The sequence below is a fragment of the Alosa pseudoharengus genome, unplaced genomic scaffold (assembly GCF_046254945.1).
Source record: "Alosa pseudoharengus isolate Yale_2024_CS ecotype anadromous, Long Island Sound unplaced genomic scaffold, YU_APseudo_1.1 YU_APseudo_1.1_scf_23, whole genome shotgun sequence".
Lineage (NCBI taxonomy): Eukaryota > Metazoa > Chordata > Actinopteri > Clupeiformes > Clupeidae > Alosa > Alosa pseudoharengus.
Window position 1 is genome coordinate 25146477 of NW_027468685.1, and position 72089 is coordinate 25218565.

The window sequence follows — 72089 nt, forward strand, 5'->3', positions numbered from 1 at the left end:
GGTGTAATTGTAGCCAGGAATACTGATTAACCAGTGACTTGACCTTCCAGACACAGGTGTCGTTACTATACTATACGATACACATTCACTCAGCTTTTCTCAAACTATGGGCCTCCTCAACAATTAACCTACTGGTCCACGTAGCCGCGAAATAAAGTTATGCCCGGTGCTTCACACGTTTGATCATTTGCAGCAAGATTGAATTGTATGGAACCGCGGACTGAAAAAAAATAAACTAGGCTAAAAGTTTCCCCAATCAGAAATACTTATTAATTTGGTGTCATCAACTATATAGACATAGCCCAGTCAGCACACGTCTCCAAGATGCTTGGAAAAGATCTGAACAGCTTAATTACATCGCGTTCCATTTAGAACGTCTTATTTGACCTGATCGTACAAACGTCGGCGGCATTTCACTGTCAATGTGTGTCGTAGTGCTACATCTAGGCTACTGGAGATCTTAATGTCTTAAATACGATCGCGTTCCATTTAGAACATCTTATTTTTATCTTACAAACGGCGGCGTCAAGACACATTTGAGTTCTACATCTGAGAACTAATATTTCCAGCACGTAGGCTATAACTCAAATAGAACGCTTATGAGCGCTCAGTGTGCGTCCCTGCAACAAGTGAAACTGGAGGTAACGTGGGCTAGAAGCAACAATAGTTTAAACAACAACGTGGCTTCCTGTAACTATCAATGGAAAAACCATAGACTGCTAATCATAATCTTTAAATTGACATGAATTAAAATGGCTATATGCAACACAATTTATTTATATTCCCTTTGCATATGTTTGGGTAGACTTCAAACGTTTTTGAATTTGAGCTTACAGTTCTGTCACTATTCTGTGTCCTTTACATTTATTTAGTGATACCTCGAAATTAGGCTGCTGTCTGTTAGGCTAACCCAGGGGTGGGCAAACTGCGGCCCGCCAAGCACTTTCATCCGGCCCGCCGAGCATTTCATTTAGTGATCAGGCTGCTCGCTATTTTTTTCCTGCGATAGAGACGACTTGGTTAGCTTTACTGCAAACTGCTTTTCACTCTCCTCCTTAGATAACGTTTACAATGTCAATGTCAAAACATCATGTTAAATAGTTTTACATGATGTTATCTCTAAGTTAACTCCTTTGCAGCAGATCTAACGTGAACGTTATGCAATCCATTTAATTGGGAACGTGTCTGCACTCACGAGAGGAAGAGAGAGCCGCAGGTTCCAGCTGGCTTATGATTGTTGATAATTGATATCTCCTTCTTATAAGAAAGTTTTAAAAGGAAATCATGAAGGCAACAGTAGTTCCCACTACTGACCATTTAAAAACTGTGAGAGGGCCCAGCCGTAGGTACAGCACTAGCCATAGCGGAGCAGGCAGAAGATCATTGCGAAATAAACGTGAATTAAAGTGACTGTCTTAAAGCGACAGTGCACAATTTATACATTATACAGCATAAAAAAAATATTCTTAAAACAAATTAGCAGTATTTTAAAACAAATACTTTTCATGCTAAATTAGCCTATAAGCTATAAAAAAAATATTTTTTTTACGCGTGTGTCGTGGGGGGGGTTTGGGGTTGTGCGGCCCACCGACCAATTTTCAAAACCCAATGTGGCCCTTGAGCCAAAAAGTTTGCCCACCCCTGGGCTAACCCATATGCACAAAACATAATTTCTGAAATGATTTCTTGATTTATAGCATGAGATATGTCTCCATGTAGGGTAGTGTCAAATAGTGAAGTGATATCAGATCATGTAGGCCTACATGTCATGAGCCACACATAGGCGCCAGTGTTGCCACAGTTACCTTGAAAAAGTAATCTGATTACTGATTACTCCTTTAAAAAGTAACTTAGTTACTTTACTGATTACTTGATTTTAAAAGTAACTAAGTTACATTACAAGTTACTTTATTAGTTACTTTCAGCAGCTGCCGACAACACCCCCACCACCTCAACATATAAATGATAACCGGTTTTGCCAATACTCACTATACAGGAAGTGCATTTTAACAGTAATGTCAGCAATGTATAGCAGACATACCAACCTAACCTACTTAGATACTGAAATTCAGATGTTTGTTCAATAATGTCTAAGTACACCAAATAAGGAAGGCCTATTGATAGAAATTGATGTTATAGTAAAATATGTTGATTTTTTTTTTTCATGTAGCCTTGGCAACTAGCCATCTTGAATAGGCCTGAGTAATATGCAAATGAAATTACACTTGTTAAACTCACCTCAACAAGTCTTTTTCAGTCATTTAACCCGCCGTGAGCAATGCTAAAGTCGCTGTTACAAACAGTGCAGTGTGCAAGACTATCATTATGTTTTAATCTTATGAGACAATTGGGTACACTTTTGTGTAGTCTGATGTGAAATGGTTCTTAAATCGTCCTTTTTGAGGGGCACTGACGCTGCCATGACGCTCCTGTTTATAGATACACTGACTGAACTGATTAATTAAGTTTGGGAGAAAAGAGATATAAGCACGTCTTACACTAAAAACTGAATGGTTGATTTAGCAAAACAGACCAGGATGCTCTCTGTCTTGGATGCGCTTCAGGCACAAACGCACCACTCCTCTCTCTCTCTCCCTCTCCGTTGTGTGCGCGTTAAACTCATATGCACACGCGATTTGAATCCGGTCTGGCTTGCGTGATCTTGTTCGCTCTAGGTTCCGGGAGATTTTATGTAATTTGCGGGCGTCAGGAAGCCGCTATCAATATGTGGGAGACTCCCAAAACTTCGGGAGACTTGGGATGTCTAGCTAGTATGTGCAATGTACCTTAATGTTGTCATGTTTAGCTGACACAAACTCAAAGTAATGACTGATGAAATGTGCATCTCTCTCTCCCTCCATTGTTGTTTACGTTTGTGTCGCTGCGTGGTTTTACACGTGAATTGTGCTCATGCTGAAAACGTGAGCATAGCCTACATGACATTAATCCCCAAGACAAGAAGAAAGAAAAGAATATATGTTTTTACTAAGGAAAATTACAAAAATAGTAACGCACAGTAACTTAGATAAGTAACTTTAATCTGATTACTGGTTTGTAAATAGTAGCCCGTTAGATTACTCGTTACCGAAAAAAGTGGTCAAAATAGACTAACGCGTTACTAAGTAACGCGTTACTGGCATCACTGATAGGCGCTGCTTCTTCTGTCCCTCTCAAACTGCATTAAAATGGTGTGTTTAGCAATCAGAATCTCCCGGACACCAATATAGTCCGCACCCCTCTCAGAAAATACTTACAACGTCCCTGTAGGGAGTTATCTATAATTTGGCCAGATTGTTTCATTTTACTATCCAACCCCCACACTTTTAAAAAGATTGATACGCCTCTGCAGGGGCGTAGCACCAAATTCTGGGCCCTATGCACAAGTGGTGGCCATGGGCCCCCCCCCCCTCCCTAACCAACCAACCAACCACCGGCTGTAAGCATGAAGCATGAGGTTCACAACTAACTACTATCTAATCACACATTGACAGTGTTGGGAGTAATGCATTAAAAAAGTAATGTAATTACAGTAATGCATTGCTTTTTGCTGTAATGCAGTAATGTAAGGCATTACCAATACAATTTCAGTAATATTTTACTCGGTACAATTGTCAGTAACTGAAGTTACTTTGCTTTTTAATCCAAAATTGAGAAATGCTCAATTGGCACCAGAGAAGATTATCCAAGAATTAAAAAAAGTCATCTATGCTGGTCCTGGAATTTGATTGCCTTGTTTAGATGACTAGAAAGGGAATTTGAGTTATCTCTGCCATTCATGCAACAGATCTAACATGGTTAGGCTATACTTCTTATTTCAAGCAGTGAGAATAACTAAAATGTTGATTTTACAGACAAAGATCGTAGCCATTATTCTCAAACTATTTGCATTAAGTCTACACCACTGTAAGTGGAAGGAAAGGCAACCAGCAATGATGAGAACCATTTAGTCAACATACAATTTCACTATGGCTATATTTTACTATATTGAGTTGTGAGTGCCCATACAGAAAAATCAAGGGAAAAAATATATTCACATATATGCAGCTACATCCAGCTTATATTTAAATAGATGGCTACAATATATTTAATACATATATAGTACAAGAATGTATATATGCAAGTATATGTGGGACCCAGCAATGTAACATATATGTGGATATCGTACATGAACATATATGGTGAATATATTCAATTAACTTACTTGCACACAGGCAGTGATGGGTGGGGTTTACAAAAAACCTTCAACTTCAAAATACGTCACTACCAACGTACTCTAAGGTCGTTGGATTAACGGTTAAAATGTTTGCAGCTTTTTTTTCACTACATAAGCATAACTAACAGCTACTACTAGTCCAAATGTAAAACGTTTGCTCTGGTTAAGTGGATTGGCGGGAGTATGAGGGCAAAACCAGTATTTTGCCGACTGACTGCATTAGTAGACCTAACGTTAATGAGAAAGACTTTTTCAACGGCTCTGGATGGGACAACATCTTGCTATAAACAAACATTATGTGGTGGAGTGGAGGAAGGCTCTTGGCCGGTTTTCGAGGCCATGGTGGTCAAAATTGCTGGTAAGTAGATCTTCATTGTATGCTGAATTGCTTTCATATAACATTTGCAGAAGTTAATGTCCGAATTAACAATGGTATTATTGGTGGAAGCTGGAAGCTAACCTTTACTACTTTCTGTAACATTAACGTTAGCATAAATTAGCCAGCGCTAGCTTTATTATTTTACACCTGAAAGGGGATTGAAAAATAAATTCACTGAGAAACGTTTGGACAATTAATGAAAACGACTTGTAATGACAGTGAAATACCAATTTAACCTGTCTCCCAGCCATATTTGGTAGTATATTTGCCTCTGTCATGTAGATTGATAGCTAGGCATAAATAGAAGCTAACGTTAACTTATGATTTGTCATGCAAGACAGAAAATGTAACGGTTAACATTACTAGCCTAAGGTGTAGACATTCTATGCACTGTGGTTTAGCTAGCTAGCTGCTATTGTTGCATCATGGACAACACTTAGACCTAACATTAGCTTTTAAAAATATCTTTTTTAGATAGGATGTAATGTGGTATGTGCTGGAGAGTATTAAAGTGGATGTGTAGAAATTGAAGACACAAGTACTGTGCTTAATTTCATGGAAATGACATTGCAAGTAATGTGTTTTTTTTTTTTTTTTCACTATCAAACTACTTTGTCATGCTTTGTGCACTGACATTCTTGCAAAACCATTCATACCCATGCTAAATTATGGAAATGTAAAAGTTGAATTGTATTGAAAAGGACCATGTATGGTCATGTAGTATATTTGAGCACTGAAACCCCTTTTTTTTTGATTTTAGAGAGGGAGGCAACACTCGAAAGCTACATCAAGGACACCGGAGGAAGGACCAGAAGACCTGAGACCAAGATGACCCAAGCCCAACCCGTAGTATGCTTCACTGACAAATGTTGATGTTGATGTTGATGCTTCATCATCACATAGACCAAAGGTAATCAAAAATTAATGTTTACTTATGAATATAACTTTTTTGTTAAAGGTCTATTTTCGAATGCAGAACATAACCTTTTGTTTCGGAGAATTTATACATTTGTTTGAGTAGTTTTGATGACAAGAAATTAGCTTCAAGCTACTGGGGACACAAAGTGAACTGAAATACCTTTCCAACCATATCTTTCTATGATGGTTGGTACAGCTTCCCTACAGTCTCAGATAGCAGTCTCAGATGGGAGACACTTCATGAGTGGGAATATCCCAGGACATTACATATTACGCGAGTATACCCTTTACCAACGCCACTCTCATTCATGCTGTATATTCTGTTCACTTGCAGGTTTCAGAGAAGGCTGGTAGAGCTCTCTATGTGTGAGCTGTGGGAGATAACCCAGAACTGACAACCACCTAAAGAAGAGGTGGCGATAATGGCTCTCCAAGAGGAGGTTGTGAGTCTGAAGGCTTTTATTCAACAAGGTTTGTGTTTTCATACAGATGTGAACTTTTACATTCAAATTTACATGTTTAACTTTAATGAAATAGCAGCTTCTTGGTTGTACAAGTTTAGTAAAAATTTGAAGATGAAACTAACTTTTCCTTTCAGTGTGTATCTGTGTGCTTCTCTCTTCTGTGTATATGATATATTAGTTGTGTTGTCTCATTCAAAAGTGTTAGGCTGTCTGTGTGGACTGCTTCACATTTTCGTCTCACCATCATAGATCTTTTCTGTGTTAGTAAACTGTAACTATTTGAGGTCCTAATTGATTGTGCTATTTTTTAGGAGGCACTTACAGGGAATGCCTGGACCCTGAGAGGACTAAGACGATAATTGGTGAGTTTATTTTATTTGTATGTCTTTCTCTCCAACTCACTTTGTATTTATCTCCAATTATCGTGATAACACAACAGTGTTTCTGCACTTTAGCATCTGTATTTGTGTCACTAATATTTTGCATGTTCTATTTGTATATGTTCTGTCTTATTCAGAGGCCACCCTGAAGCAGTTCCCAGGCCAGACACTCACTCCAGATTGCTGGGCCAGGCAATAAATGCCAAAGTGACAGAACTGAGGTTCCATAACAAAAACAAAGATTTTCAATAAAATAGAATAAAAGATAACAGAAGTGTTGTGTGTTTCTTCCTCTTTATACTGATACTATGGTTGATTTTAAGTAAACACAATAGTGAAATATTTATTGATCAATGCGGAAAATATCAAACCATAGTAGAATATGAACTATATTAGAGAAATATATGTCTGAAATATATAGATCATGTGATCAGAATCGTCATCAAGGGTCATGTGATCATGCTTCTTAGTGTCATATATTTAAATATATTTAATTATATGCATAAAATATAAGAAAGTGGCCAATATTGAATATTTACTTATATTTTGAAATATATTGATACATACATGGAAATATATGTATTTAACATAGATGTAAATATATTTATTTAACATAGATGTGCTTATACTGGAATATGTTCAAGCTGCATATATGTGAATATATTATTTTTCTGTATGGGTGACCTTTGGGGCCTACATTGTCCCATGAGCCAACTGCAACCATTATATTGTTCTTTTGTTAGCCTTAAGCCTAGCTCAGTCATTATGCCATACCACATCACCTCCTGCCGTGTAATGAGCTGCATTGAACACATGAAGATCTATTGAGAACACCAAATCCATATTTCCTGTTATTTTGGTGAAAGTAATGTAAACGTAGTGTAAAGCCTTACAATTCAAAGACAGTAATATTGTAATGTAACAAATTACTTTGAGATGACAGTAACAAGTAATAAACTAGATGTACCGCGTAGCGGTACAAAATATGACCGCCGCTCAGTCCTGCACATCCATTCCGCGAAAATAAATCATATTAATGAATTTGTCTCCATCTTCTACTCCATCCCCCACTCTTGAAACTTTTGTGTATGCTTGTTTGGAATGTGTGTTTGCACACATTCCGCACACAAAGTAGCCTACTGGCGCTGCAAAGGTGAATAGATTTGTTTCTGGGCCAAAAAATCTGTAACATTGTTATAAAACCTTTAAAATCTCTAAACAATCACAAGTAGGGCAGTTCATCATAGTCCATCCATTGCAACTGGACTGATGAAAGGTACACCTGTAGGCTACATTGTATTTGGGAAAAGCAGAAGGTAGCAGCATAATGTATTTATTTATTTATTATTAAACTAAAACAATCCCTGTCAGTTCCATGCAGTTTTCAACAGCTATCAAGAAGAGAGGTCATGTCATGGATTTTTGTGAATGTTTCTTCTTCTACATATGCATAGGTTTAGTCATCTAGTTCAAATTATATTCAGCTTTATTGTCAATGCACAAATTAAATACCAGTAGTCTAAAACAAAATGCCGTTTTACCCAGTGGTGCAAATAACTGTCCAAAAGGGCCTTCATGAAATGCGTTGCGATACTGTTCATGGGCATTTCTCAGATTTCGGGCCTATTTGGGTTACTGAAATTTTGAAAAATAAAATTCAAAATTTTACTAATTGGTATGCATCAAATTATTAGTCATTTTGATAGGAGTAACCTTGTGAGCTTGGTTGAGACCACAATATAAGGGAATTTATGATTTTTTGTCATTTTTCAGGTAAATGTCATTACCATCACATCATGTAATATGTACATTTTAAAGATGAAATGGTCAATCAATGATCAATTATGGTTTCACATGAAGTCTATTTTTATCTTGAACTTATTAGAATTGTTGAATATTACTTACAACATGAATTATAGTCGTTTAAGTATCTTATTTTTTGATTTTTTCACTCGACCCTGGCTTGGAATTTCATTTATTTGAAATAAATGCCATATATCATATCTGTTTTCATCCAGTGGCAATTTAGACTGTCCAACATTGTCAAAAATATCTAATTAATGTCATTTATTGTAATTTATACATAATCTATTGGCAAAAATATGCATGGTGATGGTGATGACATTGCAGTTCTGGTAATGACATTTGTTGCGGTGATGACAAATCACTGATCGTAATCTATTGCAATTAAATGTTTATAATTTAGAAACCCAAGTTGAACTGACTTTGTGAAAAAAAAAACTTATTTCTTTTAAAAAGAGTAAATGTATCTGCAAAAATGTCATCACCAACACAGTCGTCATTACCACTACATTTCAAGCTATAATGTGCTGGTAATGACTGTGCTGGTGATGACATTTATACCGAAAAACTACCCTGAGAAGCAAAAATGATCACCATGCAAGTGTAGCTAGCTTTCTACATGTAATGTACATCATTTAAACTATTAAAGTCATTTTAAAATTTCAGGAATATTCAAAAATACAGAAATACAATGCGTATGGTAATGACACATAATAAGTGTACATGCCCAAAACGAGGGATAAAGAGTAGATTTTCTTATGTTTCTGGACATCAAGGCATCAATCTTTCTGCTTGACACCCATGTATTCCACTGTGATAATAGGTGACCATGGTTACCAAATATTTTTTTGATGAAAAAAACAGTAGCAAAGTGCCTTTATGTAGAGTGTGCTGGTAATGACGGCTAAACCATGGGACAGGTAAACATTAAGCAAAATAAAGCAGGAAATGCATATATATGCATAATGTGTGCATGCAGTTCATAAGTTCAGATAACATTTAATTCATATGCATGATTTTTTAAATTAATTTTTGATAAATAATGTTTGAGATATGGCACAATATGTGAAAACTCTGGTTGCGGACAACACCAAAACACTGATATTGTACCATAAAACACCAATAAAATGTGTCTAAATCATGAGTAGGAGCAACCATTAAAAAAGTCTAGGCTTGTTTTTCTTTATACTAATTAGTGATGCTAAACATTATTAGATTTAATGTGTTTTTAATAGAATTACACCCTGTGGACAGAAATAGGCCCCAATTCTGGGAAATACCCTCATACACATTTTAACGGGCAAAGTTGAAGAGCTACTCTCCGTTATTGTTTGTGCAAATAATATGCTGATTCATGTTCCCTTGCATTTTGCAACCATGAGGTCCATGGTTAAGCTCAATCTTTTGACGCAATCTTTTGATTTTCACCCAGCCTAGTCCATGGTAGGTGCCCGATAGAAATATTGTTTAATTTTGCGATTGAGATATCCACGCACTGGCGCCCCCCCTGCGACGTGTTCGCCCCCCGGATTTAGAGCTATTCTAAATGCAAAAATGCATAGACATTGCATGACAAAACCGTGACTGTTAACAAACTATAAGCTATATAAGGTAGGCCCTATGCTAGGCCTATTACACAACACAAATTGTCACCAGGCTATGCTGGCGACCCAAAAAAAATCTCCGTTGGAACCAATGGCTTACACCTTACAGTATCAAGCTGCCACCTCTTGGCGAAAAGTTAATAGTTTTGCATATCAGTAGTAATACATTTCACGTAGCTGTGAATCACGGAAAGGGCGAATGAAGTGGACACTTCTAAATGGAACCCAACCCACTGTACAGTAACTCAAGGTCTGTGGCTAAAGCAGCCATAATGAAAGCGTTATCATTGTTTGGATACTTCACACACACGTGTTTTTTAATCGCATAGACTACAACTACCAAGCTGGAATCAAAGCACATCGACTCCCCTCTCACACCCTAAACACGCACTTCGAACAAACAAAAAGCGCCTCAGTCTCACGGAATAGCCATAGGCAAAACTGTATCTGACCGGTGTAACGTTGGTACTAAATCATCCATCGCAAAGAATGATTTTTGTAGCACGTGCAACAAATATGTGTAGGTACAGCCCTGCCCTGAATACATCTCAACGTGCGCTCTAAAACATCTGGTTTAAATGGAGATGTAGATCATCACGGGATCATAGACAGGTTATCTTTCAGGTAGCCTAGGCCTATATATTTTCCATTAAAAAACCATCACGTAGCGAACGTGTTGTGGCTAACTCACTTAGCTCCTGTTAGTAGCCTAGGTTATGGTCATAAGCAAATGAGATGACAGTCGAAAGATACAATTAGTGCTGTTATCGATTTGCTTGGTAGCCTATAAACGCATTTATGGTTTTCTACAAATACATCAATAATCAAATTGGCCTCCATCACTCAACCATGCTAACGGTAACATTATTTTACCTACGTTCTGCTATTGATAGGATTAACGTAGCCTACCTGCAGTAAAAAACAAGCATGTCCGATAAACATTCTCAGATTTATTTCGGCTTCAAGAGGAAATGGGAATTACATTTCATGCAGAAATCATCCTACCCTTAGACGTTCTCTGCGGTAAACTACTGTAGCCTACAGTCTTGTCCTTGTAGGAAGCATAGCAGCTAGTGTCTTTCTAACCCACTTTAGATTAACTTCCAACAAAATTACGTCTCACTGCAACGATGCGCCATCTAGTGGACAAACGACTACTTATCGCCAATACTGGAAATGCAGCCATGATGATGATGATGAATATTTATTTTGGCTTTCTTTTAATCCTACTGAATTTGTAATTATGTATCAGCCGTTCTAATACCGATAGTATGTGGGTGCCTGTGTGTGTGTGTGCATGTGTATATGTGTGCACCACCATCTACAGGCCAATGAGTGTAGAGTCACTAAATGTACACATAACTTAATTTTTTAGACCCCCCCATGGATGAAATTCTACGAAACTTGGCATACCCCCAGAGAATGTCAGGTTAATCATACACATACAATTTGGTGCAGTTCTGAACGTCTTTACTGAAGAGAGGGGCGATTAAAGCAGAATGATATTGCATTTTCATTTTTTACCGGGGGGGGTGCAAATCACAAATGAGTGATTATGGGCTAAGTTGATGTGGGCCCTTGAGACCAACATACCATAAACATTTCTTCATCCTCGGTGCCACGGTTCAGGTAGTTATTTAGGAAAAACTGCATTTTTTGGGTTTCGGGGGGCCCAGCGCGGAGGGGGAGTGGCCCCCGGGGACCAAACGAAATTTTTCCGTAAAAGTCTAGTGGGGCTACATACCCACCAAATTTCATGTGCCCCGGTGTTTCGGTGCCCCGTGTATCGTTGACCAAAATTTCCGGAAGTAGATGACGAAAAAAAAAAAAAAAAAACTTTGACAATCCCTATATGACCGCTTCGCTAGCGGCGGTCATAATAATGCATTACGCTTTTGAAGTAACTTTTGCCCAACACTGCACATTGAATTAATCTAACAACTCTTATATGTACTGTATAACAGAAAATAATCTTATTACCCAAGACTTCACTGAATTTCTGTTTTATTTGAAGAATGTTTAAAAGCTAGAACATGAAATGAATGAAAACACTTTTGGCTGAGAGAACAGCTATCTGTAGCTAACTGAGTGTGATGCGTTTCACAAGTTAGCTTTGCTACTAATTTGACAGCCTTTCCTCATGAACCTATATAACATTGAGCCTACTAAGTTAAGCTATTAGCTCATAATAATTTTCGAATTAGTAGGCTATTGAAATGTTGTGGTAGGCTATAAATCAGGCATCATGTTATTTCTAATTTTGTGTTAATGCTGTTTTAGCACTGATAATCGCGGATTCGCGGTGGTATTGAAGTGTTTTGTTAGCCTAGAAATCTAGACGCACCCTAGCTGCGGCAATGATATAGGATGGCCCGCCAGGCTAGTGTTTTGTAACCTTCAGGAGTTAATTTCATTTGTAGACTATTGCTTTCACATTGGGCTCACCTTTCTTGGGAAAGAAGGCTGTTAACACTTGTTTTCCCTCATTTCTTTTTTTCTCCCTTTCTTGCCTCTCTTTTTTTTTCTGGGAACCGGATTTAGCTTTCTTAGACTTAGACATCTTCACACCGTGACCATCTGCATTGCCGCTTCGGCAGAATTAACGTTACTTCAAAAATGCGCCTAGCAGGGGAAGGCGGACTGAACCATTTCGTGCAAGGGAGAGGGTGCCTGCCCTCAAACAATGTTGGCTTGGACACAATTTAATACATCAATCAACTGATGCATTTACCCGAAATATTTGCATCTATATTAGTTAATAACATTTATTAAGATCTTTAAATTAAGGAAATAATTTTATTATTAAGGAAAATAAAATTCAACTCCTTAGGGGCCCTCCCCCCACTTGGGGCCCGGGTAATTTATTCCCACTTGTCCCCCCACTACGACGCCCTTGCGCCTCTGTATCTATATCTAGCACCAATTGGCTGGACTGCTGTTGAATTAGATTAGTCACTTTAAGGGAGGTGAATATTTATGCAACCACTTATTCTACATATATTATATATTTTTAGTTAATTGACATTACCTTGTAGAATCTGTTTTCACTTTGACATAAAAGAGTGCATTTTTGTAAAATCAGTTTATTTTTTTAACTTCACTTTTCTGGCGCTCCATAGGCTACTATATACTGTACATGTGTTCATCTATCTAAATGTATTCAAACAAATCAATAGATAATACATCAATAAATGAAAGCCGTTCATATTTTAAATGGCAGCTTGTGAGGTAGCCTACTGTCCCTCACTAATACACACCTTTATGAAGTTTCCATACAATTATGCATGTTGTCACTTAAGTACTGAACCACTAGATGTCACTACAACACTGTTTTAACTCTGTCTCAACATTGATACTTTCTGAATGCTGCCACAATGTTGGTGGTAATTGTTTGATGCTGCAAGAAGGCAGGCTACACTATATGGACAAAAGTATTGGGACACACAGTGATTACAACCACAGGAACTTTTGATGCCCCATTCTAATATCTATTGGCATAGGATTTACCAGCTCGAACAATTCTGGGAAGGCCTTTCACAAGATTTTGGAATCTGTGGGATTTTTGTTTGCCCATTAATCCAAAAGAGGATTTGTGAGGTCAGACACCGATTTTGGAGGAGAATTAGCCTTACGTTAGTTGACAAAATTGCCAATAGTGGCTATATTTGTTATTGTTGTTTTATTGAGTGTTATTATATAAGGAGTGTTATTTTTTTTAAGGCAGGCCTGTTGCCAACATTCCTGTGACCCTTGTTGATCTAAAGTGCATTTTACTCCGGATAATTCCTTTAAGGCTGCTCTTCTTGGGAATGGGAATGATTGTGGAGTGTTTCCATGACTGTGGGACATTGGAAGTAGATAGAGACCTCTGGAATATCTGCTGGAAAACTCCTCCAAGTTGCTCAGTATTTCAGTGTGTAACCGCAGATGTGATCTGGACCAGGAGCTTTCTTGATCTGTCCCCTCTTCAGACATTCCACCACAGACTCAACAGTGATGGTGATGGGGTCACTCGGGGTCAAGCTACTGATGATATCCGCCAACTGAGACTGGTGATCTTTCTCAAACCTGGTGTAAAAAGAGTTAAGCTCATTTAAGCTTTTATCCTTCCTTCACTGTGTCTTGTATTACCCTTCTCATTAAATTTGATGTGTAAGGGACAAGCCATAGTCAACACAATGTACAGTATGGAAATGTGAGTGCATTGAGCTATGGAAGGATGCCATGATGCGTACTTCCGCAGGAAAGTGTTTTGTCCAATTTTTTGTAACGTGGTGCAACAATGCATTTCATACCATGTATGTCTGATGGGAGTTCCTCGTCCGTGTAGTTTGCGAAAACTATGAAAGGCACTTCAAAACATGCCTTGTCAACTGTGTTCACATAGCTTGCGTAGACTATGAATCAGGCCTAACATTTGTTAAGTCATCTTGATTTCAACCAATAAGGAACATATTCTGGACATAATGGTGGAAATGAAGAAGACTAATCATAACTCACCATGTTTGTATTTGCTTTTATTGTTGACTTCACGCGTGTGTATGTACTAGGGGATATAAGCAAATGAGATTAACGCTCACATATTCTGTTCAATTTATCACTTTCAGTAAATTGCCGACATACTTTATTGATGTGTCAATGTAATCCTGTATGTTATTTAAGGCCTCCACAAAATACAAACTTTGGACAACAATAAACTGCATGGAGACATTTTCATGTGTTTCAGAAATTGTGTTTCTTTGTGGGACACATAGAGCACATAACAAAGTACATTGTTACAGATGTCCATGTTGTAGTAAATAAAGTGCAAATATAATAAGAAATATAAAATGCAGTAATTTTGCCAGAACTTCTTACTGTCTGACACGGTGTGTGGTGAAGACATTTAACAGCCATTCCAGATCCAGGGGCTTGAAAGCAACCAGCACCAGGTGAGTAGAGTTGTCGACATCAACAGCACTTTCAGGATAAATGATGCGATGAGTAGTTTTTGATCCCACATCCTGCTCGAAGCCTTTGGTAGGACCTTTATTTATCCTACATGTACAATGATATGTGAAGAGAATTCAAGAGGAAAAGCTTTTTTCTCTGGCTGTAATGGATTAGGGTTAGGGTTAAAAAAGTTGGACACAGTCATGACTTATTAAAAGACAGCTGATGGGAAATAAAAAGCTACTCTTATGAGCCATAATCGGCTACTTGGCTATTGATATCATTCCACTCACTCACATTGATGTTATTCACTCACTTTAAGACATTGCTCTAATTTTAATGAGGCACAATGTGGCAAATAACGAGCTAAGTTCAGCACACATGGACTAAAGCTAATTTAATGGGCAGTGGAATTGATTTAATAGGAAGTCATGATTCATGAAATCTGATCAAAACTAAATATCAGCATTCTGTAAAGACAAAACGGTTTGTTTGACATTTATTTGATACACCTGTTCAGTTAGGCCCGTTTCACACCGGGAACTGTTTTGAATGGAAGCGCTTCCAACACACTTGCGTGTGGTGTGAAAAATAGGCGTGAGTCCTATTCCTAGCAGGCGCTCGTTTAAATACGGAATTCTAAGAAAAAGCCAAACATTCTAAGAAAGAGCCAAGCGGCTTTACCTTTACTGCCACTTGAGGGCAGTATTTAGCCGCTTATGACTTGGTTTAAAGTAGACCACTGTACACAAAGGTGCAAGTGGAAATATCAAGACGTTTAGTGCAACATTTACACACTAAAATGGAAATGATCTCACTGTTAGCCAAACCCTTGACTCAAGGAGAAACACATAAGCCCAGATTTTCTCAACCAAGCTCAATGTCAGCCCCCTTTGTGTAAAACATTCAAAATGCTAACAGATTTTTAGTCATAGAAGACAAAATCACATCTGGTGAGTGTAAAGATAGACCATGTTTTAACTGTAAACACACACACACACACACACACACACACACACACAAAAACAGTCCTAAGCAGATCTATTGAGTGATGTGAGTAGGCCTATGTTGGCTTGTTTTGACCAATTGCAAGTTTTTGACATTATGTTCAATATTGTGAAATAGTGTTTTGTTCCTTGAGTGTAGACTTTTGCTAATTGTGGGATATATTTTGTTGTTTTTGTCTTGAAATCCATCTTTTTATCACCTCAGGATGGATGAAATCATTGACTTCCTCAGAGAGAGAAATGTCCCGGGAGACATAATAGAGACCATGGAGCGTGAGAAGGTTTGTAACAGAATATTTAAATTTTTTAATCAAACTAAACTTCTTTATTTTCAGTACATTAACGATGGAACATTTCTCCTGATGCACAGCTGAGAGCCTTCTTGCCATCTTATGGTGATCGTTTGGCGCTGCTGGGATTTTGTAGGAGAAATGCGAACAGCACCAGAAAAGAAACACTTTTTCAACGCTTAAGCAACAAGTTGAAGAAGAGAAAAAAAGATGAAGAGGAGAGAGGAGAGAGAGAGAGAAATCCACCAACTAAGAACGCACGTAAAACAATGAGAAAGGTTGAGTTGGGTTGGATGAACTATGACGACACATGTGGCATCTTCAAGCAAGTGAGAACAAAGCGTGGTGGGGGGACAAGAAGAATGGATGTGTCTAAAGATGCTGTTAAGAAGGATTTGATCAAAATAGCCATGGACCTTTTCTTCCCTTCTGGAAGAAATGCTGAGGGGTACATTGCAGATTTTCATTTTGATTTGAAGGATTACAAACAGATGACAGTAAATGATAGTGTAACAGTTGGGCAGTTGTATGATGATACAGGACTCACATTGCTCAGGTTTTACATCAGTACACAGAAAAAAACAGATGGTGAACCCAATCCGAGTGAAGATCAGGAGAGAATTGAACAGGAGCCCACTCCCTCTTTAGGAACTGCTGCAATTCCTCACACCAGTCAAGAAGATATCGTTTTTGAAGATGCTGAAGTCGAGGTTATAGCTGATGCTGATACAGTTGTTGATGTCGAGATTGATATGGAACATTGTATACATATCTTCAGGAACCATCTCTGATCATGTTGAACAAGGCATGCCAGTGGAGAGAAAACATGTGTTATTGATCATCCACAGAGGGCAGGTTCTTAAACAGCTTATTGGGCATTTTTATAATGACCAAATCATGAGCGCTGATGTACAAATCCAGTTTGTTCTTCCAGATGGAACACATGAGAAAGGGCTTGACTCAGGAGGGGTTGTTAGAGATTGTCTGTCTGAGTTCTGGGGTGAGTTTTTGGACCAATGCACAACTGAAAATGAAGTGAAAGTGCCTTTTCTTCGCCATGACTGGCCAAATGGAGTGGGAGAGTGTTGGCCGTATACTTGCTTTTGGATGGGAAAGAGAGCGGTATCTCCCAGTGAAGATTGCCCCTACTATAATAGAGCAAGCTGCCTTCGGATTTACAAGGAGCAGTGTTTTGGAAGACTTTATGAAATACTTGCCTCCTTCTGATCGATCATTAATTGACTCTTGGCGCTCAAATATGATTGAGGATATAGAGGAGTTAATTGAAGTCCTTGGTACCTACGACTGTAGGAAGCTACCAACAGCTGAGAATGCAAATGCCGCCCTCCAAGAACTGGCACACAAAACTCTTATTCAAGAGCCTGCCTATGTGATTGAACAGTGGATGAAGCCTCTCGGCAGAGTTAAGGACAGCCTGGGGGACCTCACCCCAGTTTATGAAGCACTTCAACCAACAGCAAAAAAAGTGCTGAAGTCATTGTACCTTCCAGACACCTGACATCCTATCTAAAGAATGCTGATACACTCCATCTGTGTAACTTCCTCCGATTCTGCACCGGCTCAGATTTATTTCTGGGGAAGACAATAACCATTACCTTCAACCAACTCCAAGGACTTCAGCGACGTCCTGTAGCACACACATGTGGCTGTGTGCTTGAACTGTCTGTTCATTATGACAATTACCCGGACTTCAGTTCAGAAATGAACAAAGTTCTAGAATCCAACGTGTGAGTTATGGATAGTGTGACACTGAAGCACCGTGTTTCTGTAAAATCTGAGAGGTTTTACACTGTGATGTACTAATATGTTCTTGATATCCATTTCTGTGCTGTTAACAATCCCCATGCATTAAGTTTCAAAATGTGTTTAAATTGTTCTACATGATTTCATAACAGGCCAAATACAAAATACATGTTACAAATATTGCCTAGATATCGGTAAATATTAAAATCAGAGGATATACAGCTGACTAAGTTTGTGAAAGGAGCCTTAATGATCACAAAATGAAGCATGCATCTAGGCTATTTGAGTTTCTTAAAGCTGACTCTGAGCTGTGCTTTGTTCAATACATGATTTATAACAGGCCAAATATAAAATAAATGTTAAATATAGCCTAGATAGCTGTAAATATGAGATGATCAGATGATTTAAAGGTTCTATGTCTAGGCCTATGTCATGTTTCATGTTTTTGTAATGTTTAATACAGTGATGCAAGACTACTGCTGTGAATAGGCTAAATACAACTTTGATCATTTTTATAGCCTACTACTGTATAATTAACTTTTGGCCTTGGTGCCCTGACATGTGGCCTTTGTGCCCCCCACCAAATATGCCCAACTGAAGGCCAAGTGGCCTTGCCCCTAAAATGGTGAAATTCCAAGCCTGGTTCTAAGTCAAACGGAGGGGTGTCCTTGAAAGACTTCCCTTTTAAATGTGCTAGGCTATATAAATAAACTTGACTGCTTATTTTTTCTCTCATAATATGCATGAGAACTGATCACTTCCACAGTCAATGTATGTAAGACTCAGGGCTCTCAAGTGTCATGCATTGAGCGTGCGTGACAGTCACTCATTTCGGTCTTTAGTCACTCACTCCCGCCACACATTGTATTTCTCAGGCAGAACAAATATTTATGATATATTTAATATGCTGCAGCGCCCAAATGTCTATGGCTGCGCAGGCATCAAGCGCGTCTCCCTGGAGTTCTTAGACGATTCTGCCACTTATCAGCCAATCAAAAAAAGAAAGGGCCTACACATTAGCCAATCAGAAAATAGCACTACTGTATCTGGGCAGAATCTGCGTGATTCTGCTACCAAAAATTTCGTTCACCCACTGGAGCTTCGCGCATCACTCGAGCATCACTCGAGCATAGGCCTAGGCTAAGTCACCTTTTAATGTTACAACAAATTCACAAATTGTTTGACACAAACAATGACAACTTGACTGCTGTTAGAGAATGATTCACAGATCATTTGCATCAGTTGTTCATGAGTGTCTGAACTTATCCAATAGTTACAGCCTGTTCACCGACAACACCTGCTCAGAACAGGCCTAGTCATATTTTCGTTATAACACGACAGTGTTGGGGGTAACGCGTTACTTGTAACGCGTTACCCCCAACACTGTCGTGTGTAGGCCTACTCTTATTAGTTTATGCCCGAGGCATAAGCGAACTAAGCGGCTGCTTGGGGCCCCCTGTGTGTGTAAGCTACATGTGTTTGATTCTTGGAGGTACGCGCATTATTTTGAAGGTTGTGTGCCTACCTGTTAAGCACTTTGTTAGGCCTGCACTTGTAAAGTTGATTTAGGCTATTAATAGTGTGATGCACTGTTCTTTTGTGCGCAGCCTAATACGGTAAGCTACATTCTTATGTTAAAATGAAAAGAGGAGGAAACGACAGGAGAAGGAAACGACATCGGACAAGGATGTTTACTGTTTTTTTATTTTTGTTTTTATTAGGTTATTACTCTGCCTATTGCCGGTATATGCTATTCATGGAAGCTGTTCTAAATCTCAAAGGATGAATGCCTGTTAAATAAAACGTGCAATATGCTGACTGTCTTTCCTGTCATTATCCTACAGTTAGGTTCATGATTGATTCATAAACAGTCAGCACTGTCGGTGCATCTAAAGGAGGATGTGTGTTGCTGCTGCAGGCGGAGACGCACCCCAAACACGTTTTAATTGTTGGTAACGCACGAGTACTTTTAATTGATAGTAACGTAGTAACGTAACTAACTACTTTCAAAAGTAACGATACCCAACACTGTCACACGATGACAGACATATTGTCACATTATCAGGCTTAAAGTGTTCAGACACCGTGCCTAAATTCAGGCGTGAGCTGGTATGCTTAAGATTTGAGAGATGAGTGTGCAGGTAACCATCTCTCCCATGCTGATTTTTGTGAAGGCTAGCCTTACTTTTTTATCTTAATTCATTTTTGTCTTATTCAGGCGTTACAGAACTTTCATGGTCACAAATAAAACAAAAATACAATTTAATTTGTTTGTTCTTAAATTAATGCAGGCCTAGGCTAGAATTCGGATTTTACTGTAAAATAACATTAGCTGTTAGGATTACCCAGGATATTGTCACACCTAAACCTAGCTTCTGTAATCTTTCAACAAAAGTTAGGATGTGTATTATGTTGAATATGGGTGTGCCGCACGGACAGTCGCATAGGCTAAAGCACAGAATAGAAGTCACTGGGCTGCCAATCTTGCAGTGTATTTGTGAATGTAGCCTGCACAATGCAAAGAAATAGATAAACTAGGTGCATTTCCATAGAAATGAACATTGCGAGACACCAGATATTTCTTCTATGATCTCATCCCATAAAGCTTTTCTTTGACTTGTTAGTTTTTTGAACATTTATTTTATCTAATGACATAGCAAACATGATGAATTGAATCCACATATCCTTGCAATTGCGAAAACTATTTTTCACTAGCCTAAAACAATGAGGTCGCAAAAACAATGACTTCAGACTTGACCTGCGACTCCACTCAAAAGACTGACTTGACTCGGACTCGAGCTTCGAGACTCCTGAACAAGCTGTATTTCATGCAATTATTGCTTCTTTTAATCTAAATGTAGTCATGTATTTCTATTTTATTTTATTGCTACATACAGTATACTTTGGAAAACGTTTAACGAGCGGCATGGCCCCTTTGCCTCAGTGAGATGAGGTCTGGCGTTAGCCAGGCTAAATCCGCAGGATAATAGCTGTGTCATTTCTATGATGCTACCCCATTACCCCACATGGCTTTTGTCTGGGTCCTAACCCTGCTACTCTCCACTCCCAACCGACACTTCTCCTTTCATTTCAGCTACAAATGAGAATTTTCACCTCCTGGAATTCACCAAAATGAGACAATAGCCAGATATTCAGGATGTGAACATATTAATCCTACCGTTACCCCATGTCGGCTAATGACAAGTTTTTAATTTCTGTTGGGGGTGGGGATTCATAAGAGATCATGCATTAGGGATATTGAGCTCATTTGATTTATGCAGCTGAAGTGTCTGTGTCATTAACCAGCAGTAGTCGGAGAGCTATCCTCGACACATATCACCAGCTTGTGCTGTGTGTGAGAAATATTATGGGATGTTTGCTACAGTAGGCTCTACCTGTGTTGACAAGACGGAAAGGATCTCTGAAGTATGCTGGGGGGGTGGGGGGTGGTCTTTTAGTTGTTGGACCTGTTGGGTTCAGAGCTACAGTACATACATGACAGTTGTGGAATTTCCATCTTCCGTCTTGTTTTTCTCATGAAATGATCATATGTGCTGATATAAACAGTCTGTCAAGAGAGAGCTCTGACGCTGACAGTTTGGTTGCTTCCACTGCTGTCTGCTAGGGGGCGATAATGTATTTGTGGGTCTGACTTGAACTGTTCCTTACCTTCATGGGAAAGAAGGTGCCTTTAAATTCAGAACCATAGGAAGAGCACTGATTTGACAACCTACAGTAAGAATTTATCAACTAAAATGTGTGTCTGCTTGATTTAATGACTTTTGGTTGTATATTGTTCTATCATATATTTGGCAGTTACAAATGTTCTGGATAGAACTGGATAGATTGGGCTATACTTCATAATTTACATTCCATACTATCCACATACTGTGAGGGTTTCAACATTTAATAGGGCTATACTAAGAACTAACTTTTTATATAACATAGGAAGAATGAACAGTGTTTTTCCTTACTGACTGAACAATCTTTCCTTACTGACTGAATGTGTGACAGCAATGTATTGGTACAAACTCAAAGTATTTGCTGTGACCCTGTGAAACTAGTTGTCAACGAATAGTGGCCCAGTATGATCGGGTCTCATTGTTCTGGGCCTCTCATCTGGATGACTGATCTGGGCTACTGTTTGCACATGCAGGCCTATTGTCATGGTTGTCTTTTGGTGTGACTTTTGTCACTTGTCTGGTGTTACTTCATGTGGTTAAGTGATGTACATTTTAGTGCCCTCTCTACCCTGGATGTGAGCTGAACTTCAGTCGTGTGTATAAGATAACCTTTTGACCATGGGCGTAGATTTAGGGTGGGACGCTAAGGACTAGTCCTAATCAACATTTTAAGATGACAAAATTGTCCCCACCAATATTTTAGCGAACTCATTGCTGCTGATCATTCCGACAGCCAGCACGACAGTACAAGAAACGTCATTTGACTGAATGAAAAACCGAGGGGGAGGGGAAAGGTTATCTGACACGCACGCTAAACTTTGCACTGGCAGCCAAGCGAGCGGGTGTGTCAACGACAACGGTAAGTTACTGCCAACACATACCCCATAAAAGGCCAGAGTAAAACATTTTGATATTCCCTTTGCCCTTGATAATAAACATGTTTGCCCCTTTTTGTGGTTTGTAGATTTGTAGCTTGAATTTCCCCTTGGGGATCAATAAACTATCTATCTTTCTATCTAGATCAGCTATGCCACCCAAAAAGAAGAAAGGGGACATAATACGCTTTTTCATTATGCAGAGTCTAAGTAGGCAAAATAACTAGCCATACAAACTGGCAACTGGTGACCAGGCTTTCATTTTACTGTGTAAAATAGCATTAGCTGTTAAGATATAGTCACAGCTAAACCTAGCTTCTGTAATCTTTCAACCAAAGTAAGGAGTCATGTTGAATAAGGGTGTGCCGCACGGATAGTCGCATGTCACAGAATATAACTCACCATCACTGACTGTTTATGGGGCTACCAATCTTGCAGTCGCAATAAACAATGGATCCAAGACATTTTCCTGTTCCTATTCTGTTTATGTAGGCTAATGTATTTGTGAATGTAGCCTGCGCAATGCAAAGAAATAAAAGATAAACTATGGTGCATTTCCATACTCATAGAAGTGAACATTGCGAGACACCAGATATCTCTTGATCTCATCCCAGAAACATTTTCTTTGACTTGTTAGTTTTTTGAACATTTATTTTATTTATTTATTTTATGACATAGCAAACATGATGACATAGCAAACATGATGTTGAATCCACATATCCTTGCGAAAACATTTATATTTCTTTTATAACAAATATTTTTCACTAGCCTAAAACCGTGAGACTGAAAGCTAATTGCGTTCGCGTTAAAGTGACAGGCACTCAATTAGATTTAGCCTACATACCACAAATGATGATATTAAAGACAAGTGTAGCCTAATAATTTAAATATCAATTTGATGTATTCAAATTACTAAATATGTTTAGCTATTAATAATTATGCAGATCATAAAATACTATAAATAATTAACAATATAAAGTTGAATTAGAAATAGAAACCTATGACAACCATCACTTTCTATGTGTGTGTGTGTGTGTATGTGTGTGTGTGTGTGGAGGGTCAATCAAATTCTATGATTGCCACTGATGTGAATGATCTCACAAATCACACAAACCAAATCAAATGTTAAAAAATCCCAAAAGTATCGAAATTGAGATTCTTCACTTACTATTGGTAGCCTATTGAAACAATAATGTTGGTATCGTGACAACAGGAGTTGGGGATGTGAGTTTGGGGATGTGTCCCCACCAAAGCTGAGACCAAACCTACGCCCTTGCTTTTGACATACAGACTGTTTAGACACTAATAGATCTGACCTAAACATCCCAGCTCTGTCACACGACACGATACATCAAATATTTATTTATTTATTTATTTATTATCATTTCAGTTTTGAGCCCTAGCACATATGTGCATGTTCAATTTACGTTTTCATATTTTATGTTTGCCTATGTTTTCATATTCACATCACATTCGGCAATATTTAAAGCAATACAATGAATTCTCCCAAGTGTGTGTTTTTTTTACTTTAAGACTTGTTAGCATTTCAAATAAAACATTTAATACATTAACATTAATCTCTCATCTAAATAAATCTGTCAGCTTTTCTTCTTTCTTTAGTCATTTTTGAAAAACTCCCCTCATGGCCTATTAATAAAAACTAGATTTTCACCGGAGGTGGTCTTTAATGTAGTTGCATTTTTTTTTACATGTCAGTATTAGCAGTGAACATTGTCTCAGGGAACTTTACAGAGCCAGAGAGACACAATGGAAGGTAAAAATTCCTTTAGTGGTTGAAAATGTGTGGTTAAAACTTTTTAGTGGTTGAAAACCTGAGGTAAAACCCAGTGCAGATGGAAGGAAGAATCATCTGCCTGAAGCTAGCCAAGGAAAGAGACAGGCATCAATGGGATCTTTTCCAGACTGACCTGAAGAGCAAATTCAAATTTGCTAACAGGTTAGTCTGGGTTCAGCCAGGCTAGGAGAGGGTAAGAAACATGGATGGAAGAAAGACTAAATGGATAATAACAACAAAGAGAAACAGATATATGACACTACATGTATATGCTGGAAAGACCACATGGGGAGTAAATAATCTTTCTTAGCATGAGCATAACACCATCATTTTGTTTTATGACAATCCATGCCATTTATTCCATCATATCAGAGGAGCAATATTTATATATTTTGTCAGTTTCACCTGCAATGGCTTTTCCATCAGCTCCCTACAACATTCCGTTCCTCATGCCCTAATTTTCCAATAACCCAGAAAGTCTCACTGGTCCAAAGTAGGTCCAGTGACTTTAAGTAGTGGTGTTAAATTTAATTCCTGGGAAGCTAATACTGGCTCACTAAGTGTTCAGCGTTTACCCCTTTAACCATCCACTTTTGAACACATGGGCAAACTGGCATGGGGATTGACTCTCAAACCCACAAAATGACCTAAGTGGGTCAGTAGCAGGCACATCTTCCTAGAGTCCAAAGGCTCCCTGTAGCACCATTCAATGAATTCAAACCAGAGGTTGTACACATGACAATAATGGAAAGATTCCTAACTCCCAATGAACCTAGTGACAAACTTTATCAAATAAAACAACAGTGTAGTATTTGAAGAATAGAATAGAATGACTATTTTGTCATGTCAGATATTGTCTTCGTCTCACCAATAAAATAGACAATACATACAATATGCACACTATAGACACAATTCAGTAAAACAGAGTTCATTAAAGGTACACTATGCAGGTTTACTGTAGGTATTTTTGGTGACTGTAGAGTCCTAGACCTAGAGTAATGGTTGAGGTCTCTACGAACAGATCTAGCCAAGATCTCTCTAATGACATTAGAACTGTTCAAAAACCGACATGAACCAAGATATGTCGGTGATGCTGATTTATGCTGTTTCACTTGGAGCCTTTGACCAGTCTGAGCAAGGACACAGGGGGTTAGTGCTTTTCAGACAACCTGCCATTCTCTGAAAGACGAGGCTAACCAAACAAGCACAAAGGAGCCAGAGGGAGCCAGCCTCATAGAAGCATTTGCACTGTATAGTCAGGCTATTCAGCGCTGACTTCAATGTCACTTCCCAAACCGGGGGCTGGCTTGATGTTGCAGAACACACAAAGCTTTCAAGAAGTAGATATTTTTGTCTAAATAAGTGAAAGTTCTTATCTGCACTTCTTTTTTTTTGCGTATTGCCCATATCTTTTCACACAAACACACACACACACATACACACACACACACACACAAACCACACTCAACACAACCCTAATTAACACGTCATTTATCCTTCTGTGAGTTCCATCCGGACAGGGACTGCCTGGTCCCAGGCTATCATTAGTGTTGTCTGTGGGTCATAGAATCTCAACTCCAATCTACTAACCACCCATCCCACCCCCCACTCAACCCAAACCTTATTCCGCCACAATATACACACACAGACACACACACATGCATGGGACAGTTGCCATGGCGGCAGTTTCCGTGACGACGGCTGCAGATGCTGGAGCCACAAGTGCGAGGGGGGACCGTTGTCATTGGCCCTGATGAGCTGTAATGTAATTGCTTTAGGGAGATGAGTGATAGTGTAATTGCCACAAGCTGGATGGATGCTGATGTAATCGTCGGGGCTGATGGAGTTGTCAGTGAGGTTTTTCAGAGCACCAGAGTCAGTCAGTTCCCCAAATACATTCATCACAGGTAAAACCACACTTGGGTGTTTTTTTGTTTTTCCTTTTATCTTTGGGAGAGAGAGAGAGAGTTGGGGGGGGGGGGGGGGGGGGAAAATGGTATGTCTCTGAGCGAGGCCTCTGTTAAAAAGATGGACCAAATGAAGTCAAGTGAAAGCTATTGGACATTTCTGCTTTCTTTTGTCTTTATGGTGGTTGTCACAGTCCTGGCATGCATCGAGAGTTTCCTCTGTTGTAACACTGTGACCTTATTTGGAAAGTCCTAAATCCTAAAACATGTTACAATAACAATATGAACAGGAAAATAGATGGCAAAGCTCATAAGAATGGTCAGAACTAGATGTACCGCGTAGCGGTACAAAATATGACCGCCGCTCAGTCCTGCACATCCATTCCGCAAAAATAAATCATATTAATGAATTTGTCTCCATCTTCTACTCCATCCCCCACTCTTGAAACTTTTGTGTATGCTTGTTTGGAATGTGTGTTTGCACACATTCCGCACACAAAGTAGCCTACTGGCGCTGCAAAGGTGAATAGATTTGTTTCTGGGCCAAAAAATCTGTAACATTGTTATAAAACCTTTAAAATCTCTAAACAATCACAAGTAGGGCAGTTCATCACAGTCCATCCATTGCAACTGGACTGATGAAAGGTACACCTGTAGGCTACATTGTATTTGGGAAAAGCAGAAGGTAGCAGCATAATGTATTTATTTATTTATTATTAAACAAAACAATCCCTGTCAGTTCCATGCAGTTTTCAACAGCTATCAAGAAGAGAGGTCATGTCATGGATTTTTGTGAATGTTTCTTCTTCTACATATGCATAAGTTTAGTCATCTAGTTCAAATGATATTCAGCTTTATTGTCAATGCACAAATTAAATACCAGTAGTCTAAAACAAAATGCCGTTTTACCCAGTGGTGCAAATAACTGACATGTCCAAAGGGCCTTCATGAAATGCGTTAACGGGCAAAGTTGAAGAGCTACTCTCCGTTATTGTTTGTGCAAATAATATGCTGATTCATGTTCCCTTGCATTTTGCAACCATGAGGTCAATGGTTAAGCTCAATCTTTTGACGCAATCTTTTGATTTTCACCCAGCCTAGTCCATGGTAGGCGCCCGATAGAAATATTGTTTAATTTTGCGATTGAGATATCCACGCACTGGCGCCCCCCCTGCGACGTGTTCGCCCCCCGGTTTTAGAGCTATTCTAAATGCAAAAATGCATAGAGGGAGTTATGACAAAACCGTGACTGTTAACAAACTATAAGCTATATAAGGTAGGCCCTATGCTAGGCCTATTACACAACTTGTCGCTAGGCTATGCTGGCGACCCAAATAAAATCTCCGTTGGAACCAATGGCTTACACCTTACAGTATCAAGCTGCCACCTCTTGGCGAAAAGTTAATAGTTTTGCATATCAGTAGTAATACATTTCACGTAGCTGTGAATCACGGAAAGGGCGAATGAAGTGGACACTTCTAAATGGAACCCAACCCACTGTACAGTAGCTCAAGGTCTGTGGCTAAAGCAGCCATAATGAAAGCGTTATCATTGTTTGGATACTTCACACACACGTGTTTTTTAATCGCATAGACTACAACTACCAAGCTGGAATCAAAGCACATCGACTCCCCTCTCACACCCTAAACACGCACTTCGAACAAACAAAAAGCGCCTCAGTCTCACGGAATAGCCATAGGCAAAACTGTATCTGACCGGTGTAACGTTGGTACTAAATCATTCATCGCAAAGAATGATTTTTGTAGCACGTGCAACAAATATGTGTAGGTACAGCCAGAGACGGTTGATAAAGCGAGACGATTCACAGAAGGGTTCTTCCTGTTCCCCTATGACGTAGGGTTCACTAGCGCCACGCCTTTTTAGGAGACTAGCGAGAGATTCTTTACACTGTGGCCCTATGGAAGAAATCATTTTTTCTCGGATTATGCCCCAGCCCTTAATTATACAGCTCGAGATTGGGCATTTTAATGCATTTTCTGTAATTCACATGTGTTCCTTACATTCTGACAACGACATGGCGTTTTTCAGATGAACAGTTAATGAGAAAAACGACTTTGTTGGCCACTTGTCTGTCTGTTTCTGTAACCCAATGGCACGCGATCTACTAAGTAGCCGAAGGTTCTCTGGAATAAGTTACCGTTGCTTACCACTTCGATGTTGATCACAGACGGCCATACACATAAACTAGGGCAGTGGTTTCTCAACCTTTTTTCAGTGATGTACCCCCCTGTGAAATATTTTTTCAGCCAAGTAGCCTTCCCCCTAACCAGCGCAAAGCATTTTTGGTTGAGAAAAAAAAGATTTAAAACAGAGCACTGTGCCATCAGTGTCTAATTTATTAAACTTTGGAACTAATAAACACATACAAAATTCAAACATTTGGATAGTAATCCATGACTACATTTATTGCAAATTATTTGTATATTTTAAAATCTCACGTACCCCCATTTGAGAACCACTGTACTATAGTATTGCATATTATTGTTTAACAAGTAGGTCATATCACATAATAATCTGGACAGCCAGGGGTGCGTTTCCCAAAACCATAGTTTGCATTGTAACCAACAAAGTAGCTAACTTAGTTAGCAACTATGGTTATGGGAAACGTGCCCCTGGTTAACAAGTTGCTAACTAGCACACCTAACCAGACGTCTGCTTTCTCAATTAGCCTTACCTCTGATGTTTGATAAAGTAGCGCCAATCGATGTATCCCACAGCGCCGCCACACGGCCATATCTTTAGGCCTACTACCCACGCAAATTACAATGGAAATACACCACTTATTTTTTCATTGACATAAGGCTAAAAATATGATGAACACTGGCATTTCTCTTTCAGATACCATATTATTGAACTAGTAGAAGAAAGAGGTAGCTTGTTAATATAAGGAGTGCCGACTTGTCCATCCGATCCAAACAAGTAAACCTGAGGAAAGGAGGGTATAAAGTGTGTGAGGCTAACTTTGAATGGTATGGTTTTATTTGAAATTCACATTTTCAACAAATCCCACAATTTAACACCTGCATACATAGCCACATTCTGCAGTCTACCCACAAGGAAAAGAATAGCACAACTGCCCTAAACCCCCTCCATCAACTGCCAGTAGATGTGTCCTGCATTGAGTGGTAGTTAAGCATTTACAAAACTAAATACTGTTATTGTCTTTGAATTAACTAACATCCTGAATGGAGTGTAGAAAAGCAGGATCTCTTCGTTTGGTTGGATGAAGGTTGAAGTCATATGGCCAGCATTTACAGCACCTAAAACAGAGACAACACCACGCAAAGTAAAAAAAAAAAAAAAAACATCATGAATTACAATTATGTTCTTATGTATATTAAGGATCTTTGGTACAGCCCTGCCCTGAATACATCTCAACGTGCGCTCTAAAACATCTGGTTTAAATGGAGATGTAGATCATCACGGGATCATAGACAGGTTATCTTTCAGGTAGCCTATATATTTTCCATTAAAAAACCATCACGTAGCGAACGTGTTGTGGCTAACTCACTTAGCTCCTGTTAGTAGCCTAGGTTATGGTCATAAGCAAATGAGATGACAGTCGAAAGATACAATTAGTGCTGTTATCGATTTGCTTGGTAGCCTATAAACGCATTTATGGTTTTCTACAAATACATCAATAATCAAATTGGCCTCCATCACTCAACCATGCTAACGGTAACATTATTTTACCTACGTTCTGCTATTGATAGGATTAACGTAGCCTACCTGCAGTAAAAAACAAGCATGTCCGATAAACATTCTCAGATTTATTTCGGCTTCAAGAGGAAATGGGAATTACATGTCATGCAGAAATCATCCTACCCTTAGACGTTCTCTGCGGTAAACTTACTGTAGCCTACAGTCTTGTCCTTGTAGGAAGCATAGTGTCTTTCCAACCCACTTTAGATTAACTTCCAACAAAATTACGTCTCACTGCAACGATGCGCCATCTAGTGGACAAACGACTACTTATCGCCACTACTGGAAATGCAGCCATGATGATGATGATGAATATTTATTTTGGCTTTCTTTTAATCCTACTGAATTTGTAATTATGTATCGGCCGTTCTAATACCGATAGTATGTGGGTGCCTGTGTGTGTGTGTGCATGTGTATATGTGTGCACCACCATACAGGCCAATGAGTGTAGAGTCACTAAATGTACACATAACTTAATTTTTTAGACCCCCCCATGGATGAAATTCTACGAAACTTGGCATACCCCCAGAGAATGTCAGGTTAATCATACACATAAAATTTGGTGCAGTTCTGAACGTCTTTACTGAAGAGAGGGGCGATTAAAGCAGAATGATATTGCATTTTCATTTTTTACCGGGGGGGTGCAAATCACAAATGAGTGATTATGGGCTAAGTTGATGTGGGCCCTTGAGACCAACATACCATAAAAATTTCTTCATCCTCGGTGCCACGGTTCAGGTAGTTATTCAGGAAAAACTGAATTTTTTGGGTTTCGGGGGGCCCAGCGCGGAGGGGGAGTGGCCCCCGGGGACCAAACGAAATTCCCACCAAATTTCATGTGCCCCGGTGTTTCGGTGCCCCGGGTATCGTTGACCAAAATTTCAGGAAGTAGATGACGGGAAAAAAAAAAAAAAAACTTTGACAATCCCTATATGACCACTTCGCTAGCTTCGCTAGCGGCGGTCATAATAATGACAAAGATGACCAAATGACACATAGCTGTTAACAAATATGGCCATTAGGATTGTAAGGCTTGGATTACTTGTTGCACTGAAATTATGTTGACCTCTGGTGTCTTAAGGTCAAAGTGAGAGGTACTAACTGTATGTTTTGTGATTCTGCTACAATTTATGTTGCTTGGCTCTCTCAAGAAAATCTGCTTGTTGTAGTTGAAGTGAATGTGCTTCTGTATACATGGATTTCTATGGAACGTCACGAAAACATGCGTGCGCAACCAAGAGGCAGAAAGCACCACAGAACAGCATAGAGCAATGCAAAAGAGCAAAATAATAAAATTAGTTTTTGTGCTGAAAACGGCACCAATTCGAAATCACGATGGTTAGAGAATGTTAAATATGTTCAATATCCCTAACGGAATGCATGTCTTCGCCAAAAATGACAAAATACGATGTTATATTAATAATCCAAATGAACGTCAAACTTTGAAATATAGTCTGAAATGAGATGTTATTATCATTGAGACAACAGGGGTATACAAAAAAATCCGATTGTAGCTTACAGCAGCCGACTATTTAGGTTAAGTTTATAACATTGTGGACGGCCACCAAGCGTCTTCTGCCTCACGGCTGCGCGCACATCTAGTTTTGTTGGTAAACAGGAAACCCGTGTATTGATTGTATTATTGTATTTCTGTACATTTTCATTTAATTAAATGTCTCATTATTTTACATTGTTGCTAATAATCAAACTCCCTGATTCTACATACAAATCCACCTATACTGTAAATATCTATAAACAATAACAATACTTACTCAAGGTCAAGGAATGATAGGAGCACTGTTTTCACTGAGGCATTAAAACCTTAGATGTTATATATGTGGATACAAACATGAAAAAAATTTTACCGGCTGTGTGATAACAAATTTTGATTCTAATGCCCAATGCCATGTACACAAAGATCACAGCAGAGCAAGTTTTTTTGTTAAAAGATAACGGTGCTCCATTTAATCATGTAAACACCAAAGCGATGGCGGATCAGACCGCCCTCGCCGATCGCTGCTGGTTTTTAGACGCTGTGCACAACCTTGAATGGCTGGTCGGAGCCAAAAGACTGGCTGCCACATCAAATAAAAGGCCATATGTGCAGTGGAGAGAGGGGGCTTCATCCAGAGTCAGTGTCAAGACCCTGCAGAGAGACAGCAGCTCACTTCTGCTGAAGACGCAGGCAGTACAGAGCTGAGCTGCACACACACACGCACACACATTCACACACACATGCACACACACACATGTACACACACACACTCGCGCACACACACACACACGCATGCGCACACACGTACACGTACACACACACACACACACAATCAAGCGAGGGGATGGGGTAGAGCCATACAAGCTCTAGTGGCATCAGAATGCATTTCAGTCAAAGTGTGGTCGAGAGAGGCATTTTGAAAATGAAAAACAAGAAGAAAATTGCTCACTTTGCCAATACTGTGTGTGTGTGTGTGTGTGTGGATTTGTGTGTGGGTGTGTTTGTGTTTGTGTGTGTATGCCCTTATGTATGAAGTAGTCAGTGGTTTGACATTTGAACAATATGGTGAATTGTGATGAATTGACTGAACACAGCATAGAACAAACAGTGTGAAAAAAATCCAACATTGATTAGTGAAGCAGTAAATAGAATGTTCCATATCCTTGACCATAGTCTTTAGTGATTAACGTGTTTTACATCTTGATCCAGAGAGATGACCTTTTAACTAGCATTAGTCCATCCCCAGGATGCTTGCAGTGATCGAACGTGTCCTTGGATTAGTTCTTGTGACCTCTCATTAGTCCTAGAGGGTGTTAAAACGAAACACTTGAGGACAAGAATGAAAGGTCCTCATGATTGTGTTCATTGGGAAGCAATACGCTGTTAGATGAAGTGTTGCAGATGGCATATCGTGCAGTTCCTAATAAGATCCTTCCTGAGCTGATTTGCCTTGAAATTTTAAACATCTTTATATGTGAGTAACACAAAAAAAATACAATTGGAGATCAAAGACGTTTTCGATATGATATGTTGATATTAACAAAACGTCAGAATCCTAAATTGATATACTTGTCCTGTGTCGTCAGTTGTTAACATTCCTTCATTTCATTACAATACCTCGACAATACAGAATAACTCAGGTCCTTCAGTTATAAAAGAACGATGGTCCCAAGACCATGTTGCTATGCGGCATGTAAATTTGCCACATCACCCTGTGGTGGCAGATTTAATGAAGAGATCAGTAAAAGTTTCCTTTGCTGTCCTGTTTTGTGTCCCTCCATGCGAGACCAGAACACCCAGTAGATTTGTGGCAAGGCGGCACGTTATTTACTTGCCTCGTTGCCGATAACGAGCACTGCCATTTGTGCCACCTACATCCCCACTCGACAAACTAATGCATTTTGACAAAGCAGGTTTCTTTAGACAGAAGATAAAGCTTAATTTCCCAGCACCCTACTCCCACACACACATACAGGCACACATCCACACACACATAGAGACGCACACACACACACACACACACGAGCAACCCTCTCTGTCTGTGGGCTCTATAGCACAGGCGATGTCTATTCATTTTAAGCAGAGGGGGGTTTCTGAAAGAGAGACAAAGAAGTCTGGCATGGGTCCTTGCATGGGATTAAGCATTATAGGAGATGGAGATTGCACAACCAGTGAAGGCACTCAATGAAACCAAGCCTGACAATTTACAGCCTATTTTTACATCGGCCAACTCCAAAGCTCTGGAGTGTTTCTTTCAGAAAAAAAAGCACACAAGCCTTCCAGGTTGCCCTTGAAACACTGCTATGGCTTCCCATGAAATGTCTGCAGTCCAACTGCTTCTCTTTGTTCTGTTGCTCACTGGAGACCTCACTTGCCCTTGCCATTTACTCCCTGATCAAATTCAGACCATCTACTCTGCGCTACACTAATGGTAAGAATTGGTATGAAGTACATGCTGAACTGATGTTTCTTCAAGTCTGACTTCGGCTGGGAACTTAAGCTATGCATGTATATATATACCGGTATATATATCATCTCATAATCATAAAGGAAGATGGAGCATGGTTATCACAATCGTATTCCATGGCCCTTGAAAATACCACCACAAGGTAACGTATACACCATTGTCATTACTCTAACTGTTGGTACTTACACTGTTGCTTTCCCTTGTTACATAACACTTGTCATATATTTCCATATGCAGAAAGGAAAAATTAACCAGGCAGAGTTGCATTTAGATTTTAACAGCTTTCACTACTAATGTTTTACACATTAAACATCAGGGATCCTAATTTCGCTGTTATCCTGTAAAATCCTTCTATCACATCATAGTTAGCAGGCAGTATCATGGGAACATTAATGCCTACATCCAGGAAGATGTTAGAGAAGAGATGAGAGAGCTAGAATAACACTTAGAAATCTCTCTCCCGGTGGTCTTTCATCCTGTGATCCTGTGATTTGTCAGCATATACTGTGCAATTTGTGCTGAGGCCTGTCTCTGCCACACTGCCTGTGGGTCGTGGTGGGTGGGAGAGCTGGAGATGATGTGCTGTTCATGGGCGTGCATGTGTGGGAAGGGGGTATGAAAGAAAGAGAGCGACAAAAAGAAAGTGAAGAGAAAAATAGTGGTAATAAAATGTTTCCTCCCTTAAACTATACTGTACAGAGTTTGCCTCAGTTCTCATAAATGACTAACATTAGATAATGTAATACTGCCTCTTTTATTATAGCCTCTCAGTCAGCTCTATCAACATCAATCACTACCTTCTTTTCCACTGTTAATGAAACATTTATTTGTGTGTGTGCATTTGTGTGTGTGTGTGTGTGTTTATGTAGCCAAGTTTTGCCCTGGTCACATCAGTGCGATGGAGCGTTTGACAGACAGGTATGCAGTGGTGTATTCCCCTGTGAGATTCTAGCGCATCTCACTGCTGCCTCTTATCAAGCCTCTGCCATGTCTGTGAGGAGATGTCTGTGTTATCGGTGCTCAGAGTTCAGACTTTGCCACCTCAAGGGCAACATTCTATAAGGAGGCCAACTGCATGACACATTCACCCCTCATTTGCACAACAACGTTCCACTCAGTTTTGCATCAGTGGGCTTTTGGAGTGATTTCTAGACATTTTCTCCGAGATGCTTCAGGAATTAACGGCAGCTAGTTTCAAAACGAGGACACGGTGGCCAAGAGAGAAGACTATTACGATGTTTAAACTTTGAGCACAAACTGCCTCTGCTTGTTCTGGTTTTAATCACATCCGTATTGAAGCGGGTAATGCAGAAACATGAACTTTCCCAGCTTTGTTAATGGCTTGAGCTCTGCTGTTGACTGTAGTCCACTGAATTATCTGGACTGTAATTGGCACACAAGAGGCAAGACCAGAGTGAAAAAAATAAAAAAAGAGAGAGTTGCAGACACCCACAGGTGTTTCCCCACAACCCATTATGCTGCAGTTTCACAGTGCCACCCTCTGTGTGGTGTAGGCGCTGATCCATGCCCCTCTCTGTGCCCTCCGCAGGCACCTTATTACCTCTTTCAGGCCAGCGAACTCGGTGGTGGAGAGGTGGGTGGGTGGAGGGTTGGTGGATGGGGGGGGGGGGGTTGGTTAGGGTTGAGGGAGTAAATGATCTGTTTTACAGCATGAAAACAGCCCCCTGTGCATAAGTGAAAGCGGCACCAACACGAAAAGCCAGTCAAAACAGATGAGCCGCCGCAGCCCCTTCAAAAACCAGCCGCCTGTGTCACCGAGGCAGAACCATTAACTGTTGCCATAGTGGCTCTGGCTCCATTGCTACATATACCAATCACATACACATACACACACACACACACACACACACACAGATGGGAAGATGCGAAGAGAATGCAGGAAAATATGAAAAAGGAGAGCGATTAAAAAGGAGACACATGGTGATGAATTCATTAATAACATGGCTTTGCTTTTAAAACAGAAGCAGCTCCCCACAACAACCGTCAGATATTCTGCGCATTGCTGTTGGTTTCTAGCCTGGGTTTTCCCAATTGCCTTGCGCGCAATTTTATTCAGGCTGCATGGACCTCGTTTTCACCTCAGGAACCAATCACAGAGCGGATGGGGGACAGCAAGACGATGATGATGATACACAGAAGCGGTTGAGCTATACAGACGCATTTGTAGACATCCGTAATGCCCAATAAACGGCTCTGGGTATTCGTAAACCACGTTTCAAATACGAGAAAATGAACGTGTAGTTCCCAGACCCCATCTCAATGAGATGAGGTCTGATGTTAGCCAGGCTAGTTGGTTGGTTCCTATCAAATACTAGCATTACTGTAGTTCTGTAGGGGCACACACCACACAGTGATTCAAAAGGCAACTGGAACTTTATCTTGATACCCAAAGTGGTTCACAGCGAAGAAGGAAAAACCTCCCTCACCTCAACCTTACCACCACAACCAATGTCCAGTACCCACCTGGGTGATGCATGGCAGTCATTTCATATGCTCACCACACACACAAGCTTAAGGTGGGGGGCAAGTATGTTGAGCCTGTTATAGTGGGGATTGAGGTCAGTTATACTGGGGATTAAGATAATTACGGACAAAAAGGAAACTCTTTATGTCATCCCATGGAGGAGGGTAACATCAATATGAACACCACTGCAAGGGTGTAGGTTTGGTCTCAGCTTTGGTAGGGACACATCCCCAACTCCTGTTGTCACAATACCAACATTATTGTTTCAATACCAATACTAAGTGAAGAATCTCGATTTCGATACTTTTGCGATTTGTAAAAATTTGATTTGGTTTGTGTGATTTGTGAGATCATTCACATCAGTGGCAATCATAGAATTTGATTGACCCTCCACACACACACACACACACACACACACATAGAAAGTGATGGTTGTCATCAGTGTTGGGAAAGTTACTTCAAAATCGTAATGTATTATGTATTACTAATCACTGTCATTTCAAAGTAATTTGTTACATTATAATATTACTGTATCTGAATTGTAAGGCATTACACTACTATTGTATTACTTTAAAGTTAAAGTTTTACCAAAATATCTAGAAATATGGATTTGGAATTCTAAATGCAGTTTATTATGCTCAATGCAGCTCATTGCACTTCTAATGGAGGGCGATGTGGTATAACATAATGACTGAGCTAGGTTTAAAGGAACCGTATATAAGAAATCTATTTCAATTAATCATAAAATGGCCCTGATAAGTCACTAGACATTAAGAAATCATGTTCATTTCAAATACTTATATCACTGACAACAGTAGTCCGGCCAGGATATTGTCATTTAAAAAGTGAAGTTGCAGCCCTCAACTGATGTTGATGTTTTTTTTTTGTCATGTCATGTTGTGTTTTGGCCTGATGCGCCACCCTCCACCTATCTACTAATCACAAAGTCAGTAATGTTTCGGCATCCGTGTTGGCAACCTCGAGGGGGATACACCGCTCTACAGTAATTTTCAAAGTGATTGCAGTACCAGTTTTGGCCACAATCTTACATATGGTTCATTTAAGGCTAACAACAGTAGAATGCAATAGGCGCAGTGATGGCTCATGATGCAATACAAGGAACAATCATAGGAGGCTGCTTGCGAGACCGTATGGAATAGTCATTCCACTAAATCATGCTTTACTAAAACCTAGCATAGCCTTCACGCATTTGCACTCGTCTATTACAGTATTTGAACTCATTGGCAAAGTGAAACTAACTTCACCAAGGTGTCAGTCAAGACAGTTATATGCAGTTACTTTCACTATTGACTGACAATGGGTTACCATTGAAAACATAGGCTGAAAAAGCAACACTTAACCAAATATTGCTCAAATGACTGAACAAAACAACATTTATCCTGCAGAGGAGTTGCTTATATCTTGTGACAGTGCGTCTTCAGCTGTGCTCCATAAGTGTCTCTCGCCTCTCCCCTAATCACTTTTAACCGTCATTACCAATTTGCAAATGATGGTGAATAACTACTCATCATGAGATGTACAGTATTTCGTAATATCTTTATTCCAATTATGTTTCCCATTGCAATCGTGCAATTTGTAATGTTTTGCATGGACGTGCACTGGTGTGCGTTAATGAATGATAGAAGGATGGTGCGTGCACCTGCCAATATGGCTGTTGACAACGTGCTCTTAAAATAACATATAAACAACTCGCCATAGACTTCTGACCAGGTGTACAATAGCGAATTTTAGACAATGCGCCAGGCCCCTCCCTAGGTTGTTAATTGCCACACCCCTGGGCGCATCGTTTAAAAAATAAACGTGCAAAATACCGAATTAAACTTTGCGCAGGTGAAAAACGAGTTTTACGCCATGCGCCAGAGTGCAAAATACAGCCCATAGTGTTAACGCTAGACATGCAATGAGTGGGAACACAAACTGTATCTTGAAAAAATACTTTTCATTCAGCATGGCAACTCTATATTCAGATGTGCTGGTTATCAATGGGTTTGTGATTAACGCTCTTCTGGTAAAAAATGGAGCAAATTAATGTGATTATTGTCTTTAAACCTGATATAGATTAGCTTGCTAGATGGCGAATTTTATGGCGTTATGAACTGAACCGTGGCCTGAACATGACATGAAGTAGGCTAGTGTCCACGACTCGTGAACGAGGGCATTTCAGTTATGAATTTCAGGGGAAGCAGTAGGAGCAAAACCTAGACTATTATAAGTTATTGTTGTTGTTACTGGTGCGTGGCTCTTGTGTCCCTTGCCAGCCCAGTCCTGTGCCACTATCACTGTTCCAAACGGGACAGTGGCACAAGCGGTAGGCGAGTGTGGCACGAGCGTGGTCGTGGGACAGTGGCGTCTGTATAGTAGCCTACAGTAGAAGTTTTTGCTCCAACTGATAATCGATTTCAGGTTAGTTCATTTCGTTTTCAGTAATTTTACATTTCGTGTTGGTGTTCTTGGTGTAATAATTTTGATTGCTTTGTCTGCCAAGTAATTTGTCAAGTTTGCATGGAAGTGACTGACGTGACAAGAGGGCATTGCCTTTCATTAGGTCAGTGATCTTTGTAAGTAGGACAATTGTCGTTTTTTGGATAACTGAAAAGTGTAGTCAGGTTGATAGGGCATAGATCACTCTGAAAGTAATCCCCAACAAAATCATTCTTCATGTTGTTATTGTTATAGTTTTTGTGTGGACTTGGTGCACCCCCAACCAGCCTTGCAAATGGTTGGCTGTGTATGGGTAGCCTATGTAAAACTCTTGCTGGCCTCTTCGTTAGGTTTCTGCTACTTACTTAATGTGTTGTCACTGAGTGTTACCTGCTCTGTTCTCTCCCTTCATTCTCCACTGTGCCTGTTCTGCTTATCCAGGACCAAGGATGCAGAGGACAAGAAGGGTGTGCGATATATGACTGGAATGGACAGATAAGATCATTTTTTATGTTTGAGGTCCACACAATGGGGCCCTTACACAAAGGGAGTTGTGTTGATCCAGCATCTTCCACACCTCCCATAACACTCCTGACTCCAGCCAAATGTGTTGCATCCTCCTTACCAGATAGATAGATAGATAGATAGATACTTTATTAAGAAAGACAAGAATGTCACCATGTCCCTCTTATAGGTGTACAGAGTATATGGAGAGCTATCCACCCCTTCCACATAGTGTTTTTTGTGTAGTTAACACACAATTATGTGAAACTTTGGAAACTGAAATCTTTTTATTTTTTGAAAACCTAAAAAAGTGTCAGACCTCCCTTTTATGTTGCAGTGTCACCATACCTTCTTCCCAGTCTTTTTTGCATTTGTTCTTGTTCTTGTTTTAAACACACATTGAAAACGTAATAAAAATTCTATTGAAAACCTAACATGTATCAGTCATCCTTTTCATGCTGTAGTCTCACCAGCCGGCTGAAATACAAGTTAGGCTATAAGTATTTTATTGAAACAGTTGATTGCTTATTGCTTAGTGTGTTATTGAAACAGTGGGTGTCTTGCAGTATTGATCAAACTTTTCACATTTAAGTTGTTATTGATTCTTATTTAGCCTATGTGTTTTTGACATGTTTATGGCTAGTCTTAAAATGTTACTACCAAGGCTTTGTGGTGGCCACCTTTATGCTATTTCTCTAAAAGAACTGAACAGATTTAATGCATTGATGAAACTTTTAAAATGTAAGCTGTTAGGCTACTGAATGCTATTTATGTATTTGATAGACGTTTATTGCTAGTCTATGATCAAAGCTGTAGATTTGGGGGGGGGGGGGGGTCTGGGCACCTTCATCTTCATCTCACCAAACGAACTGAGAAGGACACTGGATCTAATGTCCACCCACAAAAAGAATACAAAATGCATAGCCTACGTTTTGACAATGTAAGTAAAGTATATGTAGCGTGATACAGGCTAATGTAGGAATCCAATAACAGCTTATGTCCAGCAAGGAAACAAACGTTCAATGTTAGAACTACCAAAGAACATATTTTAGATCGATGTTGCAGACCAATTATACTCGCAATATGTAATTGACACTATAATGTAAGCATGCTAACACGTAATAACACTCGTTTTTGTTTTGTTGTAATGTTTTCCGTCCAATAACGCACTTGCTTCTGTCTATCCCATTGAAATAACACTACACGCAAAGAGCTGTTTGGAACTGTTGAAGCGTACGTGAACCAAGTGACCGCGTGGCGGCGACTTCAAAGAGTGTCGCAATTCTCTTTTCTATGTCTCTGGTTTATGTTTATCGCAATCAGCTAATGTGAGAACAGCTGTGTTCAACGACACTCACAGCTTTTCAGTGACGGCTATTGCTGAAGAATCAGCTCTGGTCTGAAGTATAAGTAAGTATAAGTATCAGTTCAGTATACAGGTTCATGATGGTATTTCCTGCTTGGCCTTATGCCTGTCGCACCTCCTCCGGTGCCCTTCGGGTCAGATGCAAGGTCGTCAGCTGGTTCCACCTATCACCGATGTTTCGCCCCCTAGCCAGTACATCTCCAGGTGGGGGGGCAAGTGGCTTGTCAGGGACGTCTCCCTACCACTCCCTGCATCTGACCCTACTTGGGTGTCTGACCCCATCTGCCATCCTTCCTCCTTACCCACAACCAAAAGCTAGCTTTCTCAGCCTCTTCTGCCAGCTCTTTGACTGCTCGCTGCAGCCTTGCCCCTGATGTTCCTGTGGCACGGAGGAGCTGCATCACTGACCGGCCTACAAAGCCCCTGCACCCAACCTCCACTGGGTGGATGGATGCTGCCCAGCCTGCCTCCTTGCACTCCATTGCCAGCTCCGTGTATTTGTCCCGTTTCAGCTCATGGGCAGCTGGTATGCCCTCTTCCCACGGAACGATCAGCTCAATTATGAGGACTCGCTTGGCGGCTGTGGACCACATGACAATGTCTGGCCTCAGGGTTGTGTCCACAATCTCACTGGGAAAGACAAGCTGCTTGTCCAGGTCCACGCGCATCTCCCACGCCTTTCCAGGAGTCAGCAGCAGAGGTGGAAAAAGTACTAACATATTGTACTCAAGTAAAAGTACCAATACTTTGATGAAATATTATTCAAGTACAAGTTAAATTACCCATCTGAAAATGTACTCAAGTAAAAGTAAAAAGTAGTTAATTTAAAATGTACTTTAAGTAAAAGTTACTTAGTTACTTTTTTTTTTTTGGGGGGGGGGGGGGGGGGGGAAGAAAAAAAAAAAAAAACAATCAAAAAAACAATCAAAAAAACAATCGGTTTTACCCAGCTCTAGTGGCTGCAGCCAGCAGCTAAAGTAGCTAGGCAGCTTCCACGCTACATTCTGGGGGCATGTTTGTCAGCCCCCATGTTCATGCCCCACAGAGTGTAGCGCTGCAGCTGCCTGGCTACCTTAGCTGCTGGCTGCTGAAACGGAGATCTACAGTATGTGAAACATCGCCGGAGTTCTCCTTTAAGTTTGAGCAGCAGTTGATTTTCAAAATTAGTTGTGCTCATCCTTGCTCACTTTGCAGTGAACAGTAATCCAGCACAACTGAAAAGCTGTCATCACAGGCATCTGAGGCAGGCAGGCCCATGTTGAGTTTCAGAGAGAAACTCTATTTGTAAAGGAGTTCAGCAGATCCAAGGGCCTTGGACTGTGGGAAGAGTGGGACTGATTACAGGGCCCCAATGGAGGAGAAGGCCCTTGAAAAGTCTGGAGTATATCTTATTTTACCTGGATATTTTAATGTCCAAATTAAATTATTAACGAAATGTAAAGTGACTGACTAAATTTTGTATACAAAAAATAGTGAAGACTGTATAAGGCAGGGGTGTCAAACATCAGGCCCGCCAGCAGGTTTCATACCCCAGATATTTTTGGTAGGAAGGGAAAATTAAAAAAAAAAAAAAAAGAAATTCACATCCAGTTGTCTTCAACAATGTGTTATAAGCAATATTTCTATGATATGACAAATTGATTAAACCTAGCACTACAAACCATCCTCAGCAAGGAATTAGCAGAAAAACTAACATGGAAGTAGGGCATTTCAAGAGAGAAAGAGCAGTATATGACAGCATTATTGTGTACTTGTTTGCTCATAAGTGATATAATCAAACAGCACTCTGATAACCATGCAGAAAAATTAAAATTATAATGACCATGACAATGACAGCCCCCCACGAGGTTTCATTTCAACAAATCTGGCCCACTATATGAGTTTGACAAGGTCTAAGGTCACTCTCCCTTGCTAAAGTGCAAAATGGTTTGGTCCGCCTGCACAACGATTGATAAGGTATCTCATTTTGTTTACATAGTTGAGCATCGCTAGTAGTGGACAGCTAGTTGTTGTGCTGCTGGTACAATGTCTTTCTCCAAGAAAACCAAGTCGGATTACCAAAAAACAAATGCAAAAACGACAAAAAGAGAGATGAAAATGAGGGGAAACAGATGCTAATAAACTTCTTTCCAAAGAAAGGTGAGCACACACGTTAAAACACGAAATCCCATGGTGTTAAACTGCTTGAATATCTCCGCAATAGAACTGAGGCAACCCATTGAAAGAGCGGAAAATACACCTTCCTCAGTTACACAGGTAATCTGAGGTAGCCTATCTCGTGATCCACTTCCATCTCAATCTCTTTCAGAAAGACTTGGTGCCAACTTGATTCATGCCCTATGCCACATGCTGATCATTTTAGTGGTTCCGGGCGCAATTTCCCTCCTTCCTTTTGGTTGTCGTTAGTCTTAACTTTTTTTTTTTTTACTCAGTAACGCATGGGATTTGTGATGTAGCGAAGTACAGTACTTCACTCAAAACGTAATCAAGTAAAAATAAAAGTACTAATTTAAAAAACTACTTAAAAAATACAAAATACACAAAAAAACTACTCAATACAGTAAAATGAGTAAATGTATTTTGTTACTTTCCACCTCTGGTCAGCAGTGATCTTGACTGGCCCCCTTGAGGCTTCTGCTGGTTCTCTCCTGGTCGGACAAAGGACACGCGCGAGGGTTGGCTGTTTGAGCTGTTGGCAGTTGCTCTGTTTGTCTCCAGGTGTTCTGCAAGCTTTCTCAGGACTTGATTGTGGCGCCATCTGAGGCGCCCCTGTGAAAGTGCCACTCTGCACGCGGACAGGATGTGCTGGAGTCCTGCGTTGGCTGTTCCACATAGAGGGCATTTGTCCTCGCTCCCAAACCATATTGCCAAGTTCTTAGGGCAAGGGAGTGTGTCATACGCTGCCCTCACTCTGAAGCTGAGCCGAGCCTGTGGGGCTTGCAAGATGTCCTGCCACATCATGACCCTATGGATGGTGTCCTCCCACCGGGTCCATGCGCCCTGCTTGCCCTGAGACACAGCCTTGACGAGGTACTGCTCCTGCTCTGCCCGTGTCACTTCTTCAACCACCATTCTCTTCCTCTCCTCCCTTGAGGCCTTCGACCAGAACCTGACTGGTTCCCCCCAGCCAACTCCAGCCCGGCCCTCCTGCACTCTCCCCATGACCTCTCTGTGTTGCAGCCGGCCAACCGCCTGGTCCACCTCTGCCTGGGCCTTCCACTTCCGCCCTGTCCTTCAGCTCAAACACCAGCCGGGCCTTCTCTTGTCTGTAACCGAGGCCCACAGACTTCAGTGGAAGCTGAAGTGCATTTCTGCCGAAGAGCCCAGCTTTGGAAAAGCAGCGGGGGAGGCCTAGCCACTTCCTGATATAGGAATTGGCAACGCCATCCAACCTGCTGACTGTGGTGGTGGGGATTTCGCACACCTTGAGGGGCCACATCACGCGCTGGAATAGCGTGAACTGGTAACACCATAGCTTAAGTTTTACAGGGAGTTGGCAGCTGTCGATCCTTGCCAGGCCTTGTGAAAGCTGTTTCTGCACCAGCTTCCCCATCTGCCTGTCTGAGAGGTCAGCGGTGTACTCTCTACCCAAGCTCCTAATGGGCTGCTATGACAGCAGGGGGATCTTCTCGCCACCTGCCATGAACACGGTCCTGTCGGTCCTCACTCCTCTCCTAATTGAAAGGCTCCGTGACTTGGCTGGCTTGATTTTCATCCTTGCCCATTCAGTGAGCTCATCTAGGCACTTGAGGAGTCTTGCTGTACATGGGGCTGTTCGTAACACGCTCGTCACATCATCCATGTAACATCTCAGAGCTGGAAGCCTTTCCCCGGATGGTAGCTTCATGCCCCCCACAACCTGTCTTGCTCCACGGAGAATAATCTCAAAGGCAGCGACAAATAGAATTGGAGAAATCGCGCAGCCCATCGCAATTTCAACCTCTAATTGTTGCCACCCAGTAGTGAAGCCTTCTAGGGCAAAGCACATGTAGAAGTACTTCGCAATGAGGGTGCTGATAGCCGTTGGGACATGGAAGAATTCCAAGGCGAAGTCAATCAGTTTGTGTGGAACTGAGCCATATGCGTTAGCCAGGTCGAGCCACACCACATGAAGGTCACTCCGCTCCCTCTTGGCTCGCTGTATTTGGTCCCAGATCATGGCTGAGTGCTCGATGCATCCCGGGAAACCTGGCAACTTGTGTCTACATACCCATTGGCCTTCAAGAAGTTGGTCATTCTCCTTGCTAGGACTGAGAAGAACAGTTTCCCTTCCACATTTAGCAGCGCGATGCTCCTAAACTGGCTGATGGTAGTGGAGTTCAACTCTTTGGGGATGAAGACACCGACCGCCTGCTGCCACTCAGCTGGGATGGACCCCTTCTTCCAGACCACCCTCATGAGCTTCCACAGGATTGCCGTCACTTGTGGACAGTTCTTGAAGAACTTATAGGACAGGCCGTTGGGTCCAGGTGCTGAGCCTGACCTAGCTTTCCTGAGGACTTCTGCAATCTCGCTCTGCCTTGGCGGAGAGGTGTCAAAGGCAATGCCTGGTGGAGGTGGACAAGGTATATAGCCTGGGGAGCCCAGTGGTGTCTTTCTGGCTGCATCGGTGTAGTGGTTCCTTGCATACCTTTCCAGATCATCTTTGGAAATATCCAACTTGCCACTTCGCTTCTCATCGAGCAGCTGTCTGGCATACCTGAAGGGGTCTTTGAAAAAGGCTTTCCTCTCCTCCTTTGTCTTCATACGCCTCCTGATACGGTCTGCACGGCGAAGCTTTGCAAGCCTCTGTTTCAGGTCATCCCACAGGAGCTTGAGACCTGTCTTTTCCTCTGGTGTTGCTTTCCTCCACACTCTAAAAAATGTTGGGTTAAAAATAACCCAAATATAACCCAGCCGCTGGTTAACTATTGGACCAACACCACATTGAGTTATCCTAACCCAATGGTCTGGGTACATTATTAAACCCAGCAGATTGGGTATGATTCTAACCCAAAACGCTGGGTTATATCAAAACAACGTTAGTTAAATTGGCACAATAGACTGGGTAAAGGTAACCAATGTGCTGGGTTATAACTATATAAATGTTGAGTAAAATTCACACAGTATATTGGGTATAGATTCAACCCAAACCACTGGGTTATATCAACAGAACTGCTAGTTCAAATTACCAGTTGTCAGGTTTTCTAAACCCAGTATTTGGGTTGCATTGAGAGAAAATGGGCAACAAATAGCCATGCAATGAAATAAAACAGTTCGACATCATTATTTATTTCACAGTTTACTTTATTTTTGAATGGATAGCCTACTCTAAAAGCAGCATCAGCATGTGATAAGTTACTTCCATGAAAACAGCTAGATTCCACGGTCCATTTGGGGGTCAGTCCTGTCAATCAAAGAAAGAAAAAGAGTGAATTAATCACTGCTATTGACAGAACTTTATATCAAGACTTTCACGAACCATTATCAGTGAATGATGTTGACAAACATTACAAATCCGGAGACAAAATATTAGCGCAACACACTCGGAAACCATGACCACCTCATGGAGATGTCTACACTGACAAAATACGTTCAGTAATATTAACATTAGTGGCAGTGATAGTTCTAACTTACCGTTAGCTAGCTCATGTTAACACATTCAGTTAGTTAAATTCAAGTTGTCTGTAACATTAATGTTACCACCAAAAACCACCCAGTAAGTTACATGGCTATAATATGAGGCTACCCTGAATTAATTAATATGTTGTTTGGCATGATGATTACCATACGTGTGAAGAGACTACTTAGACCAGTGTTTTTCAACCACTGTGCCGGGGCACACTAGTGTGCCGTGGGAGATCATCAGGTGTGCCCCAGAAAATTACCCAAATGTCACTCACTGGTCCAGAAAAGCAATTGTTGCATTAAATAATTTATAACCACATGCCCTCATTGATTGTATGATTGCACTATTTGTGGTATACAGGCATTGTACAACGGGGGCCCCATATCCAGTATTCACAGAATCATCACATATCCAGTTCATAACAACAATTAAATTAGATATAGTCACCTACAAATGAAACAGAGGGCGCTTGTTTTATTGAGCAGGTCTTGCATAGAAGCCATAATAAGGCCATATCTGTGTATTATTTGAAATTTTAGGCTATGGTATGTTTATTTTTTCTTCACACAGGATGTTAGTGTGCCGTGGGACATTTTATGTGTCAAAAGTGTGCCGTGGCACAAAAAAGGTTGAAAAACACTGACTTAGACTGTATACATTAGCTGACACACATGCTGCACTACCACGAAGCATTTAATTAACGTTAGCATACCAACCGTCTGCTAACCTAGCCAGCTGTTGGTATGCTAATTTTAGTTTGTTGTAAAAGTTTGTTTTGTTTCTGTTCAGCAGTTCATACCCAGTGAACACAGAACTATGTTTTTAAGAGTCTGTCTTTGTGTAGATTTAACATTAACATGAGCAGTAATTGTAAGTTAATGTTAGCTAACGTTAGCTGGCTTGAATGACACAATTCTTAACCTGCTTAGCTGCTAGGCTGAACGAAATTGGCAGGCAGAATATCCATTCATATCACGAAGGGTATCTCTGGGTGGACTTTTAAAATCCGTCTGAATAATAATAATAAAAAAGTTAAAAGCAGATACATACCTTCCAAAATCCCCTGATTTCCACTGCATGTTGACAGCTTCTGGACTGCATGGACGGTTGAAAGAATAACGAACGAACTCTCAAATAACTATGCAGCTGTCTTAAAGTTACCCTGGTGCTGGGTAGTGTGCTCACGTCAGGTGGGGGAGAGGAGGGGCGCTGTCCTAAACTATCAACCCAACAAGCTGGGTTACAGAAAATAACCCAACATGAGTAAAAACAACCCCACACAATGACCCAACAGTTTCAACTCAGCGTTTGGGTTGAGAAAATAACCCAGCATTTTTTAGAGTGCACCTTTTCCGTAGCTGGCGCCTGTTGCATTGGAGCTCCTCAATGTGTTTCTCTCTCCGTCCTTTCTGAGCTGGGACTAAGGTTCTCTTCACTATGCCTTCTCCAAACCTGTCCTTGCATTCCTGGAAGCAGATGTTGCTGAATACCCTTAGCTTGTCCTCCACTCTGCCTCGCAGGGCATTTTCCAGGATGCCACTCAGGTCTCTGTCCAGATTGGTCCACACCTCCCATTCTTTCGGCTTCGGCCACTTGATTCTGCCGCGCTGTTCTAGCGGCTTGGGGCTGCTTCCTGATTGTGTGGCTGCGGTGGAGACCGTGTTTCCTCTGTCCAGACTTGCTGCTTCCATCTCTTGCCCACTCTCCTCTGCTGCCGCCCTTCCTGCACTGCTGGGTCCTTCCGCACTATGGTTTTCTACCTGGCGTTGGGTCCCTTTCGTCTGACCTGCCGAAGCAGTGCGATTGTGCTGTCCAGGCTGGCTGCTGCACTTTGTCCGTCCTTGATGGATACGCAAGCCTCTAAGTGAAGTCACTTTCTGCCACCCGCAACTGCATGTCCGGAGGAACTTCTCGTTGCCGTTATCCGTTCCGTTTGTTACACATATAAGTATGTATACTCTTTTGATCCCGTGAGGGAAATTTGGTCTCTGCGTTTATCCCAATCCGTGAATTAGTGAAACACACTTAGCACACAGCGAACACACAGTGAGGTGAAGCACACACTAATCCCGGCGCAGTGAGCTGCCTGTAACAACAGCTCGGGGAGCAGTGAGGGGTTAGGTGCCTTGCTCAAGGGCACTTCAGGCGTGCCTACTGGTCGGGGTTCGAACTGGCAACCCAGGTTACAAGTCCGAAGCGCTAACCAGTAGGCCACGGCTGCCCTGAAGCACTGGTGTGAAGTCGTACGCAAGTAAAGATGAGCAAGTTTACCTTTGCAACTTCACATAAGGACACCGACAAAGGCAACAATGTGTTACGTCCTAAGACGTATATATTTGTTTGTTGTTCACTACACCACAAATTGTTAAACTTGATATTTGTGAATTGCATTTGTGTGAACTGTGGTTGTGGTTTGTTGCATGCTGTCTGTGTTGCATGCTGTTGCTGTGTTCTCTCTGTGTCTCTGCACCTTCCAATTAAGGTCACATGGAGAAGAAGATTGGCCCGTTGGTGAAATCTGTTCCCATTGGCTGAAGAGACAACGAGGCAGTGGATAAAAGCATGGCTGCCCTCTTCACTATGGATCTTCTCCTCTCCTGCTTCAGACAGTTGTTGGTTGTGGCTGTTACATGGTTGGATTGTTGAGAAGATTATTACATTGATAGTTAGTTGTGGTGACTAACTGTTTTGCTTTTTAGTTTTGTGTTTGTATCTTTCTGTTTAGCCTTAAACCTTTCTGGGAAGCTTTGTAGGGAGGCTGTGTGCCATTTTCTTTTACCTTGTCATTTTTCTCCTGTTTTTGGTTAGTTAGGGGGTGAGGTTAGTTTATCTCTTGTTTTTGAGGTAAGTTAATTCCAGTCCTTAATTCTAGATACTTGGGTTTGGTTTATTATTTTGGCCTTTCCCCCTCCTGAAGTTTGTTAATGCTCCCTGAATTTTGTATAAATTTAATAAATTGAAAATATTATTTCATAAATCTCTTGTGTTGTGAAGCGCTGAGGTCAGGAGAGGGCAATTTCTACTATTTCAGTTATATCGCCCTAACCCCTAGCGCCAAAAGGGGGCGACATAACAAATGTCATATTGTCTCCATGCCAATCTTTAACAGAAAAAATGACCTCCGTGAAGCTGGCCCCCCATGTTACTCAAAAATGATTAAAAACACTGCTATTCGTTTGTGCTACGTTTGTGCCGTAAAAATGATCGTTTGTGCTGTTAAGGGTTTTAAGTAATTCAACTTTACATTTTTCTGGCCAGTGACGTCACTCAGCCCCCCATACTTGTCCAAATTTCCCCAAAATAGTCTTAATCGTTTGTGCTACGTTTGTGCTCATTTGTGCCGTTAAAAGTAACATTTGTGCTACTATGTTTTTTAAGATATTCCACGTTATTTGTTACACGTGTGACGTCACTCAGCCCCCCATCAATGTCCAAAACTCACCAAAATGGTCTCAATCGTTTGTGCTATGTTTGTGCTGATTTGTGTCGTTAAAAGCTAGCTCATCACCCAGGCCCTCCATCAATGTCCAAACCTAGGCCTATAGCCTACCCAATCGTTTGTGCTGATTGCGCCGACATTTCTCCTATGTTTATTACACGTGATCCCCAGGCCATCAATGTGTTTTCTGTAACTATATTTTTACATTAGCCTACCAAGTTCTATCTGCTATGCGCATGACATCAGTCTCACACACTGAGCAAATCGTCCCAAACTGTAGCCTACCAAATGTTTCTCCTGATCTGAGCAGAAAACACAAGTGCAAGGAAGCTGTTTCTTAGGTTTATAGCTAAAGAGTAGCCTAATAATTTAGTCAACTTTATAAAGTGCTAAAAAGGCTACAAATAGGCTACCTTTAGTTTTAGTATAGCCTACTGTCGTATGACTTTAATGTTTAAACATTATTTTGACAAACATACCAATTTAGCCTACCTTCTTGTCCATCTAAAATAACTCCTAGCTTTGCTGCCTCCTTCCTTTCTGTTTTTGCTGTTTGCAAAGTTTCATATATCCACGGTGGCCTTGGAGACTTGGGTCAGCAATAAAGCCTAAGTGCTGCTTGTGTGCACAATCCACTGTAATTCTGATGCATACAATTATTGAAGAATACATTTGTTTATCTTAGAGAATATAGGCTACAGTGCAGTGATGAGTTATGGTAGGCCAACTTGGAGTGAATATACACACACAGGGGAAATTATCTCTCGTAAGTCTCTCGTAGCCCACTCCGTAGCTGCGTGATAGTAGGCCTACGCACACTGCTGTGCACACCTGCAGACGCTACTGGCCGGAGAATGGAGTGGTGTTTCTCCACAGCTGAGTAATGGCCTGCAGGTTTATTCTGGTAGTGGTTGCAGTAATTCTGACGTTATGCACAAGCAGCTGTAGGCTACTATAGAACCTTTGGCAGCACAAACAGCCACGTAAATAGTAGCACGTCTTTTCTTTTCTCGGTTAAGGTCAGCACGATATAGCTTTGTAAACAACACAAATGTTTCTTTTTTCCTTTTGTTTCTTTTTTTAACAGCACAATCAGCACAAACGATTAGGACTACGATTGGGCATTGATTAGGGGGGGGGGGGGGGGGTGCTGCTGGGTGATGTCTAGCATAGGCCTACGCTACAACTGCTGAGCAACTTCTGCATAGTACACACACGTTTAAATGGCACAAATCAGCACGCACGTAGCCAAAGCCATCACAACTATTTTGAGGAGATTTGGACACTGATAAGGAGCTGGATGACATCACACCTGTAACAAAGCGTGATAACTTTAAAAACATAGCTACACAAATATTATTTTTAACGGCACAAATCAGCACAAACATAGCACAAACGATTGAGACAATTTTGGTGAGTTTTGGACATTGACGAGGAGCTGGTGACGTCACGCGAGTAATAAATAAACCACAATAACATAGTAGCACAAATGTTTATTTTAACGGCACAAATCAGCACAAACCTAGCACAAACGATTGAGACTATTTTGGAAAGATTTCGACATTGATGGGGGGCTGAGTGACGTCACACGTGTAACAAATAGCGTGGAATATCTTAAAAAACATAGTAGCACAAATGTTACTTTTAACGCACAAATGAGCACAAACGTAGCACAAACGATTGAGACTATGTTTAATTACTTAAAACCCTTAACAGCACAAACGATATTTTTTACGGCACAAACCGGCACAAACGTAGCACAAAGGAATAGCAGTGTTTTTAATAATTTTTGAGTAACATGGGGGGCCAGCTTCACGCAGGTGAAAAAATTTCATATCTCAATGAACCACAATGACTTCAATAGATGGTAAGGTGTTGAGTGTGTTTGAATTCCCTTCCTTGTAGCATCCTTATCTGCATTCCACAGTAGGGAGAAGTTCACCTTGTTTAATTAAATAACAATTCTATTTCCTTATTAGCTGCATACTTGAGGTTAAAGATATTAAGGCACGTCAAGTTTATTACGTAGGGGAGAACCGGGACAAATTAAACACTTTTTAATTCAACGTAATTTACAAAGACATTGTAAAACACTGAAAGTTAATATTTTGTCACTAGCAACCTACATCTGTCAAATACAGTTGCATTTACAGCTCTGAATAAGAGTTATTTAAAGCGATGGTTCGGAGTAATTTCACCCTAGGGTCCTTTGCACCATGACCCCGAGCCAAACACCCTCCCAGAACGTGTTTTCCCTTGGTCGAACCCTGGTCGAGTAGCGCTGTCAGAAACTATTTAGTTTCTCCAGGCGTAATGGAACCAACTTTTATCTCATAAATTACCCCACTAATAATGCCCTGAATGGTACGAAACTTCTACAGTAGTCCAACTATGCTCTTTACTCATAAAACGAGGCATTGAAAAGTTTGTAAGTACACCAGGAGTTTATTTAAATAACACTTGCCTGATGGATGCTACTATACCGCTGCGTCGACGTTACTTCCGTGATTTGGGAAAAGCCCGTAAAAGTCATGGCAGGAAGCGATTACATCAACGTTTTTTGGTATATCCCAGTTTTTGACATTTTTTTCCCTAAGTGTTTACAACTTAGTGTTAACTAATAATTGTTGCAAACTGGTACTACGAACAAAATATTAGTGCATTCCTGGATCTACATCCTCATGCATGCTTCCTGCCAGGACTTTTACGGGCTTTTTACGGGCTAATTCTGATCACTCTACATGAACTTGCATACGGTATACTATTTGGTATGACGGGCCAAATTGTATTGTTTTTTACTATATTGTTTTAATAGGCTAAATGTTTGGGATAAAAAAAAGCTTTTTTTGCAGTGCTTCCATACTTCCTTGAAAAAAGTATTTTGAGTATTTTCTAAATACAAAAATACAGTATTTTATTTTGATACATTAAAAATGAGGGTAGGCCTATTAGGTATTTTATTTTGTATATGTATTTTTGTCCATCCCTGTCTGTTCCCAGGATTAGCACTTAACACTTTGCGATGGTTAGCTTGTCACCTGTGACGATATATGCTAGGCCTAAGTGACTGACCTATCTGGGTGCGTTTGGAGATGCCTGATGAATTCAGACGTTGTCGAATAGGCATAATTTATCCTGGTGCCACACACCTTGCATGTCGTTGTTCGCTTATTTTCTCTGTGCACGAAGTTATTGTAACCGAAAGTAATGATAAAAGGCACAACTCCGGGAGGACTTCTTGTCGCCATTGTCAATGCATTTTTTATATATCTGTGAGTGTGCACACATGCGTTACGTTGCACATTATGGCAAAGGGGCCATGCCCCTCGTTATACGTTTTCCAAAGTATTCTGTATGTAGCAATAAAATAGAAATACATGAATACATTTAGATAAAAAAAAAAGCAATAATTGCATGAAATACAGCTTGTTCAGGAGTCTCGAAGCTCGAGTTCAAGTCAAGTCTGAAGTCTTTTGAGTGGAGTCGCAAGTCAAGTCTGAAGTCATTGTTTTTGCGACCTCATTGTTTTAGGCTAGTGAAAAATAAAAAAGTTTTCGCAAGTGCAAGGATATGTGGATTCAATTCATCATGTTTGCTATGTCATTAGATAAAATAAATGTTCAAAAAACTAACAAGTCAAAGAAAAGCTTGATGAGATCATAGAAGAAATATCTGGTGTCTCGCAATGTTCATTTATATGGAAATGCACCTAGTTTATCTTTTATTTCTTTGCGTTGTGCAGGCTACATTCACAAATACACTGAAAGATTGGCAGCCCAGTGACTTCTATTCTGTGCTATAACCTATGCCAGTGGTTTTCAAAGTGGGGGCCGCGAGAGGGTGCCAAGATAAAATAAAAGCAACAAATAAATACATTTGTATTTATGTTAAATGTAATGTAAATGTAATATAAAATGTTAAATGTACCTATTACTATGAGGGTTGTTCTACAATACCATTATAATAATTTGTTGCATATCTGAACATTATATTTTCCATGATAATGACAGGGAATAATAGTAGAGTAATAGCTCTCATATGGCAGAAAGCCCCAAATGCAATTTTTATACACTGTATGAGCTAAATGTATTTTTACATTTGCTGTAGGATTGTCGATGGGTTTACAGTAATAACACATCAAGGGGGTCCTTGGCCAGAACTTAGTGGTATTTGGGGGGCCTTGTCGTGGAAAAGTTTGGGAACCTGGCCTATGCGACTGTCCGTGCGGCACACCCATAGCCTATTCAACATGGCTCCTAACTTTGGTTGAAAGATTACAGAAGCTAGGTTTAGCTGTGACAATATCCTGGGTAATCCTAACAGCTAATGTTATTTTACACAGTAAAATCCGAATTTGAAAGCCTGGTCACCAGTTGCCAGTTTGTATGGCTAGTTTGCCTACTTAGACTCTGCATAATGAAAACGCTTTGTACTGTATGTCCCCTTTCTTCTTCTTGGGTGGCATAGCTGATCTACAAACCACAAAAAGGGGCAAACATGTACATGTTGAAGGGCAAGGGCACATTACTTTGGCCTTTTATGGGGTATTGTCATGTTTTTAGAGAGTGGGACTCAGGTTCAGATATAACAAACACCCAGAATTGACTCAGATGAGGAGATTTATTAACAGAGACAAAAAACAGAGCTTCCACAGTCCTGAGAGTAATCCACAGGGAACACTGGGCCAATCTTTAACAGAAAGCAGTCTTCAGAAAAAGCACAAAAAATAGTTCAGAAAGAAACAGTCGTAGAAGGCAAAACCCCAGCAGGAGAACAGGGCACAGGCAACTGGACACTCCAGAGAGGGTGCAGGTGAAACACAAAAGTCAATCCTCCTTCACGGCAGTAGGCCAGTCTTCATTCACCGGCAACAAAACACAGGCAGGCAAAAAACAGAAAAAACTTAAGTACAAAAGTACTAAATCTTCAGGCAGAGAACACAGTCGATGAAAATCAGGCAGAGGTCAAAACCAGTCAGGCAGGTCGCACTCGAGAACTGCTACGAGAAGACGGAACGTTCTGACAGGGAGGCAGACTGGTAATGGGGATTTTAAAGGAACACGCCACCCAAAATCAGTAGTAATATATGTTCTTACCTTAACTTTCACGAGTTGAGTCATACCTCTCCCGCGCCGGTAGGTGCACTCAAACGCGGCGCGAATGTGTTAGCATGTTGCTATGCTAGCGGGCTCTGCCGTGGCCGTAGAGAGAGGAACATAGCAGTAATCCAACACCTCCATTTTTCCCTACTTAAATACAGTTGCACGAGTAGTTGATAAAAATGTGTCCGTCACACAACATGAAACGTGGCGATTTTCCAAGCGAATAAACAGGAGAACTACAATGTGTGGCGCAATAGCACTTGGGAGTATTTCGACCTAGCGTGGTAATATTATTAACACCTAATTGTAGATCGCGTAAATTGCGTTTTTTATTTATAAAATTGTAAAAGGACGTGACCGAAGCTGCGGCAAGCCAGGCAATAGGCCTATAGGCCCGACGGTAATTGTAAAGCAATTTACAAAAGATTCACTGAACAAAAATGCTGATGTGGTACATGAAAATTTAGCTAAAAATGTGGAGAATGCAATGCAATCAAGCATTTTGGACGATATATTGTCACAAGCTGGCAGAATAGGCAACAGGCCGATGTGCGTTTTATTTGGAGACTGTTTTGCGCGACAGAGACTAAGTTTGCTGCTGATATTCTGGGGATAGGCCTAGCCAATGTACGACTTCAGCCTTTTAATATATTTGCTGCATTAGATCAGTCTTTCTAGAACAGGCAAGGGCTTTCTAGCCTCACGTCAGCAGCGCTGCATCACCCATATAGCCTACATTAAAACAACCAACGGATGGTGGGCGGGTGCAGTTTGGAAAATTGGTCAACAAACCTTGGTGCTGATGGATGATAAGTTTTGCTATGCAGTTATGGTTGAAATAATAGCCCATCAGCGCATCTCTAGTGTGTGTGCCTCTCTCTCGCTCAGAGGGGAGGGAGAGGCTGAGGGTCGATCCAGCATGGATTCTAAACTCTGTGGTGGATAGGATCTACAATTAGGTGTTAATAATATTACCACGCTAGGTCGAAATACTCCTAAGTGCTATTGCGCCACACATTGTAGTTCTCCTGTTTATTCGCTTGGAAAATCGCCACGTTTCATGTTGTGTGACGTACACATTTTTATCAAATACTCGTGCAACTGTATTTAAGTAGGGAAAAAATGGAGGTGTTTGATTACTGCTATGTTCCTCTCTCTACGGCCACGGCAGAGCCCGCTAGCATAGCAACATGCTAACACATTCGCGCCGCGCGACAGAGCGTTTGAGTGCACCTACCGGCGCGGGAGAGGTATGACTCAACTCGTGAAAGTTAAGGTAAGAACATATATTACTACTGATTTTGGGTGGCGTGTTCCTTTAAAGCCAGCTGAAAATGCAATCAGATGCAGGCTGATTGACGCTGATTGGTAGGCAGATCAGAGACACCAGTGGAAGCAGGTGAGAACCAGGAGCAGACAGAGGAAGGGCGGAGACTCAGACCGACAGCAGTGGTACACAACAGCTCCTGCAGAGGGGGACAAGGTATGTATTGGCAGACAACCCTGGTAACTTACCGTTGTCGTTGACACACCTGCTCGCTTGACTGCCAGTGCAAAGTAGCCTGTGAATTGGCACTCTCCATGCGTGTAGCGTGCGTGTCAGATAACCCTTCCCCCTCCCCCTCGGTTTTTCAGCCAATCAAATGACGTTTCTTGTACTGTCGTGCTGGCTGTCGGAATGATCAGCAGCACAAATACGTTCGCTTATATATTGGTGGGGACAATTTTGTCATCTTAAAATTTTGATTAGGACTAGTCCTTAGCGTCCCACCCTAAATCTACGCCCTTGCACCACTGACATGGCAGAACCATATGCTTTACAAGTGTAAGACTGTGCTGTGAAACATGGTATGGCGTGAAATTTAAAAAGCAAAAGAAAATGCAAATTTCCCCTTCTCCTTTCCAATTCGGTGGCGCTGTCAGTTTTTTGTATACATTTCCATGACACCTGTGGCCATTCCCTTTGCTTTGAATATTGAGTTAAAACCAACACCCCCAGTAAAATTCTATGACCAACTTGCAAATAGGGACTCCAAACTACACACACACACCAGGGTTGTGCAAAATTTGAATTACAATTCTGCTACCTCAATTGAAATGCAAGTGAAATTCAATAATTGAATTGGAATTTACAGTAAGAGCCAGTTTCAATTCAATTCTGGAATTTTGCACAAGCCTGACACACACACACACACACACAGAGAAAGAGAGAGAGAGAGAGATCTTATATAGTATTAAGAGGTAAGACTACTATTTCAGTGGAAAGTTACAATTGGGAAGTGAGGCCTGTTTACTTGTGCATCTGAGTAACAGAGTTGTTCTCATATAAGAACAAAATTATTCATACCCCAGGCAAATATTGATTTAATGTTGCTTTTCTCTTTAGAAATATGTTTGTTCTGACTAAAAATGAGACTGCTACAGGCCAAAAGGTTGCAAGACAATGTGATAGAAATCTGGAATCAGAAAAAGAAGCGTTTACATAGTTTTACAACATTGTGAACAACAAAATTATTTATACCCTTTTGGAAATATCTTTATTTGCTTTTACAGCTCTCAAAATGGTACTTATAATACCTACCAAACCTTTCCATGTCTCCACAATTGATTCTAGACCGCATCTTTTTAGCAGAAATCCAGGTTTTTAGGCAGGAATGATTATTTGCCATCACTCTGGCCTTGTGCTCACTTTTTTAACGGGTTGAGGTCTGGACTCTGGCTGGGCCACTCTAATATGTTGATATTGCTCTCTGTTAACCATTTATTGCCTAGTTTGGCTGTATGTTTTGGATCATTGTGTGGTTTAATGGTCCAATGCCGCCTATTGGGGCAGGTCTCTCTGATCTTTTCCTCCAAAAATCTTAATGTAGCCCCTTGTTTTATTGTTACCATTTACTTTGAGAAGGTCACTGTGTCGTGTCTGAGATTTTCCTAAACATTTCTGTCTGATTTTGTTTGACATTTACACATGAGCAGTGTAGTCAATAAAAGGATAGAAAGTGATACATTTCATGGTCAATGCATTATGCACAGTATAGCGTTACACTGGGCGTTGTGTCAGTGGCACTTACTGACAGCAGGAAATTGACTACCTGTTCAACTTCAGGTAGTAATAATAAGAATGTGGAGCTGTGTGTACTGTTTACTGTTAAAATGTCAATAAGTGTTGCTTTGTGCCTGCAAGCATATTGACACAGACGACTGCTCAAAATATCACACAGTCATGTGCTTGAGAGACTGATGACCTGAACATTGTAATCAACCCCCCCCCCAAAACCTTTTGGGGGCAATGCAATTTCATGATCTAATCAAAAAATCAGAAATCTTTTACCCACACCATCCAGAAAATAAAGACTTGGTTACGACTCAAACCAAGCTCAGAGAAAGACGAGAAACAGTGGCTTTTTCTCCAGCACAGGGAATCGTTAAAAATCAAAGTGTTGAGCTACACCAGTTTAGTGTCTTGCCGCTATGGGGAGAGAAACATAAATCTGATTTGTTCCTTTGCATCATGTCTGGGTGTGACATTTGTCATTGTGACACCCCTCCGAGGATCAGCATTCCACCGTGACTCGGGTACCAAAACTCTGTCAATATGGCAAGCACGCTGAGAATGGGTTATGTCTTGTAACTGGCATCGTGTTTTACGATGATCTAACTCAGATCCCGTGGTTTTTGAAAGGATAAGCTATTTTTATTGATGGGCATATGAAAGAACAGAATCCTTACAATCATCCTCCTTCATGTGATGGTTTCTCCTGTCAGATGCGTCCGTCCAGAGACATTGGACTTATCTAGAAGAATCAGGTTGTCATGCATTTGTCATGCATTTCCAGAGTGATTCTGCAGGCATGCAGATCAACTGATGGACAGATAGGCTGACACACACGTCTGCTATTCATTTGGTTATTGCTATTTTTTGATTGTTATTGTTGATAGTGATATTGGCTGTCTCGGGTAAAATTCCTTGCTTAAAGGATAATTCCGGTGTGATTTTGTGTGTTGAAACATGATACCGAGTGTGAACGTATGTCTCATAGCTCACCTCAGCTTGTCCCCTGCACTCAGAAATCTGGCGCTAGTTAGCCAATGCTACCAGCAGTGTTTCGTTGTGGTGCCTCGGGCATCGGCCTAGCCATGCAAATAAATCACTGTTTTACACCATTTACGAGGCTCAAAGTAGCTCCATACTTCATTGGTAGACTTCCGAGGGCCTTGACATTTAAAACGAGACATGGAGAACTTTTAAAGTTGGTAGATGATAAGGGGTCAGATTCCAAAAATAATTCCGTGGACATGCATGGATTCCAGTTGCTGCTACTGGAAGCAACTGAATCCATGCTTTTCCACTGAATTATTTTTGGAATCTGATCTCTTATCATACCTGTTAATTCGTACTCGTAGCTCGACTTATCGTTACTAAATTCAAGATGGCGTCGAACAGTAAAATTCCTTAAGGTACTGTCTGTATAAATCGTCTTGCAAATAAACTACCAGTGCTTTTTCAAAGTTCTCCATGTCTCGTTTTAAATGTCAAGGCCCTCGGAAGTCTACCAATGAAGTATGGAGCTACTTTGAGCCTCGTAAATGGTGTAAAACAGTGATTTATTTGCATGGCTAGGCCGATGCCCGAGGCACCACAACGAAACACTGTTGGTAGCATTGGCTAACTAGCGGCAGATTTCTGATTGCAGGGGACAAGCCGAGGTGAGCTATGAGACATACGTTCACACTCGCTTTCATGTTTCAACACACTTTAGGTCAATATCACACCGGAATTCTCCTTTAAGGGCACAACATTCAGTATTATTTGAAACAGGAAAGGTATTCAGTCACAATTCCACACCCAGTATGGCATCATGATACCACCATGTTGATTGATAACATACACTCTAAGAAGTGATCCGTTAAAATGACACATTGCGTATTAGCTCAGGGACAATACAATGACAGATTTCAGCTATTTAGACACAAAAAAAATATTTTTTTACAGGTACACATTTGTTTTTTTAAGATAAATGAAGTCTGTCTTTCACCCCGGCCAGCCACACAATTGTGTGTTGAAATTAAAATATGTTGTCCCTGAACACACTGTTTTTAAAACTTTTTAGAGTGTAAGAACAGAGATAATATATAGCATTGTACCTATGAAAAACAGAAGAACCTGGTATGAAGAGCCTGGACATAAACCGAGAGTGGGAACTGAACAAAACTAAATCTGAGGTTTACAATTAAAATGTTTTTTTAAGTTGGTCATATTATTAAATCATTAACTGTTTGGTCTTTCGTCCCATTTCTATAGGACTACATTTGATGATTGAGAAATGAGGACTTTCAAGTTGAATATAGAGTAACACATTTTCCTGGAGATTGGCAATCAACCCACAATGCCAGGGAGTCTTGTGCTTTTCTCTCTGGCATGCCAATTCTGCTATCCTGGCCATCCTAGGGGGCATATCATGATCCTCTGAGGAGTTTTGCAATATTGCTGTAAATAGTTTAATATCGCTTCCAAATGGTCATAGGGGAGTGGATGAGGACAACTTATATTTGTTGAGAGGAAGCCTCAGATGAGCCTTCAGCTTCTTTGGTGTGAGTTGTTTCCTAACTGCAGAAGAGGGATCGAGGCTGTGTGTGTGTGGGGGGGGGGGTTGGAGTTGTTTGGTTGGTGGGACCGGGGCTTTTTCAGCGTGCGAGGGCATGAAGTGTGTCTGGTAGCGGGAAGGAGCGAGGGTGCTTGAGAGGCAGTCCAGATATGATTCATGGCCGTTAGCGGGAACATCCTGTCAGAGAGGATGACCTCAGCCGGAGGAGTTCCCAGGCGCTTAGCTCCGAGAGAGGGGGCGGGGAAGACAACCTGGCAAAGTGGCGGCGCGCTTCACAAGGCTGGATAAGATTGCACTCAGCTTCATCATACAGTGTGAGGCTGGGGCCGTGTTCTTGTCTTGTAGGGATACAGCTTGATTTAATGTTCAGTTTCTTTTCAATATTAATACAACCTGTGCTGTGGAAAATTATAGTACCATATGATCTGTTATATATCGCAAGCATTAGCATTTGTAATTGTCAAGCAATAAGGTCTAAGTACATGGTAACATGTGACAAAGAACAAGCACAGTTAACAAAAACACAACCTACTTTGGAAATGAGGATGGAAGTAAAAGCCATTTGCAGATAAATACTTTTATCCATAACATAAATGTTCTTTTTCGTGCTAAAATTGTGCTCCAAACCACCCACTGCAAAACAACCTTTCTTTGCAAGAAGATACCGTCAACACTGAAACGGCTCTCAAATTCAGAGTCAAGGCTGAAAGAGGGCTGACAGGGGGAGGTGGAACAACTTCAAACTGAGGGACTACTGATAAGTATTCATGGACAGAATTGTTATTATTATTCCTGCATTATTTTCAGCCTCAGCTTTCTTCTTCTCTGTCACAGTGTCGCCTGTCGGACTGAGGAATCACCATTGCAGTAAATATGAAATTTTCCAGCCATGCATTTTTAACCCGATGCATTACGCTGAGGCCTCAGAGAGAGATAAAAACTGAGCCACTAAGCCAATTCCAAAGGTATGAAAAGGAGGCATTTCCTCCTGAATTTCACAAGACCACATCACTCCCAGCATTTACGAGGATGCAAAAGTCCCTTTTTAGATGGTGTTAAAAACACGTCTCTCCACAACCTTACAGCCAACAGTAAAACAAGAAAATATGTGTTTTCAGATGAAAAGGGATTTGTCAAGGATGAATCCTCGACTTAAAATGACTCGGGAGATAAGGTGATGGTGGAGGAAAAAAATGGCTTTTATCTCAAGGTGAGTCCTTTTCAAAACAGACCTCCATCTATGCGCTCCCTTTGAAGATAATGTCGTTCTGAGTTAGAGAGGCTATTCAAGAATTTGACTGCCTAATCCGCTTCAGTCAAGCTTTTGTTGCCGGATGGCAGTGTCCTCAATCAATTTGCATGCTTAAGTAATAAAGTGACAGAGAGAAAGACACAGACATTTGTGCGTGTGTGTGTGTGTGTGTGTGTACGTAGGTGTAGTTGTGTGCATCTGTATGTGTCTGTGCATGTGACGTGTCCGTGTGTGTGTTTGTGTGAAAGAGAGCGATAGCAAGTGAAAGACAGAAAAAAGAGACAGAAAGAGAGAAAGAGAGACCTTATAAAACATCTGATAGGAATATATGGCTCAAAGAATAGTGTGACTATTATTCAGCATCTAAGGCCCTGGCTCCTGTTGCATTTGCTTGTAAAGGCTCTGATCATGTTCTATTCTTACACCATTGTTACAGTGCACCATTTGAGCTTCTCTCTTTCGCCCCACTCTCTCCATCCCTCAGCCATCTACTCACCCCTCTTTCACTCTCTCTCTCTCTCTCCCTGTCTTGCTCAATGTGCCTCCGAGATGCAGGCCGCCGAGATGTGCGCTTGCCATTTTAACCTTCATTTACGCTTGACGGCGTGTCGCCTCAGCAATTACCTCGTAAATAAGCGCAATGGAGACTAATTGGGCTTCTGTTGTGAGATAACTAGATAATAGCAGCATTATTGGGCTTCAGATAGCCATGGAGGATTGCTTCTCAGATTGGGTCATGCTTGTTAACCACACAGAACCTCCACACAGGAGAGCTTGCTTCAGTGCAGTCAATCCAGGGAAACAGTAGGACAGCACCAGGCTTTCTGGGTAAACTGTTTACTGTTGAAATACTTGATATTATAATCTTCTCATACATTTCTCATGTACTTCTTGTGTATGTACTGACATCAATGGGGTCGTGGGTAGAAATAAAGCTTGAGGAATCCATCCCGCTTCAGGAACACAAGTTGAATCTCGCACTTCAGCAAGACAACACACACTCCACTTCACTCCCAGCAAAACCACAAACATGCATCTCCATCCACCACCTGGTGACATGTAATGTAGTCCCACATCGTAACACAACCTTTAAAATGTACTGTATGTTATAGAAAATAAATCTCATCTTACACTGTGGACATCGCTTACTTACTGTGTCGACAGACTGTTGTCATCTACTTGTGTTGAAAACAACACAACTTGCGTTGTTTTTTAACACATCTTTATGTCCAGATAGGGACAACACAGTTTGTGTTGTTTCCAACACATTCATTTTATGAGTGTAGATATATTATTGTATAAGTATACTCTTTTGATCCCGTGAGGGAAATTTGGTCTCTGCATTTATCCTATCCGTGAATTAGTGAAACACACTCAGCACACAGTGAACACACAGTAAGGTGAAGCACACACTAATCCCGACGCAGTGGTACAGCGGCACTCGGGGAGCAGTGAGGGGTTAGGTGCCTTGCTAAAGGGAAATTCAGCAGTTCCTACTGGTCGGGGTTCGAACCGGCCACCCTCCGGTTACAAGTCCGAAGCGCTAACCAGTAGGCCATGGCTTGCTCAGCCATGGTGAGTTTATAGCATGAAGGCAAGACCTCTCATAGACTTAAGTCCCCCAGACCTGCTTGCTGGGATGGGTTTCAGGCCCTCTTCTTTCTTATTCCTATTAAGGCACTCCAAGGGTTAAACATTCTGAACTGTGAAGCTGATGGTTACATGGACAGCTTGCCAATCACGAAAAAGGTCACAAAGGTTTGAGCATGTGTCATATGAGTGGAATGGTTGTGTTTACTGCTGGGTGGTTTCCTTAACAAATCCTCAGGGGTTTTATTAGCTCATCTGTTACAGAGAGAGCATCAATGAGGAGCAGCAGAAGTGGGTCGGGCGGGATCAGGCTGCCGTTAATTGAAAGACAGAGTTAAACGTATCGGCTGTGAAGGAAAATTCATTTATCTGCCGGTATGACAGCAGATCTGTGCGCTCATTGGTTTGTCTTCATCTAGTGCTTATGCCGCCAGTTTGAAAGAAGAAAAAAACTCTCATTGCTCAACCTGTTTGACAGTCTTCTCTTTCCCCTTTTGTCACTTGCAGTCAGTTGGTCTGTGTTCATGCCTTATTTCTCTCTCAAAAAAGAACGTTGGAAAAGCCCCCCGACGACACGGCACAGTGCCGCTCTAAATGTTTAGACATTTGTCAATCAAATTGCATGCACTTTTGCATATCCACAAATGTCTGATCATAATATATGATTAAAACCTCATCTATTGAGTTTCAACTATGTGATGAATCAGGGGATTGATGTACCTCACAAAAAGTATGGTGCTGCTTTGCTCTGTTCACCAAATGTAGACTGTGTAGCCTCCATGGCTAGTTTTAATATATATGTTATTTTGTATTTTTCCTAACCTTTACTTTCATTTCACAATTTGGTTAGGGGAAACTAGTAGGCATTAAATGGATGGGTGATCTGTTCATGGATATGAAAAGGCCCATTGGAGCCCCTAACCCTGTGTTTGGAAAGATAATTCCGGCTCACAGGGGAACAGGTGTGTCAGTTGAAAGAAAGAAAGGCCATTTGCGCTTGCAGAAAGGAGAGTTTTGGACTCTAAGTATAAGTATATATACTCTTTTGATCCCGTGAGGGAAATTTGGTCTCTGCATTTATCCCAATCCGTGAATGAAGCACACACTAACGGCTCCCACACACAGCTGCATTCCGTCAACGCATGCCAGTGGGTGTTCCCCACAGTAGCTATGCAAATGACTTGAAGTAAAACCGTAATGTGATTGGTTGGTGCCGTCCGTAGATTGGCTTGATTGGCCGGTGCCGTCTGTCGGTGCAGCAACAGCTGAACTCCTCAACGCGAGCGGCGGGAGAAACGCGACGCAACGGACCCACAATTCAGTTCGGCAACGGATCACGTGAGTCCATGTAAAGTGAATGGGATGCGTCTCCAGCAACGCGATGCACGCAGCTGTGTGTGGGAGCCGTAATCCCGGCGCAGTGAGCTGCCTGCAGCAATAGCGGCGCTCGGGGAGCAGTGAGGGGTTAGGTGCCTTGCTCAAGGGCACTTCAGCCATGCCTACTGGTCGGGGTTCGAACCGGCAACCCTCCGGTTACAGGTCCGAAGCACTAACCAGTAGGCCACGGCTGCCCCCAAGGGTAAGGGTGCTTAGTCCAGTGTATACATGTTGACCATACCTTTATGGTTATAAAACAGGAAGTAACACCATTCTGCCCCTGTCAGACATGTCAATGTTTTAGGTGTCTGAAGATTAAAGCAACTATTTGTGTATGTTTTGTGACTCCAGGGCTGTTTGCAGAGAAAGACAAGCTACCCAAGATAAACACTATGTTGCATGGATTTATACATAAATATTGAGTAGCTGTGGTGACCTCTTACGAGCTTTGCTGAGTACAATTTCAGACAGAACATGAATTGGCATATCTGTGCTGCTGTTGCAAAAAGCAAGTGGATTATGCTGAGGACAATTCATTGTAATAAACTCATAAAGCGGGGGGGATATTAAAGGTTATTTATTGATTATTCTTGAAATTAAATGAGAAAGACAGAGAGAGAGGAGGGAGGGTAAAGAGAGAGAGAAAGGGAAAGAAAGAACAGACACAGTGGTAGAGGGAGGGAGAGAAAGAGAGACAGAAAAGAAAGGATGTGCTAAATGAGTTCTTTCTCTGCAGGAGCTGCCCGGGGGGTTGAAAAGAATGTCAGATGACAAAAAAGATTCAAAACAAACAAACCTTTCCAGAGAAATGAAATGGAGAAAAACAGTGTATTTCCTGACTGTTGATGTTTCCTCATGGAAATTTCCACAGACTGTGATGTCCTGATGATAAACCTCCATGACAGAAATGAAATACAATACCATAAACACAGAACAGAAAATATACAATATAAAACTCTCTCTCATCCTGGACCACAGTTCTTTTGTCACTTTTGGGTGCTATAGGCTAGTTGGAACTGCCCACCAGTGTTGCCACAGTTACCTTGAAAAAATAATCTGATTACTGATTACTCCTTTAAAAAGTAACTTAGTTACTTTACTGATTACTTGATTTTAAAAGTAACTAAGTTAGATTACAAGTTACTTTATTAGTTACTTTCAGCAGCTGCCAACAACACCCCCACCGCCTCAACATAAAAATGATAACTAGGCTTGGGTATCGAATATCGAGTATTGGTTGGAACCGGGACTATCTTTGCGATTTTCCCGGAATCGTTCAAAAGTTTAAATTTCGATTCCTAGTTTCGATTCCCAGTCCGCCGACCTGAAGAAGAAACGGCTGAACACCAACGAAGAAGCGCATAGTTCATAGAATTAAAATTCATGGAGAAGGTCAGACTATTTCATTCAGAAAGCAGGGTTCCCGTGGATCCTTAAATAGTCTTAAATACAACTGAATTTTCGAGAGGTATTAAATGTGCGTATGGGACAGCCAGCGAGTGCAAGAGAGCGAGTGATGTCTCAATCCAGTTTCGTGTATTTAAGTGTAGTGGTTGCAGAGTGAAGATGTTTATCACGGGTGTGGTTAAAGGTGTGAAAACGGTAATAATACAGTAGGCCTATGTACAAAATAATATGCCTGACGTTTTCGTGGTGTAGCTGAGGCCAGAGAGATGTAGCCTACGTGGAATGAGGAAGCCTACGGTAGAATGAGCGGGAGAAAGAGCGATAGGTTGGCCATACGTTCGAATTTAGGCCAGACATATGGATTTTAAAAGCCCTGTCCGGCATCCGGCGCAGCCTCAAGCCGGACGCTCATTTGTTCTCCTTTTTGGAGTTGCGCTTGGCATCTAAAATCGTTGCTCGGACGCAGCATCGTTTAACAAACTATGGACGCGAAGACTGCTGGTCAAATGATGTGCAGTGCTTCGCAATCAGGAGGAAATACTGTATATGTTAAGTTGATCTGTTTGCATCTTTCCAGCGTGTGTTGCTGGCCTAGCCTAGGGAAGAAAATATCTGTCTACGTTATAATAGCCTACCTGTAATATCTGTCAGCAGCTTGCTTGCCAGCGTTTCCCAGTAGGCTAGGCCTACTTCGCAAAAGTTGTGAACTATAACCGCATATTTTTTGAATGTCGGCGACTGGCTACATAAAAAAAAAACGTGCGTTCATAATACGTGCGTGCTTGAGATGAAACCAGCAGTTTTCAGCAGGATCATGCGAGGAGGACCTGTCTCTTAATTCATTTAAAACAAGTCAATGGTTTTACAATGTTTCAGTCAAGCTTTGGTTGGTTTAGATACAACTGGTATGCAAAATGTAAAGCAGTGGATTAACTTTAATTTGCTGTGCTGCATATTGGACAATAGATGCACATAGTAAATTGTATAGGCTTATTAAAATATGTAAATAGCTTAGTCTAACTTTGAAAAAAATATTGAAGGGAATCCAGTCCAGTGCACATGCCTTTGGCAAGTAGACTAGGCTACTTCAGACAATTAGTAGGAAAAAAAAACTATTGCATAAACAGTCATATATATCTTTTTGCCATGGTATAGTCTTAAGTTTCATTTAGATGTATTGAAAAGGTCTTAAAAGTCTTTAAATTTGCACTTGGAAAATGTGCAGATACCCTGAGAAAGACCATTGGTTAGCTAGCTCATTTAAAATATCTTAAACTTTTTTTTTACCCTGCCTCTTAAAAAAATCGGAATCGAGAATCGTTAGGAACCGGAATCGAAATAAGAAATCGGAATTGGAATCGGAATCGTTCAAATTCAAACGATACCCAACCCTAATGATAACTGGTTTTGCCAATACTCACTATACTGGAAGTGCATTTTAACAGCAATGTATAGCAGACATCCCAACCTAACCTACTTAGATACTGAAATTCAGATGTTTGTTCAATAAAGTACACCAAATAAGGAAGGCCTATTGATAGAAATTGTTATAGTAAAATATGTAGATTTTTTGTAGATTTGTTTTTCATGTAGCCTTGGCAACTAGCCATCTTGTATAGGCCTGAGTAATATGCAAATTAAAATACACTTGTTAAACTCACCTCAACAAGTATTTTGCAATCATTTAACCCGCCGTGAGCAATGCTAAAGTCGCTGTTACAAACAGTGCAGTGTGCAAGATTATCATTATGTTTTAATCTTCTGAGATAATTGGGAACACTTTTGTGTAGTCTGATGTGAAATGGGTCTTAAATCTTCCTTTTTGAGGGGCACTGACGCTGCCATCACGCTCCTGTTCCTAGATACACTGACGTAACTGATTAATTAAGTTTGGGAGAAAAGAGATATAAGCACACTTACACTGAAAACTGATTGGTTGATTTAACAAAACAGACCAGGATGCTCTCTGTCTTGGATGCTTCAGGCACAGACGTACCACTCCTCTCTCTCTCCCAGGGGCGATTCTAGACCTAGAGCTTTGCTGGGGCGCAGGCCCCCAACTCCCAATACATAAAAAAATAAATAAAATAACTGTGCGCGCAATATGAAATAAATGGCTAGCCTGATTTGGACCATCACATATCTCCCCTAGGCTCCCCCGACATCCTCCTCCATACTCTGAATAGTTTTACGTCTAGCCCCCATCATGTTCTCATCCGTTTTTTGCCTGTCTCTCTCCTCCCCCCTGCCTGGTACTGGACTGCCCAGCCTGTGCTCTTTCTCCCCTCTCTTCTCCCTCTCTTTGACCTTCTTCTCCTCCTCCAGAATGAATTTCATCAAGCCAGTACCTTTCCGGAAATGTTGCCATCTTTGCTGTAGGAGTCTTATTGCTGGGTGTGTTGTAACACGCTCTGGAAATTCACAATTTCGTCGCCGTTTAAAAAAAAAAAAAAAACATAGTCCAGTATTTCTTTCGAAATTGAAATGAAGTTGTTTGGACTGGACTATGTTTTTTTTTTTTTTTAAAAGGCGACGAAATTGTGAATTTCCAGAGCGTGTTACAACACACTCAGCAATAAGACTCCTACAGCAAAGATGGCAACATTTCCGGAAAGGTACTGGCTTGATGAAATTCATTCTGGACTCTCTATTCGACCACATAAAGACCTCGGGATACTTCGGTTTGGCTTAAGGGACACTCTACTCACTACCACGTAAGTGTTATGTTGTTTGGAACTGTAGAAGAGGTATAAAAATAGCGTTTTGTAGCGGCGAAATTGAAATGCCCTGCTCACTTCCAGGCTACGAGTTGTGTGACTGAAAACGGTACAATCGAACTTTCTCAAAACACATCCCAATGACATGATTTTGATGTCAACTCAACGTATGTACCCCCAATCATCCGTAAATCGATCTAAAGTGCATTTTACTCCGGATAATTCCTTTAAGCTCATATGCACACGCGATTCCGGTCTGGTCCGGTCTGGCTTGCGTGCTCTTGTTCGCTCTAGGTTCCGGGAGATTTTATGTAATTTGCGGGCGTCAGGAAGCCGCTATCAATATGTGGGAGACTCCCAAAACTTCGGGAGACTTGGGATGTCTAGCTAGACAGCACTTTGTCGCCAGCACAGAATGTACAATGTACCTTAATGTTGTCATGTTTAGCTGACACAAACTCAAAGTAATGACTGATGAAATGTGCATCTCTCTCTCTCCCTCCACTGTTTACGTTTGTGTCGCTGCGTGGTTTTACAAGTGAATTGTGCTCATGCTGAAAACGTGACCATAGCCTACATGACATTAATCCCCAAGACAAGAAGAAAGCAAAGAATATATCTTTTTATTAAGGAAAATGACAAAAATAGTAACGCACAGTAACTTAGATAAGTAACTTTAATCTGATTACTGGTTTGTAAATAGTAGCGCGTTAGATTACTCGTTACTGAAAAAAGTGGTCAAAATAGACTAACGCGTTAGCGTTACTGGCATCACTGCTGCCCACCAATGAACTATGCCAAGCTACTGTATGCTAATGAACATTTTGCAGACTTTTGCCCATTAACAGCCCCCTCTCCCCCAGAAAATTGCCTGTTAAGGTGTCCATGACCATGGCAACCTTGACAGGGATAAACATTTTGCGAACTCTGGCGGAGACTGTGAATAAGCTAATTTCCCAAAATGTTGGTGTGTTCCTTTAAGAGATTCAATGTTGTTAGTCTATAGCAAGGGCGTAGGTTTGGTCTCAGCTTAGGTGGGGACACATCCACAACTCCTGTTGTCACGATACCAACATTATTGTTTCAATATTAATAGCAAGTGAAGAATCTCGATTTCGATACTATTGCGATTTTTTAAAAATTCAATTTGGTTTGTGTGATTTGTGAGATCATTCACATCAGTGGCAATCATAGAATTTGATTGACCCTCCACACACACACACACACACATAGAAAGTGATGGTTGTCATACTGTAGGTTTCTTTTTCATATTTTGGAATTCATATAAACTATACATTTATATTGATAATTATTTATAGTATTTTATGATCTGCATGATTACTAATAGCTAAACATATTTAGTCATTTGATTACATCATATGGATATTTAAATTATTAGGCTACACTTGTCTATATCATCACATCTGGTGTGTAAATCTAATTGAGTGCCTGTCACTTTAAGAGGAACGTGAATGCTGAAAAATAGTTTTGCAAGTGCAAGGATATGTGGATTCAATCATGTTTGCTATGTCATTAGATAAAATAAATGTTAAAAAAACTAACTAGTCAAAGAAAGTCTTTCTGGGATGAGATCATAGAAGAGATAAGTGTCTCACAATGTTAATTTCTATCAGTATGGAAATGCACCAGTTTATCTTTTATTTCTTTGCATTGTGCAGGCTACATTCACAAATACATTAGCCTACATAAACAGAATATAGGAACAGGAAAATGCAAACAAGTAGCCGACAGTAGCCTGTGCTTTGACACTCTCCGTGCGTGTAGGCCTACTGTAGCGTGCATGTCAGATAACCCTTCCCCCTCCCCCTCTGTTTTTCACCAAATCATATGACGACGTTTCTTGTACTGTTGTGCTGGCTGGAATGATCAGCAGCACAAATAAGTTTGCTAAAATATTGGTGGGGACAATTTTCTCATCTTAAAATATTGATTAGGACTAGTCCTTAGCGTCCCACCCTAAATCTACGCCCATGGTCTATAGTGGTCAACCACAACAAAGATATTCACTCTCCGTGTTTATAGGCCTTCATCAAGATTTCCATTGTGTTTATCTTAACATTTACAATTATCCAACACCAATCTTTAACTAAACATTGCATTAGAAAATGTGAGGGCAATTTAAATGTTTTTGTTCAGGCACACAGTGCCTGTCGCTCACAATGCCCGGCCCATTGTCCTCTCAGACACTGGAGGGGAGATTAAGCTGTCAAGCTTGTGGCTGACAGGCCTTGAAGATGCAGTGTGGTGTGCAGCTTTCAGGCCTTCTCAGTCCCTCCCTTTGCAGCACGACAGTGACACTCACCCCCCTCTACACTGCTGAGAATTAGCATTACATCTGCATGTCTCAAGATGGCCCTTATTGTAAAAGCAGGATAGATACTGGGGGGTTGATGATTTTTCTCTGTCCGCCTGGTTTACTGTATATATACTCTCTTAATATTTGAAGAAATGAAAATAAGAAATGTGTATAAATACATATCATATGCATATTATATATTATATATATATATATATGTTTTTTTCAAAGGGTGGAAAGAAATAGTTGAAATCATATGTCATGTCAGTCCAGATTTATGGTGTGAAAAGTTTTGCAGGCAAACAATTTTGAAAGAACTCGCAGGTGAAAGACAGTACTTGTTCAAAAAGAGTTTATAATTCTTGGTCACAGGCATTGTTTTGCCGGTGCGAAGACAGTCATCCTGTCATCATTCAGTTCCCTGTCACACACAGCCATTTCATCCCCCATCACATACTTCTGTGAGTCCTCATTCACAGCCTCCCAAAGTTATTTTTCTGCACTGACATCTATGGTGGGTTTCAATCTACTTGGAAAATTGAATCTCAGATCTTTCTCTCTCCTTCAGTATGGGGGTCTTCTCTTTGTGTGAAAATGAAAGTCACATGTTGAATCCACAAGCAGGGCTGAACCTACAAAGCCCAGAAATGTATTTGTACCACAGAGCAGCAAATTGATGTTTTTGTGTGTGTGTGTGTGTTTAATGGCATGGGGAGCATGTGGGTTATTATTGGCATTCAATTAAAAAAAACTGAAGCATATCACATATCAAAGGCTGAGACCGGATTGGACTGGTTAATTGATCTGTGTCTGCTCAGGGACACTGTTTTTCTGAGAATTTGCAGAAAGAAATGAAAGCTTCAAATAATTATCCACAAGATAGCTGTTTAACCAGTGATACTGGCATCAACATGCAGTGATAATTAATTCACAATCCAAACGTGTTTCTAGTGATGTTGTTGTTTACGGTGATAGAGTTACATTAAATAGATCTTTCTCTGGTCATCATCATGATGGCTCCAAAGGCATCAGACAGAGTGGGTTGAGGCTTTAGTTAAAAAGAGCTTCAGGGAGGACATCACAATATTATTCTGAAAGCTCCATTGATGAAATCTGCATGATAAATGTATCAGCAGTGTTTGAACACTCATATATATTTGAGTCCATGCTCTACAAAG

At 40.8% G+C, this 72089-nt stretch overlaps 2 long non-coding RNA genes across 2 annotated transcripts; one reads left to right on the forward strand and one right to left on the reverse strand.

Moving 5' to 3' along the window:
* Positions 1–5196: 5196 nt before the first annotated feature.
* LOC143140212 (uncharacterized) lies at positions 5197–6818 on the forward strand. The gene is made up of 4 exons (XR_012990581.1): positions 5197–5502; positions 5845–5981; positions 6286–6336; positions 6492–6818. It is a non-coding gene; the product is annotated as an uncharacterized LOC143140212 (long non-coding RNA).
* Positions 6819–28992: 22174 nt separating this feature from the next.
* Positions 28993–47678, reverse strand: LOC143140213 (uncharacterized). Its single transcript, XR_012990582.1, has 2 exons — positions 47452–47678; positions 28993–29295 (listed from the first exon to the last, which is right to left on the reverse strand). It is a non-coding gene; the product is annotated as an uncharacterized LOC143140213 (long non-coding RNA).
* Positions 47679–72089: the final 24411 nt, after the last annotated feature.